Here is a 72,089-nt window from a genome sequence, read left to right on the forward strand (position 1 = left end):
TGTAGCGCATCGCTAGAGCGTGTCATTTTCGGCTCGGGCTAGCAAGGTGCCGTTCTTTTGTGGCGCACCTCGGACGCTGCTTGCAGCGTCCGCGGCGCGCCCGAGGTCCGATCCCCGATCCCCGATCTTCCAGAGCGGGGACGTTAACGCAACCACTAAACACGACACCTAAAAAGACATTGCGTTAGCGCAATCCGCTAGCGCTAAACGGATTTCCCTAACGCAATGTGAACCTAGCCTTAGGGAAAAATAATAAAATTAAAAAAAATGTATTTATTTCCATTTTCCCATTAGGGTTAGGGCTAGGGTTAGGGTTAGGGCTAGGGTTAGGGCTAGGGTTAGGGCTAGGGTTAGGGTTTGGATTACATTTACGGTTGGGATTAGGGTTGGGATTAGAATTAGGAGTGTGTCAGGGTTAGGTGTGTGGTTAGGGTTACAGTTGGGATTAGGGTTAGGAGTGCGTTTGGATTAGGGTTTCATTTATAATTGGGGGGTTTCCACTGTTTAGGCACATCAGGGGCTCTCCAAACGCGACATGGCGTCCGATCTCAATTCCAGCCAATTCTGCATTGAAAAAGTAAAACAGTGCTCCTTCACTTCCGAGATCTCCCGTGCGCCCAAACAGGGGTTTACCCCAACATATGGGGTATCATCGTACTCGAGACAAATTGGACAACAACTTTTTGGGTCCAAGTTCTCTTGTTATCCTTGGGAAAATAAAAATTTGGGGGGCTAAAAATCATTTTTGTGGGAAAAAAAAAGGATTTTTTATTTTCACGGCTCTGCGTTGTAAACTGTAGTGAAACACTTGGGGGTTCAAAGTTTTCACAACACATCTAGATAAGTTCCGTGGGAGGTCTAGTTTCCAATATGATGTCACTTGTGGGGGGTTTGTACTGTTTGGGTACATCAGGGGCTCTGCAAATGCAACGTGACGCCTGCAGACCAATCCATCTAAGTCTGCATTCCAAATGGCGCTCCTTCCCTTCTGAGCTCTGCCATGCGCCCAAACAGTGGTTCCCCCCCCCACATATGGGGTATCAGCGTACTCAGGACAAATTGGACAACAACTTTTGGGGTCCAATTTATTCTGTTACCCTTGTAAAAATACAAAGCTGGGGGCTAAAAAATCATTTTTGTGAAAAAAAAAAGAATTTTTATTTTCACGGCTCTGCGTTATAAACTGTAGTCAAACACTTAGGGGTTCAAAGTTCTCACAACACATCTAGATAAGTTCCTTGGGAGGTCTAGTTTCTAATATGGGGTCACTTGTGGGGGGTTTGTACTGTTTGGGTACATCAGGGGCTCTGCAAATGCAACGTGACTCCTGCAGACCAATCCATCTAAGTCTGCATTCCAAATGGCGCTCCTTCCCTTCCGAGCTCTGCCATGCGCCCAAACAGTGGTTCCCCCCACATATTGGGTATCAGCGTACTCAGGATAAATTGGACAACAACTGTTACCCTTGTGAAAATACAAAACTGGGGGCTAAAAAATAATTTTTGCGAAAAAAAAAAAATTATTTTAACGACTCTGCGTTATAAAGTGTAGTGAAACACTTGGGGGTTCAAAGCTCTCAAAACACATCTAGATAAGTTCCTTAGGGGGTCTAGTTTCCAAAATGGTGTCACTTGTGGGGGGGTTTTAATGTTTAGGCACATCAGGGGCTCTCCAAACCAACATGGCGTCCCATCTTAATTCCAGTCAATTTTGCATTGAAAAGTCAAATGGCGCTTCTTCCCTTCCGAGCTCTGCTATGCGCCCAAAAAGTGGTTTACCCCCACATATGGTCTATCGTCGCACTCAGGACAAATTGCACAACAACTTTTGTGGTCTAATTTCTTCTCTTACCCTTGGGAAAATAAAAAATTGGTGGCGAAAAGATCATTTTTTTGAAAAAATATGATTTTTTATTTTTACGGCTCTGCATTATAAACTTCTGTGAAGCACTTGTTGGGTCAAAGTGCTCACCACACCTCTAGATAAGTTCCTTAAGGGGTCTAGTTTCCAAAATGGTGTCACTTGTGGGGGGTTTTAATGTTTAGGCACATCAGGGGCTCTAAAAACCAACATGGCGTCCCATCTTAATTCCAGTCAATTTTGCATTGAAAAGTCAAATGGCGCTCCTTTCCTTCCGAGCTCTGCCATGCGCCCAAACAGTGGTTTACCCCCACATATGGGGTATCGTCGCACTCAGGACAAATTGCACAACAACTTTTGTGGTCTACTTTCTTCTCTTACCCTTGGGAAATTAAAAAATTGGTGGCGAAAAGATCATTTTTGTGAAAAAATATTATTTTTTATTTTTACGGCTCTGCATTATAAACTTCTGTGAAGCACTTGTTGGGTCAAAGTGCTCACCACACCTCTAGATAAGTTCCGTAAGGGGTCTACTTTCCAAAATGGTGTCACTTGTGGGGATTTCAATGTTTAGGCACATCAGGGGCTCTCCAAACGCAACATGGCATCCCATCTCAATTCCAGTCAATTTTGCATTGAAAAGTAAAATGGCGCTCCTTCCATTCCTTGCTCTGCCATACGCCCAAACAATGGTTTACACCCATATATTGGGTATCAGCGTACTCAGGACAAATTGCACAACAATTTTTGAGGTCCAATTTCTTCTCTTACTCTTGGGAAAATAAAAAATTGGGGGCGAAAAGATCATTTTTGTGAAAAAATATGATTTTTTATTTTTACGGCTCTGCATTATAAACTTCTGTGAAGCAATTGGTGGGTCAAAGTGGTCACCACACATCTAGATAAGTTCCTTAGGGTGTCTACTTTCCAAAATGGTGTCACTTGTGGGGGGTTTCAATGTTTAGGCACATCAGGGGCTCTCCAAACGCAACATGGCGTCCCATCTCAATTCCTGTCAATTTTGCATTGAAAAGTCAAATGGCGCTCCTTTCCTTCCGAGCTCTGCCATGCGCCCAAACAGTGGTTTACCCCCACATATGGGGTATCAGCGTACTCAGTACAGATTGTACAACAACGTTTGGCATCCATTTTATCCTGTTACCCTTGGTAAAATAAAACAAATTGGAGCTGAAATAAATTTTGTGTGAAAAAAAGTTAAATATTCATTTTTATTTAAACATTCCAAAAATTCCTGTGAAACCCCTGAAGGGTTAATAAACTTCTTGAATGTGGTTTTGAGCACCTTGAGGGGTGCAGTTTTTAGAATGGTGTCACACTTGGGTATTTTCTATCATATAGACCCCTCAAAATGACTTCAAATGAGATGTGGTCCCTAAAAAAAAAATGGTGTTGTAAAAATGAGAAATTGCTGGTCAACTTTTAACCCTTATAACTCCCTAAGAAAAAAAAATTTTGGTTCCAAAATTGTGCTGATGTAAAGTACACATGTGGGAAATGTTACTTATTAAGTATTTTGCATGACATATCTCTGTGATTTAAGGGCATAAAAATTTAAAGTTGGAAAATTGCGAAATTTTCTAAATTTTCGCCAAATTTCCGTTTTTTTCACAAATAAACGCAAGTTATATCGAATAACTGTTACCACTAAAATGAAGTACAATATGTCACGAGAAAACAATGTCAGAATTGCCAAGATCCGTTGAAGCGTTCCAGAGTTATATCCTCATAAAGGGACAGTGGTCAGAATTGTAAAAATTGGCACGGTCAATAACGTGCAAACCACCCTCAGGGCTTAAGGGGTTAAAAATGACATAAAAAATTACAGAGATGCCAAATTTGTGAACCCTAAATGTGGTTTAGACAAACTTAGGAGCACAGAATTTCTGCATTTCTATTAGGGGGTGAGGAGCCATTTAGCTTTCTAGAGCCTTTCTACTACCAGTAACAAGGAAGCCCCTATATTTCCTTTGACAGATGATGGACCTGAGTGGGGACTTGCTTTTATTGTGGATTGATTTGAAGCTTTTGTTGGGAACATTTTACATAACATTTTGAATCACGTTTATCCTGTGCTTTAGGCTAAGCATCTAAATCTCTTAGTGAAGTGATTCAGACAAAACCAACGAGGCATCCATTCACTATAATGAGTCAGCAGAGTTACTATGGACTCCATCTGGCCTCTGTTCAGTGTTGTCCTTTTTCAGAAGTGCCCAAAACTGTGACCGACCTCACTTTTAGCCACGCCTAAAAAGACGGACACCGCCGGAACATAGGTTGGACGCGTGTACAGTGTCTTATTATAGACAATCTTCTGCTGGAGGCTGAATCACATATTTTAGAGATTTACAAGGAAAACGTGATGCAAGTGCTCAGCGTAGAGTGAAGGATAAATGTGAGCCGAATCTTACTTCAATGTTTTAGAGGCAGAATGAACAAATCATCAAGTCAGTGTGACTACTGCAATACCAGATTTGTTTGGCTGATTTTTACATCACCATTTTTGAGAGCTATAACTATTCCACATTTCTGCCGGCAGAGTCAGGTGAGGGTTTGTTTTTTGCAGCACGATTTGATGTTTTTATTGGTATCATTTTCCATCACATAACGTTTTTGATTGCTTTCTATTCTGATTTTTGTGAGGCAGTATGAACAAAAGCCAACAATTCAGGAATTGTATTTTTGAGGTTTTTTTATGCTATTCCGGGTGTAGTAAAATTGATAAGGCAGCTTTATTCTCCAATTACAGTGATGCCCCATTTATGTATTTTTTATGTTTTGATGCTTTTACACAATAAAAACTTTTTTATAGAAAAATATTATTTTTGCATTGTTTTGTTCAGAGAGCTATAGCTTTTTTGTTTTTCCATTGATGGAGCCGTATGATGGCTTGTTTTTATGGGACAAGATGATGTTTTTAGAGATACCATTTTTATTTATATTCGTCTTTTTGATCAAATTTATTCCCTTTTTGTTCAGCAGTATGATGGCAGCATTCATGGCTCTGATCGCTGGTATAATGAATTGCAAAATTGCAATGCACAAGCATTGCAATGCTTTATACCTGTCAGTGTTGCACTAACAGAAACCTCTTGGATCATGCTCTGAGCATGGTCTAACAGGCTTCCCGTAGCCTAGTGAATCAGATGCCATCATGTTGACCTATGGCAACAATCAGGCACTTACAAAAACGCCGCAGGGGCGCCATTCAGACTGGAGAGGGAGCCCCTTCCCTCTCCCAGACTCAAAATCGATTGCAGAAATTAGGTGGTTAAACAGCTGGGGGCAGTACAGGCACCGCTCCTGGATGTGAGATCCAGGTGGCAGATTTCATCTTAGCTGAACACCCGCTGGCGATTGCGTGAGCAAAGCTCCTGTGCTTGCGCAATCTCCAGGCCGTATCTATATGTCCAAGGTCAGAAATCCTCTCCCAAAAAAGATGTATGGATATATTTTCAGGTTAGTTAACCCCTTCATGACCCAGCCTATTTTGACCTTAAAGACCTGGCCGTTTTTTGTAATTCTGACCAGTGTCCCTTTATGAGGTAATAACTCAGGAACGCTTCAACGAATCCTAGCGGTTCTGAGATTGTTTTTTCGTGACATATTGGGCTTCATGCTAGTGGTAAATTTAGGTCGATAATTTTTGCATTAATTTGTGAAAAAAATGGAAATTTGGCTAAAATTTTGAAAATTTTGCAATTTTCAAATTTTGAATTTTTATTCTGTTAAACGAGAGAGTTATGTGACACAAAATAGTTAATAAATAACATTACCCACATATCTATTTTACATCAGCACAATTTTGGAACCAATTTTTTTTTGCTAGGAAGTTATAAGGCTTAAAATTTGACCAGCGATTTCTCATTTTTACAGCAAAATTTACAAAACCATTTTTTTTAGGGACCACCTCACATTTGAAGTCAGTTTGAGGGGTCTATATGGCTGAAAATACCCAAAAGTGACACCATTCTAAAAACTGCACCCCTCAAGGTACTCAAAACCACATTCAAGAAGTTTATTAACCCTTCAGGTGCTTCACAGCAGCAGAAGCAACAAGGAAGGAAAAAATGAACATTTAACTTTTTAGTCACAAAAATGATGTTTTACCAACAATTTTTTTATTTTCCCAAGGGTAAAACGAGAAACCGGACACCAAAAGTTATTGTACAATTTGTCCTGAGTACACCGATACCCCATATGTGGGGGGGAACCACTGTTTGGGCTCGGAAGGGAAGGAGCGCCATTTGACTTTTTCAATGAAAAATTGGCTCCAATCTTTAGCGGACACCATGTCGCGTTTGGAGAGCCCCTGTGTGCCTAAACATTGGAGCTTCCCCACAAGTGACCCCATTTTGGAAACTAGACCCCCCAAGGAGCTTATCTAGATGCATAGTGAGCACGTTGAAGCCCCAGGTGCTTCACAAACTGATCCGTATAAATGAAAAAGTACTTTTCTTTCACAAAAAATTTATTTTAGCCTCGATTTTTTCATTTTCACATGGGTAATAGGATAAAACTGATCCTAAAATGTGTTGGGCAATTTCTCCTGAGTACATAGATACCTCATATGTGGTCACAAACCACTGTTTGTGCACATAGCAAGGCTCGGAAGGGACGGAGCGCCATTTGACTTTTTGAATGAAAAATTAGCTCCAATCGTTAGCGGACACCATGTCGCGTTTGGAGAGCCCCTGTGTGCCTAAACATTGGAGCTCCCTCACATGTGACCCCATTTTAGAAACTAGATGCCCCAAGGAACTTATCTAGATGCATAGTGAGCACTTTGAACCCCCAGGTGGTTCACAAATTGATCCGTAAAAATGAAAAAGTATTTTTTTTTCACAATTTGTTCATTTTCACATTTGCAACAGGATAAAATGGATCCTAAAATGTATTGGGCAATTTCTCTTGAGTACACCGATACCTCACAAGTGGAGGTAAACCACTGTTTGGGCACACGGCAGGGCTCGGAATGGAAGGAGCGCCATTTGACTTTTTGAAAAATTAGCTCCAATCGTTAGCTGACACCATGTCGCGTTTGGAGAGCCCCTGTGTGCCTAAACATTGGAGCTCCCCCACATGTGACCCCATTTTGGAAACTAGACCTCCCAAGGAACTAATCTAGATGTGTGGTTACCACTTTAAACCCTCAAGTGCTTCACAGAAGTTTATAACGCAGAGCCGTGAAAATAAAAAATCATGTTTCTTTCCTCAAAAATGATGTTTTAGCAAGCAATTTTTTATTTTCACAAGGGTAACAGGAGAAATTGGACCCCAATGGTTGTTGCCGAGTTTGTCCTGAGTACACCGATACCCCATATGTGGGGTAAACCACTGTTTGGGCACACGTCGGGGCTCGGAAGGGAAGTAGTGACTTTTGAAATGCAGACTTTGATGGAATGGTCTGCGGGCGTCACGTTGCGTTTGCAGAGCCCCTGATGTGCCTAAACAGTAGAAACCCCCCACAAGTGACCCCTCTTTGGAAACTAGACCCCCCAAGGAACTTATCTAGATATGTGGTGAGCACTTTGAACCCCCAAGTGCTTCACAGAAGTTTACAACGCAGAGCCGTGAAAATAAAAAATCATTTTTCTTTCCTCAAAAATTGTTTTAGTAAGCAATTTTTTATTTTCACAAGGGTATCAGGAGAAGTTGGACCCCAATAATTGTTGCCCAGTTTGTCCTGAGTATGCTGGTACCCCATATGTGGGGGTAAACCACTGTTTGGGCGCACGTCGGGGCTCGGAAGGGAGGGAGCACCATCTGACTTTTTGAATGCAAGATTGATTGGAATCAATGGTGGCGCCATGTTGCGTTTGGAGACCCCTGATGTGCTGTAACAGTGGAAACCCCTCAATTCTAACTCCAACACTAACCCCAACACACCCCTAACCCTAATCCCAACTGTAGCCATAACCCTAATTAGAACCCTAACCCCAACACACTCCTAACCACAACCCTATCCCTAACACACCCCTAACCATAACCCTAACCACAGCCTAATCTTAACCCTATTTCCAACCCTAGCCCTAATTCCAACCCTAAGGCTATGTGCCCACGTTGTGGATTCGTGTGAGATTTTTCTGCACCATTTTTGAAAAATCCGCAGGTAAAAGGCACTGCATTTTACCTGCGGAATAACCGCAGTTTTCCAGTGTTTTTTGTGCGGATTTTACCTGTGGATTCCTATTGAGTAACAGGTGTAAAACGCTGCAGAATCCGCACAAAGAATTGAAATGCTGCGGAAAATACAACACAGCGTTTCCGCGCGGTAGTTTCCGCACCATGGGCACAGCGGATTTGGTTTTCCATAGGTTTATATGGTACTGTAAACCTGATGGAAAAGTGCTGCCAATCCGCTGCGGATCCGCAGCCAAATCCGCTGCAGATCCGCAGCCAAATCCGTGTGCACATAGCCTAATTCTAACCCTAACCCTAGTTCTAACCCTAATTCTAGCCATAACCCTAACCCTAAGGCCAGGTTCACACTGCGCTAGCAGCAGCCCATTCAGCACATACGCTAACGGGCTGCTGCTAGCGAAAGTGCCGACATTTGCATCGCGCTTGCGCAGATAGAGCATCTGCTAGCTCTATCTGCGCTATCAGTGACGGACCCGGAAACGCTGCAGCCCGCGTCTCCGGTCCGTCACTCAATGATGGCACATCCCTAGCGCACACCCATTGTGGGCGTGCTCTAGTGATGCGTCCGACATTGCTGTCAATGGTGGCCGTAACGGACTACGGTACACCGCGTTTATGCTGCGATGTAACATAGTCCATCTAATGGACTGCTTAGACGCAGTGTGAACCAACCTTAACCCTAGTGGAGCAAAGAGAAAAAAAATTTTTGTCTTTATTTTATTTTTGTCCCTATCTATGGGGGTGATAAACGGGGGGGTTATTTATTTTTCTTTTTCATTTTGATCGCTGTGATAGAACCTATCACAGCGATCAAAATGTAGCTGTAACGAATCTGCCGGCCGGCAGATTCGGCGGGCGCACTGCGCATGCGCCCGCCATTTTGGAAGATGGCGGCGCCCATCGAACACGCGAATGGAGACCGGGAGGGACACAGGTCGGTAAGTATGAGAAGGGGGGTGATCGGACAGCGGGGGGAGCGGACAGCGAGGGGAGCGGACAGGAAGACGGAGGGGAGCGGGGGACACTAGATAGCATAGGGGAGAGGCTAGGGAATAGAGGGGAGACAAGTATATCAGTCAGGCAGCAGAGTGTAGGATGGATTGGAGTGATTCCAGAGTGCTAGAGGGGAGGCCAGAGAGTAGGAGGTTGCAATAGTCAAGGTGGGAGATAAGGGCGTGGACTAGTGTTTTTGTGGTTTCATGGTCAAGGAATGCACGGATATGAGAAATATTTTTGAGTTTGAGATGGCAGGAGGAGGCAAGGGCTTGGATATGTGGCTTGAAAGAGAGGGCAGAGTCAATGATCACCCCGAGGCACCGGGCGTGTTGGACTTGGAAAAGTGAGCAGCCATTGACATTGATGCATAGGTCTCATGGAGGGGTAGAGTGAGATGGGGGAAAGATGATGAATTCTGTTTTGTCCATGTTCAATTTTCGAAAGCGAGCAGAAAAGAAGGCTGAGATATCAGACAGACATTGTGGGATTTTGGTGTGTAAGGAGGTGAGGTCAAGTCTGGATTGGTAGATCTGTGCGTCATCGGCATAGAGATGATACTGCAAACCTTGGGTAATGCAGCGCTGCTCGTGGCTGTAAACCCCAGCGAATGAAGGTAATGTAGGTCAATGACCTGTAGTTACCTTCATTCGCGGTGATGCGCCCCCTGCTGGATGTCTCTGGAGCGTGGGAAAAGTTCCCAGGCTCGAGGTCATATGAGGACACCCAGCAGGGGGCGCATCACTGCGAATGAAGGTAACTATAGGTCATTGACCTACATTACCTTCATTCGCTGGGGTGTACAGCCACAAGCACAGCTGCATTAGCAGACCTTGTGGCTGTAAAATATTTTAACCCCTTCAGATGGATTTACAATGTGGGACGTTACAGATCTACGGAAGGTATGGATATTGTTGTTTTATTATTTTTTATTTGTTACAGAGCGAGGGTCTTCAGTGAGTGGATTGAGCGTACAATAAAATATTAAAACAACCTGTGTTTTTATTTCATTAAAATACTGTTTAATAATGTGTGTGTGTTTTTTTTAACCATTTAATGCAAATGGATTAATAATGGATAGGTGTCAGAATTGATGCCTCTCCATTATTAATCTGGCTTAATGCCCACGCCAATTTTTTCAGCGATTTAACCCTTAAATTGCTGAAAGCTATTAAATTTAAGGGTTAAAGGCAATTTAAGGGTTAAATCGCTGAAAAAAGTGGCGTGGGCTCCCGCGCAATTTTCTCCGCCAGAGTAGTAAAGCCAGTGACTGAGGGCAGATATTAATAGCCTAGAGAGGGTCCACGGTTTTTGGCCCCCCTGGCTAAAAACATCTGCCCCCAGCCACCCCAGAAAAGGCACATCTCAAGATGCGCCTATTCTGGCACTTGGCCACTCTCTTCCCATTCCCGTGTAGCGGTGGGATATGGGGTAATGAAGGGTTAATGCCACCTTGCTATTGTAAGGTGACATTAAGCCAGATTAATAGAGGAGAGTGTTGTGAATTCAGCTTTTGGGCTCCCTCCGGTGGTTGTAGAGGGTAATGCAGTTGTGCCTGGATTGCAGGAGTGGACATGTGTATCTACTAATTGCAGGACTGACTGGGGTATATAGCTTTGCAGGATCCTTTAGTCAGTGCCAGTTGTCCATTGTTCTTGAAGGATTCACTTCCCTGATGGTCTCTCCAGTTTGCTGTGTTTTTCTACAAAGATAAGTCCTGGCTTGTTTTTTGTTGTCCACCTGCAGTGGACCTTATAGTTCTGTGCATTTTCATGTTTTTGTCTTGTCCAGCTTGGTCTGTGAAGGATTTTTTGCAGCCTAGCTATTTCTCTGGAGATGCAGATATACCCCCCATGTCTTTAGTCAGATATGGTGATCCGTATTTTCTGCGGTGGATATTCTCTAGTGTTTTTATACTGACCGTATAGTACTCTGTTCTATTCTTTCTTTTTAGCTAGTATGGCCTCCTATGCTAAAATCTGATTTCATATCTGCGTATGTTTTTTCCCTCTCCTCTCACAGTCAATATTTGTGGGGGGCTATCTATCCTTTGGGGATTTTCTCTGAGGCAAGATAGGTTTCCTGTTTCTGTCTTTAGGGGTAGTTAGATCTTAGGCTGTGCCGAGGGGTCTAGAGAGTGTTAGGTACCCCCCACGGCTACTTTAGTTGCGCTGCTAGGTTCAGGGTTTGCGGTCAGTACAGGGACCACCTTCTCCAGAGTACGTCTCATGCTGCTCCAAGGCCACCAGATCATAACAGTACAACTGGCCAACAATGAGTTAATTGCATCTCAGAAGAAGGGTGGAAAGATTTTGAACCATTTTTTTTTCCTTAGCCTGTTTGGTCTATTCCTCCCTCTTTGCCTCTGGGTGGCTGCGGAGCCTGGTATTAACATGAATGTTCAGGAGTTAGTTTCTCGGGTGGATCAGCTTGCTGCTAGGGTACAGGGTATTTCAGATTTCATTGTTCAAACGCCTGCCTTAGAGCCTAAGATTCCCACTCCTGATTTGTTCTTTGGTGACGGATCCAGATTTTTGAGTTTCAAAAATAACTGTAAACTGTTTTTTGCATTAAGACCCCGGTCTTCTGGTGATCCTATTCAGCAGGTTAAAATCATCATATCTCTGCTGCGTGGTGACCCACAGGATTGGGCATTTTCCCTGGAATCTGGCAATCCTGCTTTGCTTAATGTTGATTCGTTCTTTCAGGCATTGGGGTTGTTGTATGATGAGCCTAATTCTGTGGATCAGGCTGAGAAAATCTTGTTAGCCCTGTGTCAATGTCAAGAAGCGGCAGAATTGTATTGCCAGAAATTTAGAAAATGGTCTGTACTGACTAAATGGAATGAGGATGCCTTGGCGGCAATTTTCAGAAAGGGTCTTTCTGAATCCGTTAAAGATGTTATGGTGGGGTTCCCCACGCCTCCTGGTCTGAGTGATTCTATGTCTCTGGCCATTCAGATTGATCGGCGCTTGCGCGAGCGCAGAGTTGTGCACACTGTGGCGTTGTCCTCTGAGCGGAGTCCTGAGCCTATGCAGTGTGATAGGATTTTGTCTAGAGCTGAACGTCAAACATTCAGGTGTCAAAATAGGTTGTGTTTTTACTCGGCGATTCTGCTCATGTTATTTCTGATTGCCCTAAGCGTACTAAGAGAATCGCTAGTTCTGTTGCCATCAGTACTATACAACCTAAATTTCTGTTATCTGTGACCTTGATCTGCTCATTATCATCATTTTCTGTCATGGCATTTGTGGATTCAGGCGCCGCTCTGAACTTAATGGACTTAGAATTTGCCAGACGTTGTGGTTTCCCCTTGCAGCCTTTGCAGAACCCTATTCCTTTGAGGGGCATTGATGCTACACCCTTGGCCAAGGATAAACCTCAGTTTTGGACACAGCTGACCATGCGCATGGTGCTAGCCCATCAGGAAGATTGTCATTTTCTGGTGTTGCATAATTTGCATTATGATATTGTGCTGGGTTTTCCATGGTTGCAGCTACATAATCCGGTGTTAGATTGGAAATCCATGTCTGTGACTAGTTGGGGTTGTCAGGGGGTTCATGATCAGGTTCCTTTGATGTCAATCTCCTCTTCCCCCTCTTCTGAAGTTCCTGAGTTTTTGTCAGATTTCCAGGATGTATTCGATGAGCCCAAATCCAGTTCCCTTCCACCGCATAGGGACTGTGATTGTGCTATTGATTTGATTCCAGGTTGTAAGTTCCCTAAGGGCCGACTTTTCAACCTGTCTGTGCCTGAACATACCGCCATGCGGAGCTATATTAAGGAGTCTTTGGAGAAAGGGCATATTCGTCCATCTTCTTCACCGTTGGGAGCGGGGTTCTTTTTTGTTGCCAAGAAGGATGGCTCCTTGAGACCCTGTATTGATTATCGCCTCTTGAATAAGATCACGGTCAAATTTCAATACCCCTTGCCTTTGCTTACTGATTTGTTTGCTAGGATTAAGGGGGCTAGCTGGTTTACTAAGATTGACCTTCGAGGGGCATATAATCTTATTCGTATTAAGCAGGGTGACGAATGGAAAACTGCATTTAGTACGCCCGAAGGCCATTTTGAGTACCTTGTGATGCGATTCGGACTCTCTAATGCTCCATCTGTGTTCCAATCCTTCATGCATGATATCTTTCAGAGTTATCTTGATAAATTCATGGTTGTATATTTGGATGATATTTTGATTTTTTCCAATGAGTGGGAGTCTCATGTGAAACAGGTCAGGCTGGTATTTCAGATCCTCCGTAATAATGCTTTATTTGTGAAGGGGTCAAAGTGCCTCTTTGGAGTGCAGAAGGTTTCTTTTTTGGGTTTCATTTTTTCTCCCTCATCTATAGAAATGGATCTGGTTAAGGTTCAGGCCATTCATGATTGAATTCAGCCCACATCTGTGAAGAGCCTTCAGAAATTCTTGGGCTTTGCTAATTTTTATCGTCGGTTCATTGCCAACTTCTCCAGTGTGGTTAAACCTCTGACCGATTTGACCAAGAAAGGCGCTGATGTGACGAATTGGTCCTCCGCGGCTGTTTCTGCCTTTCAGGAGCTTAAACGCCGATTTACTTCTGCCCCTGTGTTGCGTCAGCCAGATGTTTCTCTTCCTTTTCAGGTTGAGGTTGACGCGTCTGAGATTGGGGCAGGGGCTGTTTTGTCTCAGAGGAATTCTGATGGTTCCTTTATGAAACCGTGTGCCTTCTTTACTTGGAAGTTTTCGCCTGCGGAACGCAATTATGATGTCGGCAATCGGGAGTTGTTGGCTATGAAGTGGGCATTTGAGGAGTGGCGACATTGGCTTGAGGGGGCCGAGCAACGTATTGTGTTTCTCTTCCTTTTCAGGTTGAGGTTGACGCGTCTGAGATTGGGGCAGGGGCTGTTTTGTCTCAGAGGAATTCTGATGGTTCCTTTATGAAACCGTGTGCCTTCTTTACTTGGAAGTTTTCGCCTGCGGAACGCAATTATGATGTCGGCAATCGGGAGTTGTTGGCTATGAAGTGGGCATTTGAGGAGTGGCGACATTGGCTTGAGGGGGCCGAGCACCGTATTGTGGTTCTGACCGATCATAAGAATCTGATTTACCTCGAGTCTGCCAAACGGCTGAATCCTAGACAGGCTCGATGGTCCCTGTTTTTCTCCCATTTTGATTTTGTGGTCTCGTACATTCCTGGTACTAAGAATGTTAAGGCGGATGCCCTCTCTAGGAGTTTTTTTCCTGATTCCCCTGGGGTTCTTGAGCCGGTCGGCATTTTGAAGGAAGGGGTGATTCTTTCTGCCATCTCCCCTGATTTGCAACGGGTTCTTCAGGAATTTCAGGCTGATAAGCCTGACCGCTGTCCTGTGGGGAAACTGTTTGTTCCTGATAGATGGACTAGTAAAGTGATTTCTGAGGTTCATTGTTCTGTGTTGGCTGGCCATCCTGGGATTTTTGGTACCAGAGATTTGGTTGGTAGGTCCTTTTGGTGGCCTTCTTTGTCACGAGATGTGCGTTCTTTTGTGCAGTCCTGTGGGATTTGTGCGCCGGCTAAGCCTTGCTGTTCCCGCGCTAGTGGGTTGCTTTTGCCATTGCCGGTCCCTGAGAGACCTTGGACGCATATTTCTATGGATTTTATTTCCGATCTTCCTGTTTCCCAAAGAATGTCGGTTATCTGGGTTGTCTGTGACCGATTTTCTAAGATGGTTCATTTGGTGCCTTTGCCTAAATTGCCTTCTTCTTCTGATTTGGTTCCATTGTTTTTTCAGCATGTGGTACGTTTGCATGGTATTCCGGAGAATATTGTGTCCGACAGAGGTTCCCAGTTTGTTTCTAGGTTTTGGCGGGCCTTTTGTGCCAAGCTGGGCATTGATTTGTCTTTTTCCTCTGCATTTCATCCTCAGACAAATGGCCAGACTGAGCGAACTAATCAGACCTTGGAGACCTATTTGAGATGCTTTGTGTCTGCTGATCAGGATGATTGGGTAGCTTTTTTGCCATTGGCCGAGTTTGCCCTTAATAATCGGGCTAGTTCGGCTACTTTGGTTTCGCCTTTTTTTTGTAATTTTGGTTTTCATCCTCGTTTTTCTTCCGGGCAGGTTGAGCCTTCTGACCTTCCTGGTGTGAATTCTGTGGTCGACAGGTTGCAGCAGATTTGGGCTTATGTGGTGGACAATTTGGTGCTGTCTCAGGAGGAGGCTCAGCGTTTTGCTAACCATCGTCGGTGTGTTGGTTCCCGGCTTCGGGTTGGTGATCTGGTTTGGTTATCTTCCCGTCATGTTCCTATGAAGGTTTCTTCCCCTAAGTTTAAGCCTCGATTTATTGGTCCTTATAGGATTTCTGAGATTATTAATCCGGTGTCCTTTCGCCTGGCACTTCCGGCCTCGTTTGCTATTCATAATGTCTTCCATAAATCTTTGTTGCGGAAATATGTGGAGCCCGTTGTTCCCTCTGTTGATCCTTCGGCCCCTGTATTGGTCGATAGGGAGTTGGAATATGTTGTTGAGAAGATTTTGGATTTCCGTTTTTCGAGGCGGAAGCTTCAGTACCTTGTCAAGTGGAAGGGTTATGGCCAGGAGGATTGTCATGATTCCAATGGCAGGGAATCACAAAAGGACAAGCACCAACGAGCTCTAGGGTGATGGAACCTGAGCTGACCGCGACCCTAAACCTTAACACACAAATAACAATAGCCGGGGAACGTGCCTACGTTGATCCTAGACGTCTCGCACCAGCCGAAGATCTAACTTCCCCTATTAGAAGAAACACAGACCTCTCTTGCCTCCAGAGAAATACCCCACAGAAATAGCAGCCCCCCACATATAATGACGGTGAAATGAGAGGAAGGCACATACACAGTATGATAACAGACTCAGCAAAATGAGGCCCGCTAAAACTAGATAGCAGAGGATACAAAAGTAAACTGCGCGGTCAGCAAAAAACCCTTCAAAAAACCATCCTGTAATTACTTGAACTCATGTTCCAACTCATGGAACATGAGGAGCAATTACAGCCCACTAGAGCAACCAGCAGCAAAGAAAATATTATATGCAAGCTGGACTAGACAAAAATAAAGCAAAACGTGGAACAAGAAAATCAAAAACTTAGCTTGTCCTGAAGATAACTGAAGCCAGAAGCTGAGGTAACAAAACACTCTGATAACTTTGATAGCCGGCGGGGAAATGACAAGAAAGCCCGGTTAAATAGGAAACTCCCAAATCCTAATAGAACAGGTGGACACCAGAGACAGCAGAACACAAATCACCCAGTACCATCAGTAACCACCAGAGGGAGCCCAAAAACAGAACTCACAACAGAGGATAATTCTTGGGTTTCTGCCTCTGATGTCCATGCCGTTGATTTGGTTCGTGCCTTTCATCGGGCTCATCCTGATCGGCCTGGGGGCTCTGGTGAGGGTTCGGTGACCCCTCCTCAAGGGGGGGTACTGTTGTGAATTCATCTTTTGGGCTCCCTCCGGTGGTTGTAGAGGGTAATGCAGGTGTGCCTGGATTGCAGGAGTGGACATGTGTATCTACTAATTGCAGGACTGACTGGAGTATATAGCTTTGCAGGATCCTTTAGTCAGTGCCAGTTGTCCATTGTTCTTGAAGGATTCACTTCCCTGCTGGTCTCTCCAGTTTGCTGTGTTTTTCTACAAAGATAAGTCCTGGCTTGTTTTTTGCTGTCCACCTGCAGTGGACCTTATAGTTCTGTGCATTTTCATGTTTTTGTCTTGTCCAGCTTGGTCTGTGAAGGATTTTTGTGAAAACCTGATGGGACAGATCCGGTTTTCCGGTTGGCATCCGTTTCCTCCATTTTTCCATCCGGTTTTTGACGGATCCGGTTTTTAAGAACGCCCCTGGGAGGTTCCGAGTGAAATCGGCCGATCCTATTGAAAAGTCGGGGTCGGGGATCGGCCAAAACTCGAAACCCAATGTAAGTCTATGGGGGTTTTTGTTTTTTTTTTACATTTCCTTCAGGGCGATATAGCAGAAAAACCGGTAATTCAATTACCGGCTTTTCATTTCTCCTGCCAAAACCCGACATGATATGAGACATGGTTTACATACAGTAAACCATGTCATATCCCCCTTTTTTTGCATATTCCACACTACTAATGTTAGTAGTGTGTATATGCAAAATTTCGGCGCTCTAGCTCTTAAATTTAAGGGTTAAATCGCGGAAAAAATTGGCGTGGGCTCCCGCGCAATTTTCTCCGCCAGAGTAGTAAAGCCAGTGACTGAGGGCAGATATTAATAGCCTGGAGAGGGTCCACGGTTTTTGCCCCCCCCCTGGCTAAAAACATCTGCCCCCAGCCACCCCAGAAAAGGCACATCTGTAAGATGCGCCTATTCTGGCACTTGGCCACTCTCTTCCCATTCCCGTGTAGCGGTGGGATATGGGGTAATGAAGGGTTAATGCCACCTTGCTATTGTAAGGTGACATTAAGCCAGATTCATAATGGAGAGGCGTCAATTATGACACCTATCCATTATTATTATCCATCACAAATTACACCGGATCCAGCACTGTGGCGCGACGCCGGAATCGGCATGGTGCGAGAAAACTGATGCGTAAAACTAGCCTTACACACCTGTCCCGGTTCCGGCCTTTGCTTCCCTCAGCCTTTTCCGCTGAACTCTGTTATGGTCCTGTGTCTTGGTATTAAGCCTTTTAGTGTTCCTGAGTCCTGTTTGCCTGCATCCGCCAATACCTCTATCTGCTTCCCAGTCTCCTGTCTGCCTGCTGCCTCCAGTGCTTCCACTACCTGTTTCCCAGAATCCTGTCTCCCTATGGCCTCCAGTGCTTTTACTGCTCCTTTCCCAGATGCCTCATCCACCTGCTGCACCAAGGCCTGTGGCCCGTGTTCAGTGTCGGACTGGGGAGCCAAGGGCCCACCTGTAACCAGCTTCTGTCCCCCACTTTTTTAGCTACATGCAAATGTGACATTATCCTCAATATATATTGTACATTGTACCAAGTACTGTTCATGTAAGATGGTGGTGACCCACACTGTTACAGGGGCCCACCAGAGGATTCGCCTGTTCTCCTGTGGACCGGTCTAAGCCTGCCTGTGTCCACCTGGACCTTCAGCTTAGAGGATCCACCCCATCATGTGATCCAAGATAATATATAAGTTCCACTTGCCCAATGGAATTTCTAGATAGAAACTGACTCTGCTGTACAGACTGCCAGTCTCTTCCTGACTGTGCTCTACTGGGAATGCTGATCTCTGACTTCCCATCTGTCACAGTTTACTGTTTGTGGAAGCCTGGTAGCTGTTAATAGATCTTCCTCATACAGGCTTAGCATAAGCCACATCATTTACCAGATAGTTGGTGGTTACCATGTCCTTCACCATTTAACCTCTGCACAGAGATCTGGACTGGACCACAGAGTCAACTGCTGACCAGTGGAGCAATCTGAAGGTACGAATGGTCACCACACACTGTAATTGCCAAGAGTTTATATCAAAATTGGGAAGTGACTGAATGGTCAGAATACAAGCGGAGGTTAGAAAATTGGAGAAATCCGGAAGACAAAACAAAAGCAAGGGCTAGAACTGCAGACCATGTAAGCAGAATTTATTGACTGGAATTGGAAGTCAGCGTCCCAGGGGATAAAATGTCATAAAGCCCTGCCCAGTACTCTCATAAAGGAGAATAATCAAAACCAAACTAATCTAGTGGCATTAAAAGTCGAGAAAAATGAGAACTATAAGGCTGCTGTCACACTAGCAGTATTTGGTCAGTATTTTACATCAGTATTTGTAAGCCAAAACCAGGAGTGGAACAATTAGAGGAAAAGAAGATGTTGTTGGGAACTGGTATGGGGAGGGATGTTCATACTGGTCTGGATGGTGGGAAGGGGCATGGGCAAGACGCTGGTAGTTGTCTGGATGGTGGGACGGGGCACGGGCACAATGTGGGTAATGGTGAGGTTGGTGGGACAGGGCACAGGCAGGTTGCTGGTACGGGTCATGATGGTTGTGGCTGTAGTGATAGACAGTGGCTGAAGGGGCAGGTGCAGGAGGGGTGGCAAGTGTGGTGGCTTTGGAGGTAATGAGCACTAGAGTAGACTGGCAGGCTTCCATTACTTGCATCTGCTGATCAGTAGATAGCTTCTCCATTTGCTCGAGTACCGACCGGAAAAAAGTGTGGTTCGGTAACTGACTTGCCTCTGAACGCATCATTAGCAGAAGTGTATGCAACTCGAGTATGCTTTTATTTATTAAATTGAAACCTGTAGCCATTTGCTTGGATAAAACTTTGAGACAGTTCTGGAAGGATGCGTACAGGTGCAAGAACTCGGGCGCATAGCTCTGTACCTGACCCCTCTGCCGCTGGCGCCCCAAAGCCACAGGTGTACTAGAGGTGGCAGCAGCAGAGGGGTGGGGTACAGGAAAAGCTATATCCTCACCAGCAGATTCATGCAATGGAACCGGCCAGGATGCTCCAGCGCTGGTGGATGGGACCGAGGGATCAGATGGGTGGGAAGGCTGGGACGGTGCAGAGTGGGAAGGTGCAGAGGGGCTGGGACTGTTGAAGTGTCCCTTGGTGGCGGACTCCAGAAGGATTGCCCCAGAAGGGTTCAACTTAGCTGCAGGCTCCCGAGTGCTCCAGACAGTGCTGTGGAACAAAGAGAAAAAAATATAATTAATATACTGATATTGCATGGCCCTTGCTGAAACAGCAAAAGAGGGTTAGACATGTAAAACATTGGTTATTACATGTGGTGGGTAATATTTACCTTCGGGTCACCATCGTTGACCTGAGGAACAACAGGGCTTGGGCATATTTGTATTTGCTCCTGTGTCCTCCAGAACCACTCGGGGACCGCATCTCTTTGTTGAACTCCTTCTTAAAGCGATCCCTGATAGACGCCACCGCTTCACAATCCTCTCAGCTGTAAAAAAAAGGAGAAACACAAATTGGTTAAGATACAATACTTAGAATGCATCAACATAACTGAACTGTGTATACTTACGTTCTTGATTCTGGGCCCGAACATTGAGGTCCTCCCAGTTCTCTACTAGCTGTTGGCATACTTGCTCCCAGAGTCAACGGTTCACTATAACATCAGCATGGCGGCGGTCACCCATGTTCCACAGTGGCTCCTTGTCTCGGATCAGATTGATCAGGAGGTCAATATTGAGGCTGACCTCCTCACCGTCCGAAGCACGATGTGAAGCCTGTTATAAAAAAGAACAAAAACATATAAAATTAGATTCAAAACAACATAAAGAAAATACCAAAAACAAACAAAAAAAAAGCTGCTTATACGATGACGGCCGCCACAACTCTCATGCCGACGACCCCGGGAGCCACTCGGAGGACCTCTGGATCGAGCACCAGAATCCGAACTCTAAAAGAAAAATAACATAAAAATTATGTGCTTGTAGTTAGCCTTTTATGTGTTGTGTACATTTTGGTATCTATAATGATCATTCTGTTTATGTTGTGTGATGTGTCCAATGATCTGTTTCTATGTGTTGTGTGCATTGTTCTTTCTGTAAGGATCTTTTGTTTTTATGTGTTGGGTGTAGTGTGTGGTTTGTGGTTCTGCGATGCATGAAAGAAACATACCAATTGTGATCCCGCTCCAGGTCTTTCTCCACCCCTTCGGTCTTCTTCTGGAAGCACCTCTTCTGCTGCAGCAGCAGATTCCTACAAAAGTGAAAGATGGTGGAATACATTAATATATATAGACAGAGAGAGAGAGCTAGACAGAGAGAGAGAGCTTGACAAGGAGAGAGATCTAGAAAGAGAGAGAGAGAGCTAGAGTGCGAGAGAGAGCGAGAGAGAGAAAAATTATATAAAAAACATATATATTTACCTCAGTGTGCTGCTGACGAGAGGGAGAGCTCCCAGAAGAAGACATGGCTGATGGCAGGCAGGCTCTAGCTGGCAGGCAGGCTCTTGCTGGAAGGCAGGCTAGGCTCTTGCTCTCTTGCAGGCAGGGTCTAGCTGGCAGGTAGGCAGGCTCTTGCTGGAAGGCAGGCTAGGCTCTAGCTGGCAGGCAGGCTCTTGCTGGAAGGCAGGCAGGTTCTTGCTGGCAGGCAGGAAGCAGGCTCTAGCTGGCAGGCAGGCAAGCTCTTGCTGGAAGGCAGGCTAGGCTCTAGATGGCAGGCAGGCTCTTGCTGAAAGGCAGGCAGACTCTTGCTTGCAGGCAGGCAGGCTCTAGCTGGCAGGCAGGCTCTTGCTGGAAGGCAGGCAGGCTCCTGCTGGAAGGCAGGCAGGCTCTTGCTGGAAGGCAGGCTAGACTCTTGCTGGCAGGCAGGCTCTAGTTGGCAGGCAGGCTCTTGCTGGAAGACAGGGTGTTGGCTCTCTTGCAGTATGGTTGGAAATTAGTGAGGGCCTCAATGGCATTGTTTTATATATGTGTCCTGGGGGCAGGTCAATAGGTTCTGAGCATGCTCAGGTTAAAAAACTGGAGCAGGCCGACGGATCAGCTTTTTTACGGATCCGGCACATTCCAGCGGCCATAGACATGCATTGTAGCGAAAAGCCGGAAGAGCCGTATCTGGCCCTTCCAGCTTTTTCGTCGCAGACAAAAAACGTTACTGTAGACGTTTTTTCCAGACGCCGGAATCGAAATTTTTGATTTGCGCTAATACAAGTCAATGGGGAAAAAAACGGTTCCGGTTTTTATGTTCGTCGGTTCCAGTTTTTCACAAAAGAGCCGTAATCAGCCGGAATGAAAAAACCTGATGTGTGAAAGTAGCCTAATACATATCATATTGATCCCTCTCTCTTTGAGATTCACCACAAATATAATCTTTAAAAAAAACAAAAAAAAAACATCTTTTGATAACCATAGTCTTATAAACACCACAACCATCTTTTAAGGTATACCTTTAGAACAATAAAAGCTGTTAAGTAAAATAATTTCATCTTAAAACAAGGGTCAAAAGTAAATATAATGATCAAGTTTAACAAAACGTAGAAGACAATTGTGAGAAGTGCATGACATAATTTCTTTTCTATAAGGTGATGTCAGTTGTTAAAGCTCATTGACTAGTTTCCAGCAATTCTGAAAATGAAATGCCAGACGAACATCTGCCAAAATCCCAGTGCCCCAGAACTTTTCCCATTAACGCTGTGAATTAAGCAGTGTACTGCAACATCTAGAATCATCTAAGGGATTCTTAAAGATTGGAGTATCGGGAAGAGTTCAGAGAATAATGAAATCATTTTCCAGTACTAACAGATAAAAAAACATTAGCATGGTTTGTTCTAAAGTGAAAATAATTCTGTAAAATTGGTGTATGCATTTCTCAGAGGTCAGGGCGCATAATAGAGATACACTTTCTGGAAAGTAGGGCCTTCAGGCAATAGTAAAAGGTACAGACGTTTCTAAATTACAAGTCATGCAAAAATGTCTGCACTAAAACTGCTTTACAACGGCAGGATGGAAGCTGTAATCATACAGCTCTGGCAAAAATTAAGAGACCACTGCACAATTTTATTAAAAAAAGCTTCTCTACATGTCTGACAGTCATTCCATTCCAGTGTCAGTTGAATTCCAACCAGAGTACACCTCATTCTACTTCGTGGGCTACAGGGTAATCTATAACCCCTGGCAAAAATTATGGAATCACCGGCCTTGAAGGATCTTCATTCAGTTTAATTTTTTGGGGGGAAAAAAGCAGATCACAGACATGGCACAAAACTAAAGTCATTTCAAATGGCAACTTTCTGGCTTTAAGAAATACTAAAGGAAATCAAGAACAAAAAAAGTCAGTAATGGTTACTTTTTTAACCAAGCATAGGGGAAAAATTATGGAATCACTCAATTCTGAGGAAAAAAATGGCTTTTATAACAGCTTGCAGTCTCTGAGGCATGGACTTAATGAGTGTCAAACAGTACTCTTCATCAATCTGACTCCAGCTTTCTCTGATTGCTGTTGCCAGATCAGCTTTGCAGGTTGGAGCCTTGTCATGGACCATTTTCTTCAACTTCCACCAAAGACTTTCAATTTGATTGAGATCCGGACTATTTGCAGACCATAACATTGACCTTATGTGTCTTTTTTCAAGGAAAGTTTTCACAATTTTTCCTCTATGGCAGGGTGCATTATCATCATGAAAAAGGATTTCATCATCCCCAAACATCCTTTCAATTGATGGGATAAGGAAAGTGTCCAAAATATCAACATAAACTTGTGCATATATTGAAGATGTAATGACAGCCATCTCCCCAGTGCCTTTACCTGACATGCAGTCCCATATCATCAATGACTGTGGAAATTTGCATGTTCTCTTCAGGCAGTCATCTTTATAAATCTTTATAAATCTCATTGGAACAGCACCAAACAAAAGTTCCAGCATCATCACCTTGATCAATGCAGATTCTGGATTCATCACTTAATATGACTTTCATCCAGTCATCCATGATTGCTTTTCCTTAGCCCATTGTAACTTTGTTTTTTTCTGTTTAGGTGTTAATGATGGCTTTCGTTTAGCTTTTCTGCATGTAAATCCCATTTCCTTTGGGCGGTTTCTTACAGTTCGGTCACAGATGTTGACTCCAGTTTCCACCAATTCGGTCCTCATTTGTTTTGCTGTGCATTTCCTATTTTGGAGACATATTGCTTGAAGTTCCTGGTCTTGACACTTTGATGTCTTCCTTGGTTTACCAGTACATTTGACTTTAACAACCTTCCCATGTTGTTTGTATTTGGTCCAGATTTTAGACACAGCTGACTGAACAACCAACATCTTTTGCAACATTGCGTGATGATTTACCCTCTTTTAAGAGTTTGATAATCCTCTCCTTTGTTTCAATTGACATCACTTGTGTTGGAGCCATGATTCTTGTCAGTCTACTTGGTGCAACAGCTCTCCAAGGTGTGATCACTCCTTTTTAGATGCAGACAAACGAGTAGTGTTGAGCAACCTCCCTAGTGTTCGGGTTCAGTTCGGTTTGTCGAACAGGGAGGTGTTCGCCGAACTGTTCGTCGAACACCGTCGAACCCCATTGATACCAATGGCAGGCAAACTCAAACACATACAAACACATGGAAAACACATAGAAAACACCTTAAAAGGTGTCCAAAAGTTGACAAACTGCTCAGAAGACACAATAAGCATGGAAAAGTCACAACTACATATAGTCATGCGAAAAGAAAAGAGGTGGAGGAGTAAAAGGAGGAGGAGACACAGATATAGGCATGTCATGCCCTTCTAAAATCAAGAAAGGCTGGAGTAAAAATGTAAACTCACTATACCAACACGCAGATGTCTTGACAAAAAAAATAAAATAAATATCTTTAGGTAGAATGGCGGCGGGTCCATTCAGAACACTTTCCTTAGAGGACGTAGTGGTACCCCCGTTGGGAGTTGTGCCAAAAAATGAACCCAATACATTCAGACTAATCCACCATTTGTCATATCCAAGGGGCAGTTCAGTAAACGACAACATCGACGTGGAACCAAATACAGTACTATGTACTGTACCTCCTTTGATGAGGCAATCAGGTGGGTCAAGAAGTTGGTACGTGACACCCTAATGGCCAAAACAGACATTGAGGGGGTGTTCCGGTTATTACTTGTGCCTCCGAATAGTGTCCTCCCATTGGGCTGCTTCTGTGAAGGAGCATACTACATAGATCGCTGTTTGCGCATGGGGTGCTCCATATCCTGCTATTTGAGGCGTTTAGTTCCTTCCTCGAATGTGTCATCATAGACGTTTGTAAGGTGGCGCATATTATCCACTACCTCGACGACTTCTTATGCCTGGGCCAAAAAGATTCGCCACAGTGTGAAAACACACGGTAGTCCACCTGTGAGAAGGAGAGAGCTGGAGGGAGAGTGGACACCCCAGAGCCGAGGGGTTAGATTGAGAAAGAAAGAAGGTGGTGTAGCTTGCTTCATGGGTGGGGTACTCTGCTGAGTAGCAGAAATTGCTACTAGGCCCAAAAGGATTTCCTTGGCCAGATGCCGTTAAAAAATAGTACTTAGGTAAACAGGCAGTGTAGCTTGCTTCATGGGTGGGGTACGCTGCTGAGTAGCACTAAATTCTACTAGGCCCAAACAGATTTCCTGGGCTAGATGCCGTTACAAAATAGTAGTTAGGTAAACAGATGGTGTAGCTTGCTTCATGTGTGGGGTACGCTGCTGAGTTGCACCAAATTCTATTAGGCCCCAAAATGATTTCCTGGGCTAGATGCCGTTAAAAAATAGTACTTAGGTAAACAGGCGGTGTAGCTTGCTTCATGGGTGGGGTACTCTGCTGAGTAGCACAAAATTCTACTAGGCCCAAACGGATTTCCTGGGCTAGATGCCATTACAAAATAGTAGTTAGGTAAACAGGCGGTGTAACATAGTAACATAGTAACATAGTTAGTAAGGCCGAAAAAAGACATTTGTCCATCCAGTTCAGCCTATATTCCATCATAATAAATACCCAGATCTACGTCCTTCTACAGAACCTAATAATTGTATGATACAATATTGTTCTGCTCCAGGAAGACATCCAGGCCTCTCTTGAACCCCTCGACTGAGTTCGCCATCACCACCTCCTCAGGCAAGCAATTCCAGATTCTCACTGCCCTAACAGTAAAGAATCCTCTTCTATGTTGGTGGAAAAACCTTCTCTCCTCCAGACGCAAAGAATGCCCCCTTGTGCCCGTCACCTTCCTTGGTATAAACAGATCCTCAGCGAGATATTTGTATTGTCCCCTTATATACTTATACATGGTTATTAGATCGCCCCTCAGTCGTCTTTTTTCTAGACTAAATAATCCTAATTTCGCTAATCTATCTGGGTATTGTAGTTCTCCCATCCCCTTTATTAATTTTGTTGCCCTCCTTTGTACTCTCTCTAGTTCCATTATATCCTTCCTGAGCACCGGTGCCCAAAACTGGACACAGTACTCCATGTGCGGTCTAACTAGGGATTTGTACAGAGGCAGTATAATGCTCTCATCATGTGTATCCAGACCTCTTTTAATGCACCCCATGATCCTGTTTGCCTTGGCAGCTGCTGCCTGGCACTGGCTGCTCCAGGTAAGTTTATCATTAACTAGGATCCCCAAGTCCTTCTCCCTGTCAGATTTACCCAGTGGTTTCCCGTTCAGTGTGTAATGGTGATATTGATTCCCTCTTCCCATGTGTATAACCTTACATTTATCATTGTTAAACCTCATCTGCCACCTTTCAGCCCAAGTTTCCAACTTATCCAGATCCATCTGTAGCAGAATACTATCTTCTCTTGTATTAACTGCTTTACATAGTTTTGTATCATCTGCAAATATCGATATTTTACTGTGTAAACCTTTTACCAGATCATTAATGAATATGTTGAAGAGAACAGGTCCCAATACTGACCCCTGCGGTACCCCACTGGTCACAGCGACCCAGTTAGAGACTATACCATTTATAACCACCCTCTGCTTTCTATCACTAAGCCAGTTACTAACCCATTTACACACATGTTCCCCCAGACCAAGCATTCTCATTTTGTGTACCAACCTCTTGTGCGGCACGGTATCAAACGCTTTGGAAAAATCGAGATATACCACGTCCAATGACTCACCGTGGTCCAGCCTATAGCTTACCTCTTCATAAAAACTGATTAGATTGGTTTGACAGGAGCGATTTCTCATAAACCCATGCTGATATGGAGTTAAACAGTTATTCTCATTGAGATAATCCAGAATAACATCCCTCAGAAACCCTTCAAATATTTTACCAACAATAGAGGTTAGACTTACTGGCCTATAATTTCCAGGTTCACTTTTAGAGCCCTTTTTGAATATTGGCACCACATTTGCTATGCGCCAGTCCTGCGGAACAAGCAAGTGTAGCTTGCTTCATGGGTGCAGTACGCTGCTGTGTAGCACCAAATTCTATTAGACCCAAAAGGATTTCCTGGGCTACATGCCGTTAAAAATAGTACTTAGGTAAACAGGCGGTGGGTGGCTGGGCTACTCTGCTGACTAACAGACACTGAAGCTTTGGGGCAGACCTCTGAATCCCAGGCCATAGTATGAGGAAACAACTCTGCAGACGACCCCACCCACCTGGAATTGACGATGGCAATGTCATGTAAAACTCAGCAAGGGGACTAAATAAAAGAGACTCCATTTTTTCCAAAAATTCAGCCACAGACACCACTTACGTGGCATCAATTTCGCCAGAGTTTTTTAAAACGGTTGGTGAGGTGATTTTCAAAAATCATCAAGCTTTTAGTCTCCCCAAGATGACACAGGAGTAGAAAAGTCCTTGCGGATCCAGGATTTGTTCATCTTGATGAACGTTAGTCTGTCTACATTGTCACTGGACAGCCGCGTGTGCTTATCTGTCAGCACACCACTAACAGCGCTGAACACATGTTCAGAGAGAATGCTGGCTGCGAGGCACGACAAGATGTCCAAGGCGTGAGTGGTGAGCTCAGGCCATTTTTCAAGATTGGAAGCCCAAAATGAGCAAGGGTCCAGTTCCACAGTCATGGCATCGATGTTAACTTGGAGATACTCTTGTACCATCCTCTCTAGGCATTGGCTGTGCGTCAGACTTCTTGCTCCTGTGGCCTTGCAAAGGATGGTCTAAAAAAAAATCTTGAAACGATTGGAAAAAATTGCTGTTACTACCAGATACGATGTTACTGTTACGGTTTGAGTGATGACTCGATAGTCCCACGGTTGGCAAGTTAGAACTCAGAGATTGACTACGTGCCCCACTGGTGTTTTGTGGAAAAGCAGATGTTAGATTCTGTAACAGTCTCTGCTGATACCCCATGCATGCGTGAATCCCATTCTATGGCAGGAATTATTTCGTTAAATTTGCTTTTGTACCGGGGATTTATGAGTGTGGCAACCCAGCAGTCGGCATTACTTCGGATTCTGACAATCTGTGGGTCATGTTGCAGGTAGTGCAGCAAGAAGGCACTCGTGTCTTGCGCATCCAGGAGGACCAAGTCCTTGTTGTCTTGGTGGTGGCGAGGTGAGAATCATGCTTCCTTCATCTGCCCTCTCACCCCCAACCTCGCACAACAGAAATTTGATCAAGGTCTCCCTCATCTGATGAGTCTTCCATGCCCAGCGTCAGTTCGTCCTCCAATTCCTCCTCACCTCCTGCACCTTCCTCAACAATTTGGCTGCTACCTTGCGCCCTTGGTAACCCGTCTCCCCCAGCCTCCAATGCCAGCTGCCTTGGTGCTGCCAAACTCCTTGACCTTGGAGATATGATCCCTTCCGCATACGACTCCTCCTGTTCCTCCTCCTCCTCTTGTTCCACCACCTTACTCCAAACACTGTGTAAGGTGTGCTCCAGCATGTAAATCACCGGAATGGTCATGCTGATAATGGCATCGTCAGCACTAAACATCTTCGTTGTTATTTCAAAACGGTGCAGAAGGGTGCATAGGTCCCTGATCTGAGACCACTCCTGCAGCGTGATTTGTCCCACCTCTTGATCTCATTGGCCCAGGCTATACGTCATAACGTATTGCACCAGGGCTTGTCGGTGCTGTCACAGTCGCTGCAACATGTGCAGAGTTGAATTCAACCATGTGGGAACATCGCATTTCAGCCGGTGAACTGGCAGGCCCAACGACTTCTGTAGAGATGCAAGTCATCGAGCTGCGGTATGCGAATGGCGGAAGTGAGCACACAGCGACCATGCCCTCTGCAGAAGCCCATCTAGTCCAGGATAGTGGGATAAAAATTGCTGGACAACAGGTTCAAAACGTGAGCCATACAAGGCACGTGTGTGACATTGCCCCGGCGAATGGCCGCACCCAGGTTTGCAGCATTGTCGCACACAGCCTTCCCTGGCTGCAGGTTGAGTGGAGACAACCATTGATGGAACTCGGTCTCCAGAGCTGACCTCAACTCCTGTGCTGTGTGACTCACATTTCCCAGACATTTCAATGTAAACACTGCCTGATGCCATTGAGCCCTGGTGACAGCATAGTGAGGAGGTGTGCAGGATTCCTTCTGCGCAGTTACAACGCGGTTGTCATTAACGGACAGGCTTTGGGTGCAGTTGGAGGACTGAGAGGAGGTTGAGGAGGCAGAAGCAGTGGAGGAACTTCTAGAAACAGAGGATCGACGAGCAACTCGTGGCGACGGCAAGACTTGGCCAGCAGCTCCTTCTCCTGATGTCGCCGTAGTTACCCAGTGCCCAGTCACCGACATGTAACGCCCCTGTCCATGTCTACTCATCCAAGTGTCTGTGGTGAAATGCACCCTGTCACACACAGAGTTTCTCAATGAAGCGTGATATTGTGTGCGACATGCTGGTGTAGCGCAGGCACAGCACTCTTTGAGAAATAGTAGCAACTGGGCATCTGGTACTGGGGCACTGCGACGGACATAAGGTCTCGAAAATCCTCTGTGTCCACCAGGCGGAAAGGCAGCATTTCTGTAGCCAACAGCTTGCAGATGGAGAAATTCAACCTCTTAGCTTTGTCATGACTAGGAGGAAATGGTCTTTTACTTGTCCACATCTGAAGGCCTGAGGACTGGCTGCCGTGCTTAGACGAAGTTGAGTAGGGTGTCTCTGGCAAACTGCTGATTTGTGAGGAAGGTGCAGGCGGAGATGTTATGTTGCCTTGATCAAAATGTGGTGTCGATGTCGGAGAACGCTCAACACCAGCAGGTGTTTCCACTAGCAAATGTCCTGACGACCTGCCAATCACACTGCTGTTGCGGGTAAAAAAGTGGAAGGTCTGCATCCAAAACCATGTGCAACTGCTGTCCCCACAGTCACAGAGGATGAAGAGGATGTAGATGCACTTGATGGGGCAGAAGGTGTTTGATCCAGCCCACGAGGCCGCTTTGTAGCACAGGGAACTTCCCACTGCAACTTATGCCTCATATCCATGTGACGGTTCATGCATGAAGTACTCAAGCTAGTGATTTTTTGGCCTCTACTGAGATTTTGTTGACAAATCTTACAGACAACATGAGTTGGGTCATCCTTTGCGATGTCAAAAAATGCCCAGGCTATGCAGGGCCTAGAGCCCGTGTGACCTGAAGAGCCACCACGACTTCTGGTCTGAGGCACAGTTGGGGTTGAGGATGCAGTTGTTGGCGTGCTTCAAGTACTCTGTCTCTGTCCAGGAAGGTGCACCGTTACCTCGTCGTCAAACTCGTCACTAGCATCCTCCTCCACCTCCTCTGCTGACCTCATGGACTGGCGGACTGGGGGTTGACAGTAAGTGGGGTCTACAACCTCGTCATCATCATCCTGTGTGTTCTCACACCCGTCGTCCTCAGAGCCAACCTCTTCCTGCCCCGACCGAAAAGTCAAGTTTTCGTTCCAATCAGGTATCTCAGTCTCATCATCATCTTCCTCATTGTCTCCACCAACAGGAGTTACAGTTTGGGAACGACGGTCTACATTATGTTCAGAACGTTCTTCATCTGGGCCTGGCTCTGACTCACAAAGATTATGGGCATCAGTGCAGATCATTTCCTCGTCTGGATTCACAGAAGCTCTGGAGCAGACCTCTGATTCCCAGGCTACAGTATGTGTAAACAGCCCTACAGACTCAACCATGTATGTTTCCCCATGCTCAGACAGGCAGCTGGAGACTTGGGAGCTGTGAGGAAGCAAGTGCGATTGGGGTGACAACTCTGAGGACTGGAGTAGTTGTGATGTTGAAGTTGACATGGAGGAGAGCCCACTTGAACAAGCACTTGATATCCATTCAAGCACCTGCTGTTTTTGTGCCTCATCTGGAATTTTTGGCGATGCTTGTAGCGATGGTCGTAAGAAAGGGATCATATCAGATTGTCCACGAAAAGAAGTAGACATCTTACTTTGGCTGGAAGATGGTCTTTCTTCTGCAGATGTTACTGTTGCTTTACCACCTACCCCACGGACACAACCTTTTTTCCCTTACCAACACGCCTATTCCCCTTTCCACCAGCAGCAGGCTTTTTGCCACTCATTTTAGTGCTTAACTAATTGGCAACTCTGTATCTGTAGTTGTTGGCACAACAACCGATGGATGAAAACCAAGCAGAACTAAGTGGCCAAACTGTGGTACTAGGCCCAAAACTAATAACTGGATTAGATGCAGTGAAAATAGAGATACACAGGCGGTATAGTTTGTTTCACAGGCGGGCTACTCTGCTGACGTGCAGACACTGCTCCTAGGCCCTAAACTATTAACTGGATTAGATGCAGTGAAAATAGAGATACACAGGCGGTATAGTTTGTTTCACAGGCGGGCTACTCTGCTGATGTGCAGACACTGCTCCTAGGCCCTAAACTATTAACTGGATTAGATGCAGTGAAAATAGAGATACACAGGCGGTATAGTTTGTTTCACAGGCAGGCTACTCTGCTGACATGCAGACACTGCTCCTAGGCCCTAAACTATTAACTGGATTAGATGCAGTGAAAATAGAGATACACAGGCGGTATAGTTTGTTTCACAGGAGGGCTACCCTGCTGACGTGCAGACACTGCTCCTAGGCCCTAAACTAATAACTGGATTAGATGCAGTGAAAATAGAGATACACAGGCGGTATAGTTTGTTTCACAGGCGGGCTACTCTGCTGACGTGCAGATACTGCTCCTAGGCCCTAAACTATTAACTGGATTAGATGCAGTGAAAATAGAGATACACAGGCGGTATAGTTTGTTTCACAGGCGGGCTACTCTGCTGACATGCAGACACTGCTCCTAGGCCCCAAACTAATAACTGGATTAGATGCAGTGAAAATAGAGATACACAGGCGGTATAGTTTGCTTCACAGGCGGGCTACTCTGCTGACGTGCAGACACTGCTCCTAGGCCCAAAACTATTAACTGGATTAGATGCAGTGAAAATAGAGATACACAGGCGGTATAGTTTGTTTCACAGGCGGGCTACTCTGCTGACGTGCAGACACTGCTCCTAGGCCCTAAACTATTAACTGGATTAGATGCAGTGAAAATAGAGATACACAGGCCGTGTAGTTAGTTTCACAGGCGGGCTACTCAGATGACTACCAGACAATGCTACTAGCCCAAAAGGATTGGCTGTGCTAGATTACACCAAATGCTTTGACAAACACTTGCATAGCACTGGCACAGACCTGCCTGGCAAACAGTGCTATGAACTGCTGTAAGCTACCCTGAAAAGGGCTGATATTACAACTAGTCCCGACTCCCTAAACCTATCTCTCTGACAATTCGCTCCAAAAAAACACTCTTTGTCTGTATAGCGGCCACAGCAGCAGCGGTGCCGTCTAACACTAAGCTGCAGCAGTGAGGAAATGGTGGCGATGGGGCAAATGGCTGGTTCTTATAGGGCAAGGACATGTGACATACACAGCCAACGACACATGCCCTTGCTTGTGTGCATCACATGCACATTGCTGGTGTTTGCACACTGCCGATAGGCTGAGAGACTGCACCTCCCCACTGTAAATGCGGGAAAGATACACTGAAACACTGATACACTGAAACAGTCTATTAACAATGATAAACAGTTTTAATGTGCAAATCAAGCGAGGCTTTTGCTGAACGAACAGTTATCGAACAGAAAATCGAACAGCCATCGAACAACTCGAACACCGCCCAAAACAGCTCGAATTTGAGATTGGCGAACAGTTCGACTCGAACACCGCTCATCTCTACTAACGAAAAGAAAAGAACAAGTCCCAAAATGTATTTAAGCAGCATTCTAAAATTAGTAATTAGTTAATGAAGAAGTATAATATTTCATTATGATAGCTGCAGAAAAAGCTGGACAAATAATAGGCCAGATCGCTGAAATATATAGAAAACAACAGAGAACACAAAACGATCAAAAAGGCCAAGTTCATAAAAAATAGAAAAACTTTATTTAAATATATATCAGACAAAACAGTGGGTACTCCCATAGGGAATCTGTGCAATCTATAGAGAAACGCAGGACATGGAAAGGCCAGCGGCATATGGTACTATATTTGTATTAGAATATCTAGTATCCTGTTAATACCCCACCACATAATAATAAATATGAGGTACACCTGCATAATATATAGAGATAAACATAATGATAAAATCATAAACAGACCAAGGTATAGATGGAAACAAGTTATATCTGTCACAAGTAAATCAGCTCATACAGTTAGGTCCATATATATTTGGACAGAGACAACATTTTTCAAATTTTGGTTATAGACATTACCACAATGAATTTTAAACAAAACAATTCAGATGCAGTTGAAGTTCAGACTTTCAGCTTCCATTTGAGGGTATCCACATTAAAATTGGATGAAGGGTTTAGGAGTTTCAGCTCCTTAACATGTGCCACCCTGTTTTTAAAGGGACCAAAAGTAATTGGACAATTGACTCCAAGGCTATTTCATGGACAGGTGTGGGCAATCCCTTCATTATGTCATTCTCAATTAAGCAGATAAAAGGCCTGGAGTTGATTTGAGGTGTGGTGCTTGCATTTGGAAGGTTTTGCTGAGAAGTAAACATGCGGTCAAAGGAGCTCTCCATGCAGGTGAAACAAGGCATCCTTAAGCTGCGAAAACAGAAAAAAAACATCTGAGAAATTGCTACAATATTAGGAGTGGCAAAATCTACAGTTTGGTACATCCTGAGAAAGAAAGAAAGCACTGGTGAACTCATCAATGCAAAAAGACCTGGGTGCCCACGGAAGACAACAGTGGTGGATGATCGCAGAATAATCTTCATGGGGAAGAGAAACCCTTTCACAACAGGCAACCAAGTGAACAACACTCTCCAGGAGGTAGGCGTATCAATATCCAAATCTACCATAAAGAGAAGACTGCATGAAAGTAAATACAGAGGGTTCACTGCACAGTGCAAGCCACTCATAAGCATCAAGAATAAAAAGGCTAGACTGGACTTTGCTAAAAAAGTCTAAAAAAGCCAGCACAGTTCTGGAAGAACATTCTTTGGACAGATGAAACCAAGATCAACCTCTACCAGAATGATGGAAATAGAAAGTATGGCGAAGGCGTGGTACAGCTCTTGATCCAAAGCATACCACTTTATCTGTAAAACACAGCGTTGGCAGTGTGATGGCTTGGGCATGCATGGCTGCCAGTGGCACTGGGTCACTAGTGTTTATTGATGATGTGACACAGGACAGAAGCAGCCAAATGAATTCTGAGGTATTCAGAGCCATACTGCGTGATCAGATACAGCCAAATGCAGCCAAACTGATTGGTCGTCGTTTCATACTACAGATGGACAATGACCCAAAACATAAAGCCAAAGCAACCCAGGAGTTTATTAAAGCAAAGAAGTGGAATATTATTGAATGGCCAAGTCAGTCACCTGATCTTAATTCAATTGAGCATGCATTTCACTTGTTAAAGACTAAACTTCAGACAGAAAAACCCACAAAAAACAGCAACTGAAAACCACCGCAGTGAAGGCCTGGCAGAGCATCAAAAAGGAGGAAACACGGCGTCTGGTGATGTCCACGAGTTCATGACTTCAGGCAGTCATTGCCAACAAAGGGTTTTCAACCAAGTACTAGAAATGAACATTTTATTTAAAATTATTTAATCTGTCCAATTACTTTTGGTCCCTTTAAAAACAGGGTGGCACATGTTAAGGAGCTGAAACTCCTAAACCCTTCATCCAATTTTAATGTGGATACCCTCAAATGAAAGCTGAAAGTCTGAACTTCAACTGCATCTGAATTGTTTTGTTTAAAATTCATTGTGGTAATGTCTATAACCAAAATTAGAAAAATGTTGTCTCTGTCCAAATATATATGGACCTAACTGTAGATGTACTTAGAGCAAATCCTGATAGTTTTCTCATACCTGAATCAAGAAGCAGGGAGACCTCTAGAGTAATAGATGGGGGAGCCGGTAGCACAATCCACGTCACCCGACGCGCGTGACAAATCTGTTTCCGCGCTAGTTATATATTTACCATTTCATCTTGGCTCTTAGTTGTCCCGCTCGTTGTACCTGCTTGCATTCTGTTCCTCTCCTCCTCTTCTGGCTTTCGGCGTTGGTGGGGTTTGTGGGTCTGGTTACACAATTGTGTGCTGGCTCCGCCTCCCACTTGCGCCGAGGCCGTATGACGGGGTCTGGTCTGCGGTAACGCCGTATGGTACGTCACCCGCTGCGTACGCATGCGCGCTGTGCTTCTCCGTGTCTCCCGGCTCTCGGCGTCCGAGTGGTCACGTGGGTCAGGACACATGCTTGTGTCCTGGCTCCGCCTCCCTAGGACGCTGATGCCGTGTGACAGGGCCTAGACTACAGCTGCGCATGCGTCGCTCTTGTAGTGGTGTACAACTTACCACATCCACGCTGTATTATGTATCTCTGATGTTTGAGCTATTAAGATGTAGTTTTTTTACGGTTTAAAATATCTATGAGGCGTTATGATTAGCTTATGTGCCACGGCCCTGGGTTAATATTCGGTCACCATAGCAATAGCGGGACACTTCCGGTTCAATGGGTATTGGTTCCGGCGTCCTATATAAACCTGCACCATTAGTCACTAGCTATGCCCCCTGACGAAGGCTTTTGCCGAAACGCGCGTCGGGTGACGTGGATTGTGCTATCGGCTCCCCCATCTATTACTCTAGAGGTCTCCCTGCTTCTTGATTCAGGTATGAGAAAACTATCAGGATTTGCTCTAAGTACATCTATGAGCTGATTTACTTGCGACAGATATAACTTGTTTCCATCTATACCTTGGTCTGTTTATGATTTTATCATTATGTTTATCTCTATATATTATGCAGGTGTACCTCATATTTATTATTATGTGGTGGGGTATTAACAGGATACTAGATATTCTAATACAAATATAGTACCATATGCCGCTGGCCTTTCCATGTCCCGCGTTTCTCTATAGATTGCACAGATTCCCTATGGGAGTACCCACTGTTTTGTCTGCTATATATTTAAATAAAGTTTTTCTATTTTTTATGAACTTGGCCTTTTTGATCGTTTTGTGTTCTCTGTTGATCTCTACTAACGAGCAGATCTAATTTGATGCAAGTGTTATTTTTGGGTATGAAAATTAATAGGGTGATTCCATAATTTTTTCCATAGAATTGAGTGATTCCATAATATTTCCCCAATGCTTGATTAAAAAAAAGTAACCATTACTGACTACCACATTTTTTGTTCTTGATTTCTTTTAGTGTTTCTTAAAGCCAGAAAGTTGCCATTTGCAATGACTTAAGCTTTGTGCCATGTCTATGATCTGATTTTTTTCTACAAAATTAAACTGAATGAACATCCTCCAAGGCCCGTGATTCCACAATTTTTGCCAGGGGTTGTATATAATTTATTTTGGGGTTGCCCCAAAGTCAAAACACTGTGGTCCCATATTTCACAACATATTAGCTCCTTTACCAATAATAGTTTTTTGATTACTCCTCAGAGGGCACTCCTCTCAATGTAGACCCCTCAATTAAATATATCATTATACACATTTTCCTAGTAGTAAAGAATTCCTTAGCGTATTGGTGGAAAAAACCTGAAGCATTAAAGTTTACAGACATTTTAGACAAAATTCACCAACAGAGCTCCTTGGTATGGAGATTCGCCATCAACAGTAGTATTAAAAATACTCTAGAAAATGGAATGTATGGAATTCAAAATTTAGGAACTCTTCAGCTATTGTTGATACACGTGTAAAAAAACCGAGATCACTCAGTCTATATTTCTTTGCTCTGATTCCTTCCTGTATTCAGCGTTAAATATGTTCTAAGTGTATGTATTAGTGATGGGCGAGCACTAAAATGCTCGGGTGCTTGTTGCTTGGGTCAAGCAAATTGGAATACTCAGGTACTCGACCCGAGCAACGAGCCCAATGTAAGTCTATGGGAAACCCGAGTATTTTTACTGCGAATCCCCCCAGGGTCTAAAAAGAACTGAAAATGATGGAAAAACTGCTCAATTGGCACGGGAACATAATGGGGATTGCCCCTGGAAGCATTTCTGACTCCTAGGTCACAGTTGTAAGCAATGTTGTCAGAGTTTCACGCCATTTTTACAGGTGCACCAAAAAACATACATAAACGAAATCAAAATTGACTTTGTTGGTTAATATGTTAAGGTACATCCTTTCCAGGGTAATGACTTGTATATAAGGCAAAATAATTAACCCCAGATCTAAATGTTCCTCCACCACTTGGGCTATGTTCACACACAGTGTTTTGATGCATTTTTCAACTTTAGCATTGCTTTCAACCAATACAAATGCATTCACTGGGAAATGTCATTGTAACATTTAACAACCCTAGCTGGCCATGTGTTTGTGACACATAAGGAGACACACCTTGTTTCATTTATGAAGGAGGGGCTCAAAGTCACAAAGCCTATTTTCAGAGAGGTATCAGGCGGCATTATTATTCTTAAAGGGCCATTATTAACCCCTTCATGACCCAGCCTATTTTGACCTTAAAGACCTTTCCGTTTTTTGCAATTCTGACCAGTGTCCCTTTACGAGGTAATAACTCAGGAACGCTTCAACGGATCCTAGCGGTTCTGAGATTGTTTTTTCATGACATATTGGGCTTCATGATAGTGGTAAATTTAGGTCAATAAATTCCATGTTTATTTGTGATAAAAACGGAAATTTGGCGAAAATTTTGAAAATTTCGCAATTTTCACATTTTGAATTTTTATTCTGTTAAACCAGAGAGTTATGTGACACAAAATAGTTAATAAATAACATTTCCCATATATATACTTTACATCAGCACAATTTTGGAAACAAAATTTTTTTTTGCTAGGAAGTTATAAGGGTTAAAATTTGACCAGCGATTTCTCATTTTTACAACGAAATTTACAAAACCATTTTTTTTAGGGACCACCTCACATTTGAAGTCAGTTTGAGGGGTCTATATGGCTGAAAATACCCAAAAGTGACACCATTCTAAAAACTGCACCCCTCAAGGTACTCAAAACCACATTCAAGAAGTTTATTAACCCTTCAGGTGCTTCACAGCAGCAGAAGCAACATGGAAGGAAAAAATGAACATTTAACTTTTTAGTCACAAAAATTATCTTTTAGCAACAATTTTTTTATTTTCCCAATAGTAAAAGGAGAAACTGAACCACGAAAGTTGTTGTCCAATTTGTCCTGAGTACGCTGATACCTCATATGTGGGGGTAAACCACTGCTTGGGCGCACGGCAGGGCTTGGAAGGGAAGGAGCGCCATTTGACTTTTTGAATGAAAAATTGGCTCCATTCTTTAGCGGACACCATGTCACGTTTGGAGAGCCCCCGTATGCCTAAAAATTGGAGCTCCCCCACAAGTGACCCCATTTTGGAAACTAGACCCCCCAAGGAACTTATCTAGATGCATAGTGAGCACTTTGATCCCCCAGGTGCTTCACAAATTGATCCGTAAAAATGAAAAAGTACTTTTTTTTCACAAAAAAATTCTTTTAGCCTCAATTTTTTCATTTTCACATGGGCAACAGGATAAAATGGATCCTAAAATTTGTTGGGCAAATTCTCCTGAGTACACCAATACCTCACATGTGGGGGTAAACCACTGTTTGGGCACATGGTAAGGCTCGGAAGGGAAGGAGCGCCATTTGACTTTTTTGAATGAAATATTATCTCCATCGTTAGCGGACACCATGTCGCCTTTGGAGAGCCCCTGTGTGCCTAAACATTGGCACAACCCCACAAGTGACCCCATTTTGGAAACTAGACCCCCCAAGGAACTTATCTAGATGCCTAGTGAGCACTTTAAACCCTCAGGTGCTTCACAAATTGATCTGTAAAAATGAAAAAGTACTTTTTTTTCACAAAAAAATTCTTTTTGCCTCAATTTTTTCATTTTCACATGGGCAATAGGATAAAATGGATCATAAAATTTGTTGGGCAATTTCTCCCGAGTACGCCGATACCTCATATGTGGGGGTAAACCACTGTTTGGGCACTCGGCAGGGCTCGGAAGGGAAGGCGCGCCATTTGACTTTTTGAATGGAAAATTAGCTCCAATTGTTAGCGGACACCATGTCGCGTTTGGAGAGCCCCTGTGTGCCTAAACATTGGAGCTCCCCCACATGTAACCCCATTTTGGAAACTAGACCCCACAAGGAACTTATCTAGATGCATATTGAGCACTTTAAATCCCCAGGTGCTTCACAAAAGTTTATAACGCAGAGTCATGAAAATAAAAAATAATTTTTCTTTCCTCAAAAATGATTTTTTAGCCGGGAATTTCCTATTTTGCCAAGGGTAATAGGAGAAATTGGACCCCAATTGTTGTTGTCCAGTTTGTCCTGAGTACGCTGATACCCCACATGTGGGGGTAAACCACTGTTTGGGTGCATGGCAGGGCTCGGAAGGGAAGGCACGCCATTTGGCTTTTTGGAAAATTAGCTCCAATCATTAGCGGACACCATGTCACGTTTGGAGAGCCCCTGTGTGCCTAAACATTGGAGATCCCCCAGAAATTACCCCATTTTGGAAACTAGACCCCAAAGGAACTAATCTAGATGTGTGGTGAGGACTTTGAACCCCCAAGTGCTTCACAGAAGTTTATAACGCAGAGCCATGAAAATAAAAATAAAAAATTATTTTCTCAAAAATGATCTTTTAGCCTGCAATTTTTTATTTTCCCAAGGGTAACAGGAGAAATTTGACCCCAATATTTGTTGTCCAGTTTCTCCTGAGTACGGTGATACCCCATATGTGGGGGTAAACTACAGTTTGGGCACATGCCGGGGCTCGGAATTGAAGTAGTGACGTTTTGAAATGCAGACTTTGATGGAATGCTCTGCGGGCGTCACGTTGCGTTTGCAGAGCCCCTGATGTGGCTAAACAGTAGAAACCCCCCACAAGTGACCCCATTTTGCAAACTAGACCCCGAAAGGAACTTATCTAGATGTGTGGTGAGCACTTTGAACCCCCAAGTGCTTCATAGAAGTTTATAATGCAGAGCCGTGAAAATAATAAATACGTTTTCTTTCCTCAAAAATAATTATTTAGCCCAGAATTTTTTATTTTCCCAAGGGTTACAGGATAAATTGGACCCCAAAAGTTGTTGTCCAGTTTCTCCTGAGTACGCTGATACCCCATGTGTGGAGGTAAACCACTGTTTGGGCACACGTCGGGGCTCAGAAGGGAAGTAGTGACTTTTGAAATGCAGACTTTGATGGAATGGTCTGCGAGCGTCACGTTGCGTTTGCAGAGCCCCTGGTGTGCCTAAACAGTAGAAACCCCCCACAAGTGACCCCATTTTAGAAACTAGACCCCCCAAGGAACTTATCTAGATATGTGGTGAGCACTTTGATCCCCCAAGTGCTTCACAGACGTTTACAATGCAGAGTCGTGAAAATAAAAAATCATTTTTCTTTCCTCAAAAATGATGTTTTAGCAAGCATTTTTTTATTTTCACAAGGGTAACAGGAGAAATTGGACCCCAGTAATTGTTGCGCAGTTTGTCCTGAGTACACTGGTACCCCATATGTGGGGGTAAACCACTGTTTGGGCACACGTCGGGGCTCGGAATTGAGGGAGCACCATTTGACTTTTTGAAGACGAGATTGGCTGGAATCAATGGTGGCGCCATGTTGCGTTTGGAGACCCCTGATGTGCCTAAACAGTGGTAACCCCTCAATTCTACCTCCAACACTAACCCCAACACACCCCTAACCCTAATCCCAACTGTAGCCATAACCCTAATCACAACCCTAACCCCAACACACCCCTATCCACAGCCCTAACCCCAACACACCCCTAACCCTAACCACACCCCTAATTCCAACCCTAACCCTAAGGCTATGTGCCCACGTTGCGGATTCGTGTGAGATTTTTCAGCATCATTTTTGAAAAATCCGCGGGTAAAAGGCACTGCGTTTTACCTGCGGATTTTCCGCGGATTTCCAGTGTTTTTTGTGCGGATTTCACCTGCGGATTCCTATTGAGGAACAGGTGTAAAACGCTGCGGAATCCGCACAAAGAATTGACATGCTGCGGAAAATACAACGCAGCGTTTCCGCGCGGTATTTTCCGCACCATGGGCACAGCGGATTTGGTTTTCCATAGGTTTACATGGTACTGTAAACCTGATGGAACTCTGCTGCGGATCCGCAGCGGCCAATCCGCTGCGGATCCGCAGCCAAATCCGCACCGTGTGCACATAGCCTAATTCTAAAGGTATGTGCACACGCTGCGGAAAACGCTGCGGAAAACGCTGCGGATCCGCAGCAGTTTCCCATGAGTTTACAGTTCAATGTAAACCTATGGGAAACAAAAATCGCTGTAAACATGCTGCGGAAAAACTGCACGGAAACGCAGCGGTTTACATTCCGCAGCATGTCACTGCTTTGTGCGGATTCCGCAGCGGTTTTACAACTACTACAATAGAAAATCGCAGTTGTAAAACCGCAGTGAAATGCGCAGAAAAAACACGGTAAATCCGCCATAAATCCGCAGCGGTTTAGCACTGCGGATTTATCAAATCCGCAGTGGAAAAATCCGCAGAGGACCAGAATACGTGTGCACATACCGAAACCCTAACCCTAGCCCTAACCCTAGCCCTAACCCTAGCCGTAACCCTAGCCCTAACCCTACCCCTAGCCCTAACCCTACCCCTACCCCTAACCCTAGCCCTAACCCTAGCCCTAACCCTACCCCTAACCCTAGCCGTAACCCTACCCCTAACCCTACCCCTAACCCTACCTCTAACCCTACCCCTAACCCTAACCCTATCCCTACCCCTAATCCTACCCCTAGCCCTACCCCTAACCCTACCCCTAGCCCTACCCCTAATTCTACCCCTAACCCTAACCCTAGCCCTAACCCTACCCCTAACCCTACCCCTAACCCTATTCTAACATTAGTGGGAAAAAAAATTCTTTATTTTTTTATTGTCCCTACCTATGGGGGTGACAAAGGGGGGGGGGTCATTTATTATTTTTTTTATTTTGATCACTGAGATAGATTATATCTATCTATAACGAAGCACGGGGGGTGGAACGGAGCACGGGGGTGGATCGGAGTGCAGGGGGGGTAATTGGAGCACGGGAGGGTGATTGGAGCACGGGGGGAGCAGACAAGAGCACGGGGGGAGCGGCGCACAGGATGGAGGGGAGCCGGAGCAGTGTCCCGGACAGATCGGGGGGCTGGAGGGGCGATCGGTGGGGTGGGGTGGGGGCACATTAGTGTTTCCAGCCATGGCCGATGATATTGCAGCATCGGCCATGGCTGGATTGTAATATTTCACCAGTTATAATAGGTGAAATATTACAAATCGCTCTGATTGGCAGTTTCACTTTCAACAGCCAATCAGAGCGATCGTAGCCACGGGGGGGTGAAGCCACCCCCCCTGGGCTAAACTACCACTCCGGCTGTCCCTGCAGATCGGGTGAAATGGGAGTTAACCCTTTCACCCGATCTGCAGGGACGCGATCTTTCCATGACGCCACATAGGCGTCATGGGTCGGATTGGCACCGACTTTCATGATGCCTACGTGGCGTCATGGGTCGGGAAGGGGTTAAACAGTGGGTCTCCTATGCTGTTATTGCCTATGCAGTGAGTGGCTGGGCTGCCAAGAATTACGATGCACCCCAATACCCCTCTTGACGAGAGGTACAGGAGGGCTTCCTGAAAAAATGTTGCATTGAATGCAAGGCCTGCCCTGCTATCAAGTCATATGCACCCCAATAGGCTTTTGAACCCAGGTACTGGAGGGCCACAGGAAAACCCACTTCACATTATTCAGTCGGTCCTGCCATACTGTTTTCTTATGTATTAACAGCAAGGCCTGCCATGCTACCAAGTCATATGCACCCCGATAAGCCTTTGAACCCAGGTACTGGATGGCCATAGGACAATTCACTTCACATTAGTTATTTTGTAATCCAATACTGTCTTCTTATGTATTGACTGCATGGCCTGCCCTGCTACCAAGTCATATGCACCCCAAAAAGGCATTGAACCCAGGTGGCTGTAGCAGAAAGGAACACATTAACCCTAGTGATCTAGTGGCGGAGAATGATGAGACGTTGAGGAAGGCCTCATTAAAAACTAAGAAGCGGGTCTCCTAGACTTGTAATGCCCATACACAAAGTGCATGGGCTGAGAAAAATTTCCCCATAGGGGGAACATTTAAAAAAAATATTTTATGGGCATGATAGACACCCTTGCCAAAAATTGGACTGGCTGTGGCAGCACAGAACACGTTAACCCTGGTGATCTAGTGGCGGAGAATGATGAGCCTAGTTTTTAATGAGGCCTCCCTCAACGTCTCAATTTAAAGGAGTGGGTCTCCTATACATGTAATGCTCATACACTAATTGCATGGGCTGACAAACATTACCCCATGGGGGTACATTTTTAAAAAATATTTTATGGGCATCATAGACACCCTTGCCAAAAATTGATTGGCTGTAGCAGAAAGGAACATGTTAATCCTGGTGATCTAGTGGCGGAGAATGATGAGACGTTGAGGAAGGCCTCATTAAAAACTAGGCCCAATTTAAAGGAGCCGGTCTCCTAGACTTGTAAAGTCCATACACAAAGTGCATGGGGGGCTGACAAACATTTCCCCATAGGGGCTACATTTAAAAAAAATATTTTATGGGTATGATAGACACCCTTGCCAAAAATTCGACTAGCTGTAGCAGCACAGAACACGTTAGCCCTGGTGATCTAGTGGCGGAGAATGATGAGACGTTGAGGAAGGCCTCATTAAAAACTAGGTCCAATTTAAAGGAGCAGGTCTCCTAGACTTGTAATGTCCATACACAAAGTGCATGGGCTGAGAAACATTTCCCCATGGGGGGTACATTTTTAAAAAATGTTTAATGGGCATGATAGACACCCTTGCCAAAAATGGACTGGCTGCAGCAGCACGGAACACGTTAACCTTAGTGATCTAGTGGCAGAGAATGATGAGACGTTGAGGAATGCCTCATTAAAAACTAGGCCCAATTTAAAGGAGTGGGTCTCCTAGACATTTAATGCCCATATAGAAAGTGCATGGGCTGACAAACATTTCCCCCTGGAGGAGTAAAATAATTTTTAAAATTATTAACGGGCATCATAAAAACACCCTTGCATAAAAAATGAGTGACTTTTGCATCACGGAATATAATAATAATAATAATTTTATTAATATAGCTCCAACATATTCTGCAGTGCTTTACAAATTATAGAGGGGACTTGTACAGACAATAGACATTACAGCATAAGAGAAATCACAGTTCAAAATAGATACCAAGAGGAATGAGGGCCCTGCTCGCAAGCTTACAAACTATGAGGAAAAGGGGGAGAAACGAGAGGTGGAGGGTAACAATTGCTTTAGTTATTCCGACCAGCCATAGTGTAAGGCTCGGGTGTTCATGTAAAGCTGCATGAACCAGTTAACTGCCTAAGTATATAGCAGTACAGACACAGAGAGCTATTAACTGCATAAAGTCTATGAGAACATGATGCGAGGAACCTGATTATGGTTTAAGTTTTTTTTCTTTTTGAATGGGCCACACAGGGATAGTTAGGTTAATGCCTTGAGGCGGTAGGCCAGTCTGAACAAATGAGTTCACCCTGGTGTTCATATGGTTGTGGATGATGAAGATAAGGATAAGGAGGAGGATAACACCAAACAGACCAAATTAGGAAGCGTATACCCACGTGTGGTTGTGAAGAGGTGCATGAGAATACACCTCCACAAAAAGGACAATGTATTTGAGTTTATGTTTCGCTGTTTTCATTCGGTGTTGTATAGAAGTCATGCCCATTCCGGCCCTTGTCCATTTTTATAAGAGTCAGCCTGTCAGCATTTTCAGTTGACAAGCGGATGCGCTTATCTGTTATAATTCCACCAGCGGCACTAAAAACCCTCTGTGACAGAACACTAGCAGCAGGGCAGGCCAGGATCTCCAAGGCACAGAGAGCCAGTTCGTGCCACATGTCCAGCTTGGATAATCAATTAAAAGGCACAGAGGAATCCCGGATGACGTTTGTACGATCTGCAAGGTACTCCCTCAGCATCTTCCCAAACATTGCACTTCTTGTGACAGCACCCCTTGCCTCTGTGCCAACACGATGGGAGGGTCTGAGAAAACTGTCCCAGAACTTTTCCATTGTTCCCCTGCCTGGGCTGGATTGTACTGCCGTCTCTCTCGCTTGAACTCCTTGGTTGTGCCACAAACTCTGACGTATGCTGCCAGCGTTCTCAGATGGAAATTTTAGTAATTCCGCTACAAGGGCCCTCTGGTACTGCAACATTTAAGTACACCTGTATGCCTCTGGAAGAAGACCTTGAAAGTTCCCCTTGTAGCATGTGTCTAGAAGTGTTACCAACCAGTAATGAGTGTAACTGAAAATGTTAATAATACGAGGGTCACATGAAATGCAGTGCAACATAAAGGCAGCCATGCCTGCCAGACTGCTGACTGGCAAGACTTCCGTGTCCTCACCAACAGGATATCGTAGTAAAGGACAAGACGTGCACTCTCGCTACTAGTGGTGCAGACTGAACATGGAGGGATCCTCCAGAATATAGTCCTGTACAACAACAGTTGCACTCAAGAAAGAGGTCTTTAGATTTTTTTCAGCCAAAAAAACGTGTTTTTTTATTGTGAACAAACACCAAAATTTTGTGGTATCACCGCAGTGTTTCAAGGTTTCAAGGTAACGTTTCGACCCACTGGGTCTTTCTCAAACCTTACTTCCAATAGTAGATACCGAGAAGGGCACACACCCGCAACTGCTAAACTACAGCCCCTAACGGGACTCCTGCATCTCTCTAGGGATTTGTGTCCTTCTCGGTATCTACTATTGGAAGTGAGGTTTGAGAAAGACCCTGTGGGTCGAAACGTTACCTTGAAACCTTGAAACACTGCGGTGATACCACAAAATTTTGATGTTTGTTCACAATAAAAAAACACATTTTTTTTGGCTGAAAAAAATCTAAAGACCTCACCAACAGGATGACTGACCATGCTGTCCTCCTCCTCCTCATCCTCCTCCTCCCTGTCCTCAGGCCATCCACGCTGAACAGACTATTTGACATCTGTGCTTGTAGTACCGTCTATAGCACATGAAAGTAGCTCCTGTTTTTCCTCCTCCTCCTCTTCCTCATTGTCTACCAATCCTCGTTGGGACGACATGAGGCTGGGCTGAGTGTAATCACCCTGTATGGTTCCTTGTCCATGTCCTCGTGCTCCACCTGCAATGCATCCTCTTTAATTCTGAGCATAGGAGTTTTCAGAATGCAGAGAAGTGGGATGGTGACTCTAATTATGGAATCATCGCCGCCACCATATTGGTGCAGTCCTCAAAGTTTTTGAGGATGGTACATATGTCTGACATCCATGTCCACTCCTGCGGTCTTATGTGTGGTGTCTGAACTCAATACCAATGGCCTTGTTGATGCTGGAAGTCAATAACTGCCCTCTTCTGCTCTCAAATTCTTTCCAACATATGCAGTGTAGAGTTCCAACGTCTGGGGACATCACACACCAGTCAGTGAGCCAGAGGCTGCAAATGCTGCTGAAGCATGGCAAGGGCGGCTGAAGCTGTAGCTGACTTTCTTTAATGGAAAGGGGGAAAGGTCTTTAAAGGGGTATGTTCGTGACGCCACCTGTGGTATGCAGTCAGGATGACCGACACTGCTTAGGGGTCCGCTGGGGTGATGTTATGGCAGCTAGATGGTATACCTTCCCACAGGTGAAGTGTGTCCCCAGGGCTTCCCAGAGTGTAGATGGTGGATGGTGAAAGGCACAGTGAATAATGAAGACACAAGGTTGCAGTCTCTTTACCTTTTTACTGAAGGCTTCAGCATCCACAACCCAGAGCACCAGATCACAGGGCAGGCAGAGTCCGGCCGGTTTGGAGGCAAATCCAGAGTCCCCTTATCCAGGTGGAAATCAGTAGCCTTCCTCTAGCACCTGGGTGTTGTAGTACCTTATTACTGAGCCTCTCATAAGGTCCTCACAACTGTTGTAGATGTTCTAGATGTTGTGTCTCTCTCTGTCCCCCAGATGGATAGGACAAACCCGTATGACCAGTGGCGTGAGGCTTTTTACAGGGACTCTATTATGCCCTAGCCTCTCGTGGGTACCACCTTGCCTCCTGCGTATAGGGCGGGCAGGTAACGTGGAATTAGCTGTCCTGCTGGTCTCTGGAGCAAGGTATGCAGGATGCATGCAGACGTAGGCGGAGCTGAATGGAAGAGGTGCAGTGGGCGGGGCTTAACGGAGGAAGTACAAGGAAGTACGCAGCCCTCCGCAGCTCTGTTCAACGCAAATGTGAACTTAACCTAAGACATGCGATAAGTCCATATTCTCCTTATGAAATCTTAGCTGTCTGAGCAAAGCAGTTGCACTGCATGGATTCCATATTACAAGCAAGCCTTTTGTCCTGAACTTAGCTGACTAACGGTGTGAGATCTATCACTTACAATTAGGGTTGAGCGACTTTTACTTTTTTAGGGTCGAGTCGGGTTTCGCGAAACCCGACTATCTCAAAAGTCGAGTTGAGTGCAATCGGCCGATTATCTCGAAAAGTCGGGGATCGACCGAAACATGAAACCCAATGCAAGTCAATGGGGATGCATAGTCGGCAGTGAGTGGAGGCCAGGAAAACACCTACAGTGCCCATTTTAATGGCAAAAACATCCATTCTTGTTACTGAAGCTTGTCAATCTTAATTTACCTTATAATAATAGTTAGGTATTGGAAATTGGGGGTCATTTGGCTAAAGTTGTGGGGGGTAGGGCTGGTTCAAGTATTTAGTGGGCCCAGGAAATGTGGACCATGTCACGGCAGTGGAGTAGGGAGAGGTAAGTATTTCAACTTTGCAAGTGCTGTGATCCTGAGCAAGCAGGGGGGGCCCACTCATTGGCATTGGCACTGGCACAGGGCTCCTCAAATTACGGCGGTATGTTTGCACGGCGGGGGCGCCTCCCACCGGCAGCAACACTTTTGCGTACTATGAGGGGCCCTGTACCAGTGACGTCGCCAACGATTATTCCCCCCACCTGATGAAGGAACCTGCACTTTCATCTGCACCTTCCTCTTTGTCCCCATGTAAGGTGGTATGGTATGCGGTGTGAGGCAGTGACCGGTGTCATATGCGAGGGTCGCTATGTGTCCCCCAGGATGTGCTTAGAAGCATATTAGATCCGCTGGAGTGCCCTGTGCTCACAGCAGTGAGTGTGAACTGGGTCAAGTTATTTGTCCCAGAAATTATTCAGGAAAACCCGGTATGGGCTTTTATTTTGAAACGGACTGCAGGATGGTAGTGGGGCCGGTCCGTTTCCTCCAGCCCAAATCTTATAGTGGCCCATGGCCATAGAATCTGGAGGATAGAAAAAAAACCCTGCAAGAGAGTTTGGGTGTGTCAGTCTGGTCTGGGAGTCAGACCTAGCAGGAGGCTCATGAGGAGCTCTTTCCGTGTGGAGCAACACGGGCCAGGCAGAGACTAAAAAGCCTGACACCCCAGCGTACACAGTGGTGTAATACGTCCACGGCAACGGATTGTGGACTGTCTTTACTTTTCCCGGCTGCATACTGAAGGACTTGTTGCTTATGTGTTTGGTTTGTGAGTATGCTACAAAATAAACAAGACTTTATTTGAACTTTATATGGGTTACTGCCTATTCACTGCACAGCAAGGACATCGCTGCATCACATATGGTGGAGAATGCAGGCAGTGTGAATTAAGGCATACCCCAACGCCATTTGCATGTCTGTTATTAAGCCTGCTACATTGCAACTCAGGCCTACAGACAAAATGGAGGAGATCCTGAGGCAGCTGGTCCTCACACAGCAACAACAGAAACAAACTAATAATCTGTTGCTACAGCAAATTACTGCCCTGCGTGAGGCACCTCCAGCACCGACCCCGGAACGTCGCGGTGCCCGAGACAAGATCCGCTCCGCTTTGAGGAAATTGAGTCCGGAAGATGACGTGGAAGCTTTCCTCACCGTCTATGAGTGCACGGCAGAACGGGAGAATCTGCCAGCAGCACAGTGGGCTGAAGTTGTGGCTCCGTTCCTGAGGGGTGATGCGCTTAAGGCCTACTTTGACCTCAGTCGGGAGGATGCCCAGGACTATTCCAAGCTAAAAGGTGAGATCCTATCCCGACTGGGGGTTAATACTTATGTGAGAGCTCAATGGGTGTTTTCTTGGACTTTTGTGGAAGCCCAGCCTGCCCGGTCTCAGATTTTTGACTTATTGCAGCTTGTGAAACGGTGGCTCCAACCTGAGACTTTAACCACAAGTCAGATAGTGGAGAGGGTGGTGGTCGACCGACTGGTGAGGGCTCTGCCAGCAGCCATACAGCGTTGGGTGGGTCAAGGGGACCCGGGTACCCTAGACCAGGTTGTAGGTCTGATAGAGCGATATAAGGCCACCCAGGACTTTATACGGGACACTGCTCCACTTCGGCTGTCACGTAAGGCTCCGCCAGCTCAGGAGTCTGAGAAAAGTCCACGACCCTCCACTGAGACAAAACCAGACCGAGTCCGTGCTGAGGGGTTGTCTCGGAAAGAGAGTGACCACAGACCTGTGTCCTCTAAACTGGCTCCAAGGTTACCTCGTGCCACAGTCATTACGTGTTGGCGGTGCCAAGAACCTGGACATGTGGTTGCCAATTGCCCCCTAACAACGGAACCCATGGACTGCGGGTATACCCGCCGCGTGTCTATGTATGCCCAGCCAGTCTGCATTGCCACTACAGACCCTGCCGGTACCGAACCTCAGCTGTGCAGAGTGCTCGTTAACGGGTACCAGACAGATGCTCTCTTGGACTCGGGGAGCTTGGTGACCCTGGTACACGGGTCCCTGGTTGCTGGGGACAGTCCTAATGGACGAAAGGTGGGGGTAGTGTGCATACATGGGGACCTCCGAGAGTACCCGACTGCGGAGGTCACATTCTCCACCCCATGTGGAGATATAAAACATGTGGTGGGAGTGGTAAAGACTCTTCCGTATGGGACTGTGATAGGTAGAGACTTGCCGTTGTTCTGGTCCCTCTGGGAGACCAGAGTTAACCCTCTCAGGGTAAAAAGCATTCCGGGTGCAGAACCCGAAGATCCCGAGTCAGGGACACCTGCCGTAGGGGTCGCCACGATAGGGACAGTGTGTAATCCCGATAGGTTTCCCCTAGAGGTGTTGGCAGGAGAAGTGGAAGAGAATCCACCAATTCCTGAGCTGGAGGTGTCACCTGGTAAGTTTGGGACTGCCCAGCTCCAGGATCCCACTCTGGCTCGGGCAAGGGAAAGAGTAATCGAGGTGAATGGGGTGGTACAACAACCTGGTGCAGAAAAGGAGTTTCCCCGGATGATGATCAACCAGGAGTTACTGTACAGGGTTGATAAAATCCGGGATGAGGTGGTGGAACAACTGGTAGTGCCCCAACCCTATCGTCGGGCGGTGCTCGACATGGCTCACACTCACATGTTGGGGGGGGGCACTTGGGGGCCAAAAAGACGTTAGAGCACATATTACAGAGGTTTTTTTGGCCTGGTGTCTATGCTGAGGTTACAAAGTACTGTGACACATGTCCTGAGTGTCAACTAACCTCACCCACCACGAACTACCGGAGTCCATTAGTGCCTCTGCCCATCATAGAAGTACCCTTTGAGCGGATAGCGATGGATCTGGTAGGACCAATAGTAAAATCCGACCGGGGCCATCAGCACATATTAGTAGTCGTAGACTACGCCACCCGGTATCCAGAGGCGATACCGCTCCGGCACACTTCAGCTAAACTAATAGCCCGTGAACTGTTTGCCATGTTTTGTCGCCTTGGGCTTCCCAAGGAGATCCTTACAGATCAGGGAACCCCTTTTATGTCTAAAGTGACTAGGGAGCTATGTAAATTGCTCCAAATTAAACAGTTGCGTACGTCAGTGTACCATCCTCAAACCGATGGGTTAGTTGAGATGTTTAATAAGACCCTCAAGGCCATGCTCAAAAAGGTGGTCGCCAAGGATGGGAAGGATTGGAATATGTTATTGCCATATTTAATGTTCGCCATACGCGAGGTACCGCAGGCGTCCACAGGGTTCTCCCCATTTGAGCTATTGTATGGCAGGCACCCGAGGGGACTGCTGGATGTAGCCAAAGAGACGTGGGAACAGGAGCCCACTCCACATAAGAGTGTTATCGAGTATGTGGCAAGTATGCAGGATCGGATTGCAGTTGTGCAACCCATAGTAAAGGAGCATCTGTTGGATGCCCAGGCCGCTCAGAGCCATACATATAATAAAAGGGCCACGGTCAGGACCTTTAAAGAAGGAGACCGGGTGTTGGTACTAGTACCCACCCCAGAGAGTAAACTCATGGCCAAGTGGCAAGGGCCTTATGAGATACGGGGGAAGGTGAGGGAAGTGAATTACAAAGTGTACCAACCCGGGAAAAGAAAACCCGAACAGTTGTACCATGTAAACCTGCTAAAGGCCTGGAAGGACCGAGAATGTTTGGTCACAGATGCAACTACGGTCATACAATCGGAGGTCCCTCTGGTCCTGGCAAAGGACACAGCCGGCTGTGAGGTAAAAGTCAATGATGCCCTCACAAAACAGCAGCGGCGGGAGGCTCGAGCTTTGTTACAGCAGAATATGGATGTGTTCTCAGTCCTACTGAAGGACTTGTTGCTTATGTGTTTGGTTTGTGAGTATGCTACAAAATAAACAAGACTATTTGAACTTTATATGGGTCACTGCCTATTCACTGCACAGCAAGGACATCGCTGCATCACAGCGGGAAGGGGAACCTCACTTTCAGCAGGGTCACATTCTGGCTGTGTAGCGTGCACGGGGAATGTAGCGTTCTGGGTCAATGTACCAGCAGACTCATCTATCACTGGCTGGGCAATGGGCAGGATGAGGAGGAAACACAGATATAGGCCCAAATAATAAAGTGGGCTAAATGCAGTTCAAAATTGGTAACAGGACTAACCAGGCGGCATTGCTTTGTTCAGTGGAGGACAACTGTAATGAGAGGCTGACACAGTGAGTAGGACCAAATCAGTAAGTAGGCTAAATACAGTTCAAAATTTGAAACAGAAGTAAACAGGCGCCATTGGTTTGTTCAGTGGAGGAGAACAGCAAGGAGCGGCAGACACCGTTAGTAGGGCCAACAAAACAAGTAGGCCAAATGCAGTGTTATATTACCAACTACTTAACGAGAGCCTCAAAATTGAAGCTAAGGAAAGGCAACCTGGAGAACACCTTGGAGCGGCAGACACCGTTTCTAGAACCCAAACCCAACTTGTAGGCCTAATGCAGTGTTATATGAACAACTACTTAACGAGAGTCTCAAAATTGAAGCTAAGGAAAGGCAACCTGGAGAACACCTTGGAGCTGCAGACACAGTTTGTAGACCCCAACCAAACTTGTGGCCCCAATGCACTTTTAAAACTCCGACAGGCTGAAAACCTGACAATTGCAGCTCACTTTTTTTAAGAGGACAGCTGTATTGATTGGCGCAGACAGACACTGCTAGTAGACCTTACACCACAAAGTTTGCTCGCTGCAGGTTTAAAAAAGGTTACATGGGTACACGGGCAGGATTGTTGTGGTCAGCGGAGGACAATTTGAAGGATGGACCGCAGACAGACTTAGTAGGCCTAAAATAAAAAAATAGGCTCAATGCAGGTTTGATTATGTTGCAGGGGTACACAGGCAGCATTGGTGTGGTCAGCGGAGGACAATTTGAAGGATGGACCGCAGACAGACTTAGTAAGCCTAAAATAAAAAAATAGGCTCAATGCAGGTTCAATTATGTTGCAGGGGTGCACAGGCAGCATTGGTGTGGTCAGCGGAGGAAAATTTGAAGGATGGACCGGAGACAGACTTAGTAGGCCTAAAATAAAAAAATAGGCTCAATGCAGGTTCAATTATGTTGCAGGGGTGCACAGGCAGCATTGGTGGTGCACAGGCAGCATTGGTGTGGTCAGTGGAGGACAATTTGAAGGATGGACCGCAGACAGACTTAGTAGGCCTAAAATAAAAAATAGGCTCAATGCAGGTTCAATTATGTTGCAAGGGTGCACAGGCAGCATTGGTGTGGTCAGCGGAGGACAATTTGAAGGATGGACCACAGACAGACTTAGTAGGCCTAAAATAAAAAAATAGGCTCAATGCAGATTCGTTTATGTTGCACTGGTACACAGGCAGGATTGGTGTGGTCAGCGGAGGACAATTTGAAGGATGGACCGCAGACAGACTTAGTAGGCCTAAAATAAAAAATAGGCTCAATGCAGGTTCAATTATGTTGCAGGGGTGCACAGGCAGCATTGGTGTGGTCAGCGGAGGACAATTTGAAGGATGGACCGCAGACAGACTTAGTAGGCCTAAAATAAAAAATAGGCTCAATGTAGGTTCAATTATGTTGCAGGGGTGCACAGGCAGCATTGGTGTGGTCAGCGGAGGACAATTTGAAGGATGGACCGCAGACAGACTTAGTAGGCCTAAAATAAAAAATAGGCTCAATGTAGGTTCAATTATGTTGCAGGGGTGCACAGGCAGCATTGGTGTGGTCAGTGGAGGACAATTTGAAGGATGGACCGCAGACAGACTTAGTAGGCCTAAAATAAAAAAATAGGCTCAATGCAGGTTCAATTATGTTGCAGGGGTGCACAGGCAGCATTGGTCTGGTCAGCGGAGGACAATTTGAAGGATGGACCGCAGACAGACTTAGTAGGCCTAAAATAAAAAAATAGGCTCAATGCAGGTTCAATTATGTTGCAGGGGTGCACAGGCAGCATTGGTGTGGTCAGCGGAGAACAATTTGAAGGATGGACTGCAGACAGACATAGTAGGCCTAAAATAAAAAAATAGGCTCAATGCAGGTTCGATTATGTTGCACGGGTACACAGGCACCATTGGTGTGGTCAGCGGAGGACAATTTGAAGGATGGACCCCAGACAGACTTATTAGGCCTAAAATAAAAAAATAGGCTCAATGCAGGTTTGATTATGTTGCAGGGGTACACAGGCAGCATTGGTGTGGTCAGCAGAGGACAATTAGAAGTAGTGTCTGACACAGTTAGTACTCGAAAATAATAAATAGATGTTAATGTCTCTCAAACAAAAAAAAACGGTGGCATACTTAGGTTTGGTACAGGGGTGGGCTCCTCTGCTGACTTTCAGACATTGTTATTTGGCGCAAAGTATTTACTGGTGTAAATGTAGGACAGGGCCCCTGAATATTTCAACTAGCATCATACATGTCAACAATTTGGTATTGTCAGTGCAAGGCATTGAAGGATTTCACCGCATAGACTAAACAGTGGTGGAGCAGTGAGAGATAATTTTGCAAGTGGTAGAGCACTGTTTGAGCTGGGGGGACCTCTCTCGTGGCCGTCGGTACTGGCCCAGGGCCCCTCATGTTACAACGGTGTGTCTGACATTGTGTGCACGCCACCACCGCCAGAGACACTTCATTGTACTATGAGGGACCCAGTGCCAGTGCCGTCGCCCAAAAGAGGGCACACCCACCTCTTCAGACAAATGGCACTCTCACGGGTGCTTGCGCCAAGTGGCAACCACGGCCCCATGGGGGGAGTCAGCCCATTTAGGGAGGTGTAAACATGTTGTATGCTGGACATAGAGCAGCTGCAAAATATGAGATTGGAACAGTGAGTAAGACCTGTCCAAAAGCAAGACCTTTTTACAGGAAAGCTAGGTGTCAGCCGGGAAAGGTGGGACAAAATAATTAGAAATCCATGAGTGGTTCATTTTAATGAAGGTTAGATCATTTACATTTTGGGTAGCCAGACGAGTCCTTTTTTCGGTCAGTATTGAACCAGCAGCACTGAATACTCTTTCTGATAGGACACTAGCTGCTGGGCAAGCAAGCTCCTGCAATGCATATTCGGACAATTCAGGCCAGGTGTCTATTTTGGATGCTCAGTAATCAAATGGGAATGACGGTTGAGGGAGAACATCGATAAGAGAGGAAAAATAGTTTGTAACCATACTGGACAAATGTTGTCTCCTGTCACTTTGAATTGATGTTGCAGTACCTGTCCTGTCTGCGGTCATTGCGAAATCACTCCACAACCTGGTCAGAAAACCCCTCTGTCCAACGCCACTTCTGACTTGTGCACTTCTAACACCTCTGCCCTGTTGCCCCCTGCAGCTCGTGTGAGAACCATCACCGGCACTGTGTGCTGGGAATGCCTGAATCAAACGGTCTACAAGAGTTGCTTGTTTGGTTGCCAAGATTTGTTCAAGGTTCTCATGTGGCATGATATTTTGCAATTTCCCTTTATAGCGTGGATTCAGGAGGCAGGCCAACCGGTAATCGTCATCGGTCATCATTTTTATAATGCGTGGGTCCCTTTTGAGGATACGCAAGGCATAATCCGCCATGTGGGCCAATGTTCCAGTTGTCAAATCACTGCTTGTGCTGGGTTGAGGAGCACTTTCGGGCAAATCAACGTCACTTGTCTCCCTCAAAAACCCTGAACCTGGCCTTGCAACGCCAGCAGTTTCTATTGCCCCCTGAGAAGCTTCCTCATCCAAAAAATACTCATCCCCATCATCCTGCTCGTCCTCCTCCTCCTCGCCCGCCACCTCGTCCAGTAGACTTCCCTGACCAGACAATGGCTGACTGTCATCAAGGCTTCCCTCGTCCTCGGCTGCAGACGCCTGCTCCTTTATGTGCGTCAAACTTTGCATCAGTAGACGCATTAGGGGGATGCTCATGCTTATTATGGCATTGTCTGCACTAACCAGCTGTGTGCATTCCTCAAAACACTGAAGGACTTGACACAGGTCTTGTAGCTTCGACCACTGCACACCTGACAACTCCATGTCTGCCATCCAACTGCCTGCCCGTGTATGTGTATCCTCCCATAAATACATAACAGCACGCCTCTGTTCGCACAGTCTCTGAAGCATGTGCAGTGTGGAGTTCCACTTTGTTGCAACATCGATGATTAGGTGATGCTGGGGAAGGTTCAAAAATCGCTGATGGTTCTGCATACGGCTGGAGTGTACGGGCGAACGGCGGATGTGCGAGCAAAGTCTGCGCACCTTGAGGAGCAGGTCGGGTAACCCCAGATAACTTTTCAGGAAGCACTGCACCACCAGGTTTAAGGTGTGAGCCAGGCAAGGAATGTGTTTCAGTTGTGAAAGGGCTTTGGCAGCCATAAAATTCCTTCTGTTATCACTCACTAGCTTGCCTGCCTCAAGATGTACAGTGCCCAGCCATGACTGAGTTTCTTGCTGCAAGAACTCAGACAGAACTTCCGTGGTGTGTCTGTTGTGGCCCAAACACTTCATTGCCAATACAGCCTGCTGACGCTTGCCACTAGCTATTCCATAATGGGACACCTCGTGTGCAACAGTGGCAGCTGCGGATAGAGTGGTCGTGTGACTGCGGTCTGTGGACGAGCTCTCGCTTCTGCTGGAGGATGAGGAGGAGGAGGGGGGGCGAACGCCTACAGCCAACTGTTTCATAGACCGTGGGCTAGGCAGAACTGTCCCAATATTGCTGTCCCCTGTGGACCCTGCATCCACCACATTAACCCAGTGTGCCATGATGGAGACGTAACGCCCCTGGCCATGCCTACTGGTCCATGCATCTGTTGTCAGGTGCACCTTTCTACTCACAGATTGCCTGAGTGCATGGACAATGCGGTCTTTTACATGCTGGTGGAGGGCTGGGATGGCTTTTCTCGAAAAGAAGTGTCGACTGGGTAGCTCGTAGTGTGGTACAGCGTAGTCCATCAGGGCTTTGAAAGCTTCGCTTTCAACTAACCGGTAGGGCATCATCTCTAACGAGAGTAGTCTAGCAATGTGGGCGTTCAAACCCTGTGTACGCGGATGCGAGGATGAGTACTTCCTTTTCCTAACGAGAGTCTCATGTAGGGTGAGCTGGACTGGAGAGCTGCATATGGTGGAACTAGCGGGGGTGCCGGTGGACATGGCAGACTGAGAGAGGGTTGGTGATGGTATTCTTGCAGTTGGCCTACATACAGTGTTTCCTACCACAAACCTGGTGATTCCCTGACTGCTTTGGCCTTGCGACGAAACCTCCACATTTGCTGCAGGTGGTGTGGTAAACGGTGTGCTTACAGTGAGGGAAGGAATGTAGCATTGCTGACTAGCTTCATTGTGAGAGGGTGCAACAACGTTAAGGGACGTTTGGTAGTTAGTCCAGACTTGCAAGTGCATGGTGTCTATGCATGCAACTTGTATTTAGATTTTTAACATTCTGACCTCTGCTGAAGGTCCTTGAGCATTTCTTACAGATGACTTTGCACTGATCATTTGGATCTTGGTTAAAAAAAATGCCAAACTTCACTCTTCCTATTGTCGGATACCTTTTCAGGCATTGCACACTGAGCTACCGGATGGCCACGCTGTCCTAGAACTGTTTTTGGTTTTGCCACACGTTTTTGGCTAGATACGGTCCTGCCAGATGGAACCTGTTGCGATGTTGATGCCTGCTGCAGCTCCTCCTCCTCCGCTTCAGAGCTACTGCCAGCAGCACCCTGTTCCCCCAATAGCTGCCAATCGGGGTCAACAACTGGGTCATCTATGACATCCTCTTCTATGTCCTGTGCACCTTCCTCTGTGTCACCGTGTAAGCTGGTGCTATAGCATTCATGACGGGGTTCCATAGTCTCATCAGGGTCAGATTCTGGCTCAGTACACTGCGAGGGCAATGTTGTGATCTGAGTCAAAGGAACAGCATAATAATCTGGCTGTGGCTGTGCATCTGTGCCCTCCATGTCTGATTCATCTTGTAATGGGCATGGCCTGTTAACAATTTCCCTTTCTTACCCAGGCACGGTATGTGTAAAGAGCTCCATGGAGTAACCCGTTGTGTCGCCTGACGCATCCTTCTCTGTTGTTCTGGGTGAAGAACACAAGGAAGCGACTTGTCCCTGACCGGGAACATCCACTGACGACGCGCTGCTTTTACATTTTGCACTTTCCGAAGATGAGGCGAAAGAGCTAGAGGCAGAGTCAGCAAGGAAAGCCAAAACTTGTTCCTGCTGCTTCGGCTTTAAAAGCGGTTTTCCTACTCCCAGAAAAGGGAGCGTTCAAGGCCTTGTGTAGCCAGACGATGATGCTGGCTCACCAACTATAGACTTAGGTGCTATATTGCTTTTCCCATGACCACCTCATGCTCCACCACCACTACCATCATTATCAGCTGGCAATGACCATCCACGGCCACGACCTCTTCCACCAGACTTCCTCATTCTTTGAAAAATGTCTCCAAACAAACGGTATTTGGTACTGTAAAACCAGTTAGAAGGTGTACGCAAACTTGTTGTGAATTTAAATCTCCCTTTATAGGTGTGTGAGACTGCAGGGAAAATCAGGCCCACTGTATAACAGTACACAGCTTCAGTAGCAGACAGTGGCTGACAGATATGCCACTAACAGGACTGACGCAGATGCACACACTGGCAATAACAATCTCCCCCTTTTTTGGGAGACTAGTGAATAAATTTGGCCCACTGTTGAACAGTATATTTTCTGTGGCAGAAAATGACAGACAGATGCCACAGACAGGACTGGCACAGATGCAGATGTGCCAATATTAAGCTCCCCCTTTTTTTATTTATTCTGGGAGACTAGTGAATAAATCTGGCCCACTGTTGAACAGTATATTTTCTGTTGCAGAAAATGACAGACAGATGCCACAGACAGGACTGGCACAGATGCAGATTTGCCAATATTAATCTCACCCTTTTTTTATTTATTCTGGGAGACTAGTGAATAAATCTGGCCCATTGTTGAATAGTATATTTTCTGTGGCAGAAAATGACAGACAGATGCCGCAGACAGGACTGGCAAAGATGCACTGATTGGCAATATAAATCTCCCTTCTTAGTCGTGGGACAGTGCAGAAAAATACAGGCCCACTGTTTTACACTACACAGTTTCAGGGGCAGAAAGTGGCTTGAGGATATATATATAAAAAAAGGGACTGTACTACAATTACTATCTCCCCACAATAATCTCAGAAAATTATAGCTATAAAAAGGACTGCTGCACACAAAAGTGTGGACAAACAAACAAGATAGCTGTGCAGAAAGGAGCAACAGGATTTGTGCTTTGAAAAAAGCAGTTGGTTTGCACAGCGGCGTACACACAGCAATGCAGCTATCAGGGAGCCTTCTAGGGCAGCCCAATGAGCTACAGAGCTGATGAAGAAAAATGTAGCCTCCACTGTCCCTGCAAACAAAAGGTGGTGTTGGACAGTGGAAATCGCTACAGCACAAGCGGTTTGGGGGTGAATGTACCCTGCCTAACGCTATCCCTGCTTCTGACGAAGCTGCAGCAACCTCTCCCTATGCTGAGATCAGCAGCAGTAAGATGGCGGTCGGCAGGAACGCCCCTTTATAGCCCCTGTGATGCCGCAGAAAGCAAGCCAATCACTGTCATGCCCTTCTCTAAGATGGTGGGGACCAGGACCTATGTCATCACGCTGCCCACACACTGCATCCACCTTCATTGGCTGAAAAATGGCGCTGAACGCGTCATATGAAACGCGACTTTAGCGCGAAGGTCGTCGACCGCATGGCCGACCCCACACAGGGATCGGGTCGGGTTTCATGAAACCCGACTTTGCCAAAAGTCGGCGACTTATGAAAATGACCGATCCGTTTCGCTCAACCCTACTCACAATCTTTTGAGGCTTGACCACTAGCGGAGCTAGATTTCCTATTACAGCTGCACAAACCAAGGGGACTTTTTAATCCCATGCCAAATACGATACAAATAATTGACATGAAATTTTATCTCCAATATTGTTCACACCAAGTATATGACATTTCGTGTTGGTGATCCATTTGTACCCCAAAAAATCCAGAGAAATGTGCTCTGCAAAATCCTATCTACATGGAGCAGAGTTAAAGCATGCTCACTAGTGATGAGCGAATATATTCGTTGCTTGGGTTTTCCCGAGCACGCTCTGGTGATCTCCGAGTATTTTTTAGTGTTCGGAGGTTAAGTTTTCATCGCCTCAGCTGAATGATTTACAGCTATTAGCCAGCATAAGTACATGTGGAGGTTGCCTGGTTGCTAAGGAATCCCCACATGTAATCAATCTGGCTAATAGCTGTAAATCATTCAGGTGCTGCGATGAAAACTTAATCTCCGAACACTCAGGGTATGTGCACACGCTGCGGATTTTGCTGCGGGTCCGCAGCGGTTTCCCATGCGTTTACAGTATAATATAAACCTATGGGAAACAAAATCCGCAGTGCACATGCTGCGGAAAAAACGCGTGGAAATGCAGCGGTTTACATTCCGCAGCATGTCAATTCTTTGTGCAGATTCCGCTGCGGGTTTACACCTGCTCCAATAGAAAACTTCAGGTGTAAACCCGCAGCGGAATCCGCAATAGAAACCGCGATAAATCCGCAGGAAAAACCGCAGCGGTTTTGCACTGCGGATTTATCAAATCCGCTGTGGAAAAATCCGCAGCCCTCACAGATACGTGTGCACATACCCTAAACCGTAGCAACGAGTATATTGGCTCATCCATCAATAATGCTCACCTCCACTCAAGCTTGACTCCCATTACATTCAAATGCAGCTGTGCAAATCCACATTTTCGGGATTCGTAGGTTTCCAACAATCAGACACCTCAGATCACCAGCTATCAATAAGTTATCCCCTTTTTCTTAACTTATATAGCTGGTATAACCTCTGACATACGACACTTAAACAAAGTTATCTATACAGTTGTGCTCAAAGGTTTACATACCCTGGCAGAATTTTTGCATTCTTAGCCTTTTTTCAGAGAATATGAATGATAATACCAAAACGTTTTCACCACTCATGGTTAGTGGTTGGATAAAGCCACTTATTGTCAAACTGCTGTGTTTTCTCTTTTTAAATCATAATGACAACCCAAAACATCCAAATTACCCTGATCAAAAGTTCACATACACTGGTGATTTTGGCCTGATAACATGCACAGAAGTTGACACAAATGAGTTTGAATGGTTACTTAACCCCTTCGTGCCATGCGCCGTACTAGTACTGCGCTGCTGGCACTGCATTTGTGCCAGCCGCAGTACTAGTACGGCACCGCCATTTTCCAGTCACCGCGTGGCATCGCGCGGTGATCGGGTTCCGTTGGCTGCTGTTCCTGACAGCAGACCATCTCTGCACGTAGCCCCGGAGGGCTGCACGTAGCCCCGGAGGGCTGCACGTAGCCCCGGGGGGCTGCACTGCCCCCCAGCTTCGGCGATCGCTGTGATTGGCTGGTCAATTCTGACCAGCCAATCACAGCGACATGACAATAAAGTTAAAAAAAACCATGTGACAGGCTGTGATTGGTGCTCTGTGACGTCGCACCAATCACAGCCGTCACAGTAAGATGGGGTGATCACCACGTCACCACACCTGATTAACCCCTATGGCGCTGATTGGCTGAACAATAGCTTAACGCCATCTTTCTCTCAGATTTGGCATTTAGAAACACAGATACACCAAGAACAATAGAGGATTCTTATATATATATATATATATATATATATATATATATATATATATATATATATATATCTATAATATAACGCTGGGAGCGTCACTCTGTCCGAAGCCTTTATAGACTGCGCAGGCGCAAGCGCCGGCGCGGTCTGGGCCTCACAGAGTGACGCTCCCGGGAGATCGCGGTATGCGTTCACATTGAACGCACACCGCGATCTCCAACAGAGAAGCAGGGACCGCCAGGAGGGTGAGTATCGGCCATATTCACCTGTCCTCCGTTCCACCGCTGAGCGCCGCCATCTTCCCGGTCTTCGGTCTGTGACCTTCAGTTCAGAGGGCGCGATGACGCGCTTTAATGCGCGCCGGCGCCGCCCTCTGACTGAACAGTCACAGCCAGGAGACCGGGAAGATGGCGGCGCACAGCGCTGGAACGGGACAGAGAGGTGAGTATAGGAAGAGCTGGCGGCGATACCGGCACCTGACCCCCACAGCGCGCCGGTGTCCCCGCCTGCTCAGGCCCCCGGATGGTTGCAGCACATACCAGGATGGGGACGCAGGATGGTTACAGCACATACCAGGATGGGGACGCAGGATGATTGCAGCACATATCAGGATGGGGACGCAGGATGGTTGCAGCACATACCAGGATGGGGACGCAGGATGATTGCAGCACATACCAGGATGGGGACACAGGATGATTGCAGCACATACCAGGATAGGGACGCAGGATGATTGCAGCACATACCAGGATGGGGGACGCAGGATGGGGACGCAGGATGATTGCAGCACATACCAGGATGGGGACACAGGATGATTGCAGCACATACCAGGATGGGGACGCAGGATGATTGCAGCACATACTAGGATGGGGACGCAGGATGATTGCAGCACATACCAGGATGGGGACGCAAGATGATTGCAGCACATACCAGGATGGGGGACGCAGGATGGGGACGCAGGATGATTGCAGCACATACCAGGATGGGGACGCAGGATGGGTGCAGCACATACCAGGATGGGGACGCAGGATGGGTGCAGCACATACCAGGATGGGGACGCAGGATGGGTGCAGCACATACCAGGATGGGGACGCAGGATGGTTGCAGCACATACCTGGATGGGGACGCAGGATGGGGACGCAGGATGGTTGCAGCACATACCAGGATGGGGACGCAGGATGATTGCAGCACATACCAGGATGGGGACGCAGGATGGGGACGCAGGATGATTGCAGCACATACCAGGATGGGGACGCAGGATGATTGCAGCACATACCAGGATGGGGATGCAGGATGATTGCAGCACATACCAGGATGGGGACGCAGGATGATTGCAGCACATACCAGGATGGGGACGCAGGATGATTGCAGCACATACCAGGATGGGGACGCAGGATGGGTGCAGCACATACCAGGATGGGGACGCAGGATGGGTGCAGCACATGACAGGATGGGGATGCAGGATGGGTGCAGCACATACCAGGATGGGGACGCAGGATGGGTGCAGCACATGACAGGATGGGGACACAGGATGAGTGCAGCACATACCAGGATGGGGACGCAGGATAGGTGCAGCACATGACAGGATGGGGACGCAGGATGGGTGCAGCACATGACAGAATGGGGATGCAGGATGGGTGCAGCACATGACAGGATGGGGGCACAGGAAGGGTGCAGCACATGACAGGATGGGGGCGCAGGATGGGTGCAGCACATGACAGGATGGGGACGCAGGATGGGTGCAGCACATGACAGGATGGGGACGCAGGATGGAGCAGCACATACCAGGATGCAGACCATATACCAATATAAATGCTCGCCACCCGGGCGTAGAACGGGTTCAATAGCTAGTATATATATATATATATATCTATAATATAACGCTGGGAGCGTCACTCTGTCCGAAGCCTTTATAGACTGCGCTGGCGCAAGCGCCGGCGCGGTCTGGGCCTCACAGAGTGACGCTCCCGGGAGATCGCGGTATGCGTTCACATTGAACGCACACCGCGATCTCCAACAGAGAAGCAGGGACCGCCAGGAGGGTGAGTATTGTTATGTTTGCTAATGACAGGTGTTATGAAGGCAATCCAGAAACACAGTGTGCTTAGCGATCAGAGCGCACACAGTGATCTGACAAATACCCAAAAATACAAGAACGAGCTCTGAGACGTGGAAACTCTGTAGACTGCACACCTGATCCTATCCTAAACACAACTAAAAGCGGCTGTGGATTGCGCCTAACAACTACCTAGGCAACTCGGCACAGCCTAAGAAACTAGCTAGCCTGAAGATAGAAAAATAGGCCTGACTTGCCCCAGAGAAATTCCCCAAAGGAAAAGGCAGCCCCCCACATATAATGACTGTGAGTAAGATGAAAAGACAAAACGTAGGGATGAAATAGATTCAGCAAAGTGGGGCCCGATATTCTAGGACAGAGCGAGGACAGTAAAGCGAACTTTGCAGTCTACAAAAAACCCTAAAGCAAAACCACGCAAAGGGGGCAAAAAAAAACCACCGTGCCGAACTAACGGCACGGCGGTACACCCTTTGCGTCTCAGAGCTTCCAGCAAAACAAAAGACAAGCTGGACAGAAAAAAAGCAACAAAAAAGCAAAAAGCACTTAGCTATACAGAGCAGCAGGTCACAGGAACAATCAGGAGAAGCTCAGATCCAACATTGACAAGGAGCAAGGATAGCAGCATCAGGCGGAGTTAAGTAATGAAGCAGTTAACGAGCTCACCAGAACACCTGAGGGAGGAAGCTCAGAAGCTGCAGTACCACTTGTGACCACAGGAGTGAATTCAGCCACAGAATTCACAACAGAGTATCGGCCATATTCACCTGTCCTCCGTTCCACCGCTGAGCGCTGCCATCTTCCCGGTCTTCGGTCTGTGACCTTCAGTTCAGAGGTCGCGATGACGCGCTTTAATGCGCGCCGGCGCCGCCCTCTGACTGAACAGTCACAGCCAGGAGACCGGGAAGATGGCGGCGCGCAGCGCTGGAACGGGACAGACAGGTGAGTATAGGAAGAGCTGGCGGCGATACCGGCACCTGACCCCCACAGCGCGCCGGTGTCCCCGCCTGCTCAGGCCCCCGGATGGTTGCAGCACATACCAGGATGGGGACGCAGGATGGTTACAGCACATACCAGGATGGGGACGCAGGATGATTGCAGCACATATCAGGATGGGGACGCAGGATGGTTGCAGCACATACCAGGATGGGGACGCAGGATGATTGCAGCACATACCAGGATGGGGACACAGGATGATTGCAGCACATACCAGGATGGGGACGCAGGATGATTGCAGCACATACCAGGATGGGGGACGCAGGATGATTGCAGCACATACCAGGATGGGGACGCAGGATGATTGCAGCACATACCAGGATGGGGACGCAGGATGATTGCAGCACATACCAGGATGGGGAAGCAGGATGATTGCAGCACATACCAGGATGGGGACGCAAGATGATTGCAGCACATACCAGGATGGGGGACGCAGGATGGGGACGCAGGATGATTGCAGCACATACCAGGATGGGGACGCAGGATGGGTGCAGCACATACCAGGATGGGGACGCAGGATGGGTGCAGCACATACCAGGATGGGGACGCAGGATGGGTGCAGCACATACCAGGATGGGGACGCAGGATGGTTGCAGCACATACCTGGATGGGGACGCAGGATGGGGACGCAGGATGGTTGCAGCACATACCAGGATGGGGACGCAGGATGATTGCAGCACATACCAGGATGGGGACGCAGGATGGGGACGCAGGATGATTGCAGCACATACCAGGATGGGGACGCAGGATGATTGCAGCACATACCAGGATGGGGACGCAGGATGATTGCAGCACATACCAGGATGGGGACGCAGGATGATTGCAGCACATACCAGGATGGGGACGCAGGATGATTGCAGCACATACCAGGATGGGGACGCAGGATGGGTGCAGCACATACCAGGATGGGGACGCAGGATGGGTGCAGCACATGACAGGATGGGGATGCAGGATGGGTGCAGCACATACCAGGATGGGGACGCAGGATGGGTGCAGCACATGACAGGATGGGGACACAGGATGAGTGCAGCACATACCAGGATGGGGACGCAGGATGGGTGCAGCACATGACAGGATGGGGACGCAGGATGGGTGCAGCACATGACAGAATGGGGACGCAGGATGGGTGCAGCACATGACAGGATGGGGGCACAGGATGGGTGCAGCACATGACAGGATGGGGGCGCAGGATGGGTGCAGCACATGACAGGATGGGGACGCAGGATGGGTGCAGCACATACCAGGATGGAGACCATATACCAATATAAATGCTCGCCACCCGGGCGTAGAACGGGTTCAATAGCTAGTATATATATATATATATATATATATATATATATATATGTATATCATTTTCAAAATTATAATAATAATGGTGTTCTGTGAAAGGCAGTGAATAAACACTAGGATAGGAGACCAACCACATCAACTGAAAACATGAACAGCCAAAAGAGTGTAACCCACACAGGAAATCAGTATAAATTGCCTTTATTAAGGTAGAAGCGGCACAATAAGAATAATAATAAATAATTAAGTACGCGAATTTATGACAGGAAAATGAAGATAAAAAATCCCATATAATTAAGATATCAAAATTTAGATATAACTTGGTGACCCCAATATATCCATTGCAGGTTATATGCCCATTTAGTGTGTCACACAGAATAAAAATAGAAAAAACAATTTTTTTAAGTGAATGGGTCATAAAAAATATTTAAATAAAGTGCAATAGTTGAATCACTCACTACAAAATTAAACATCATTAATTGGAGACAGTGCCTCTAAAAAATACTGTGCAGGATTTATGGTAGCAATACATGCGTGAGACCACGGGGTTAAACCAGTCCTGCGGACACAGTAATAATACTCATAAAGTGCAAAGTGCGAAAAATTGTAAACACCCTTAGGGGAAACATAAGTATCTGCAATATACCTTTTAGGGTCACCACGTCCCGTCACCGCGCACCCGACAAGCGTTTCGGAATATCTTCCTTCGTCAGAGGGTGGCGATTGTATAATGAAGGGGCTTTTTATATCACATCCTAGTCCTATTGAGATGACCCCGGTGTATATGGCGCATGCGTCTTCAGGAGGTCCCGGAAGTCCAAGCGTCCTAGTCATGTGACTGCACGCACGGGACAGAGTACCCGGCATTGCTAAGACACAGAGACGCAGACGCGAGGACTCCAGGACACAGACAGCGCAGGTGCACTGCCAGGGACATGCCGTATATAGAGTTTGTATACACATAATTCAAGAGACATAGACTATAAAAATATGAGGGGGATAATTAACAAAAAAGTGGAGGAAATTAACCCCTTCATGACCCAGCCTATTTTGACCTTAAAGACCTTGCCGTTTTTTGCAATTCTGACCAGTGTCCCTTTATGAGGTAATAACTCAGGAACGCTTCAACGGATCCTAGCGGTTCTGAGATTGTTTTTTCGTGACATATTGGGCTTCATGTTAGTGGTAAATTTAGGCCAATAAATTCTGCATTTATTTGTGATAAAAACGGAAATTTGGCGAAAATTTTGAAAATTTCGCAATTTTCACATTTTGAATTTTTATTCTGTTAAACCAGAGAGATATGTGACACAAAATAGTTAATAAATAACATTTCCCACATGTTTACTTTACATCAGCACAATTTTGGAAACAAAATTTTTTTTTGTTAGGAAGTTATAAGGGTTAAAATTTGACCAGCGATTTGTCATTTTTACAACGAAATTTACAAAACCATTTTTTTAGGGACCACCTCACATTTGAAGTCAGTTTGAGGGGTCTATATGGCTGAAAATACCCAAAAGTGACACCATTCTAAAAACTGCAACCCTCAAGGTACTCAAAACCACATTCAAGAAGTTTATTAACCCTTCAGGTGCTTCACAGCAGCAGAAGCAACATGGAAGGAAAAAATGAACATTTAACTTTTTAGTCACAAAAATTATCTTTTAGCAACAATTTTTTTATTTTCCCAATGGTAAAAGGAGAAACTGAACCACGAAAGTTGTTGTCCAATTTGTCCTGAGTACGCTGATACCTCATATGTGGGGGTAAACCACTGTTTGGGCGCACGGCAGGGCTTGGAAGGGAAGGAGCGCCATTTGACTTTTTGAATCAAAAATTGGCTGCACTCTTTAGCGGACACCATGTCACGTTTGGAGAGCCCCCGTGTGCCTAAAAATTGGAACTCCCCCACAAGTGACCCCATTTTGGAAACTAGACGCCCCAAGGAACTTATCTAGATGCATAGTGAGCACTTTGAACCCCCAGGTGCTTCACAAATTAATCCGTAAAAATGATAAAGTACTTTTTTTTCACAAAAAAATTCTTTTAGCCTCAATTTTTTCATTTTCACATGGGCAGTAGGGTAAAATGGATCATAAAATTTGTTGGGCAATTTCTCCCGAGTACACCAATACCTCACATGTGGGGGTAAACCACTGTTTGGGCACATGGTAAGGCTCGGAAGGGAAGGAGCGCCATTTGACTTTTTGAATGAAAAATTATTTCCATCGTTAGCGGACACCATGTCGCGTTTGGAGAGCTCCTGTGTGCCTAAACATTGGCGCTCCCCCACAAGTGACCCCATTTTGGAAACTAGACCCCCCAAGGAACTTATTTAAATGCCTAGTGAGCACTTTCAACCCTCAGGTGCTTCACAAATTGATCTGTAAAAATGAAAAAGTACTTTTTTTTCACAAAAAAATTCCTTTCGCCTCAATTTTTTCATTTTCACATGGGCAGTAGGGTAAAATAGATCATAAAATTTGTTGGGCAATTTCTCCCGAGTACGTCGATACCTCATATGTGGGGGTAAACCACTGTTTGGGCACTCGGCAGGGCTCGGAAGGGAAGGCGCGCCATTTGACTTTTTGAATGGAAAATTAGCTCCAATTGTTAGCGGACACCATGTCGCGTTTGGAGAGCCCCTGTGTGCCTAAACATTGGAGCTCCCCCACAAGTGACCCCATTTTGGAAACTAGACCCCCCAAGGAACTTATCTAGATGCATATTGAGCACTTTAAACCCCCAGGTGCTTCACAGAAGTTTATAACGCAGAGCCATGAAAATAAAAGATAATTTTTCTTTCCTCAAAAATGATTTTTTAGCCTGGAATTTCCTATTTTGCCAAGGATAATAGGAGAAATTGGACCCCAAATATTGTTGTCCTGTTTGTCCTGAGTACGCAGATACCCCATATGTGGGGGTAAACCACTGTGTGGGCGCACGGCAGGGCTCGGAAGGGATGGCACGCCATTTGGCTTTTTAAATGGAAAATTAGCTCCAATCATTAGCGGACACCATGTCACGTTTGGAGAGCCCCTGTGTGCCTAAACATTGGAGATCCCCCAGAAATGACACCATTTTGGAAACTAGACCCCCAAAGGAACTAATCTAGATGTGTGGTGAGGACTTTGAACCCCCAAGTGCTTCACAGAAGTTTATAACGCAGAGCCATGAAAAAAAAAAAAATTATTTTCTCAAAAATGATCTTTTAGCCTGCAATTTTTTATTTTCCCAAGGGTAACAGGAGAAATTTGACCCCAAAAGTTGTTGTCCAGTTTCTCCTGAGTACGATGATACCCCATATGTGGGGGTAAATCACTGTTTGGGCACATGCCGGGGCTCGGAAGTGAAGTAGTGACGTTTTGAAATGCAGACTTTGATGGAATGCTCTGTGGGCGTCACGTTGCGTTTGCAGAGCCCCTGATGTGGCTTAACAGTAGAAACCCCCCACAAGTGACCCCATTTTGGAAACTAGACCCCCAAAGGAACTTATCTAGATGTGTGGTGAGCACTTTGAACCCCCAAGTGCTTCATAGAAGTTTATAATGCAGAGCCGTGAAAATAATAAATACGTTTTCTTTCCTCAAAAATAATTATTTAGCCCAGAATTTTTTAATTTTCCCAAGGGTAACAGGAGAAATTTGACCCCAATATTTGTTGTCCAGTTTCTCCTGAGTACGCTGATACCCCATATGTGGGGGTAAACTACTGTTTGGGCACATGCCGGGGCTTGGAATTGAAGTAGTGACGTTTTGAAATGCAGACTTTGATGGAATGCTCTGCGGGCGTCACGTTGCGTTTGCAGAGCCCCTGATGTGCCTAAACAGTAGAAACCCCCCACAAGTGACCCCATTTTGGAAACTAGACCCCGAAAGGAACTTATCTAGATGTGTGGTGAGCACTTTGAACCCCCAAGTGCTTCATAGAAGTTTATAATGCAGAGCCGTGAAAATAATAAATACGTTTTCTTTCCTCAAAAATAATTATTTAGCCCAGAATTTTTTATTTTCCCAAGGGTTACAGGAGAAATTGGACCCCAAAAGTTGTTGTCCAGTTTCTCCTGAGTACGCTGATACCCCATGAGTGGGGGTAAACCACTGTTTGGGCACACGTCGGGGCTCAGAAGGGAAGTAGTGACTTTTGAAATGCAGACTTTGATGGAATGGTCTGCGGGTGTCACGTTGCGTTTGCAGAGCCCCTGGTGTGCCTAAACAGTAGAAACCCCCACAAGTGACCCCATTTTAGAAATTAGACCCCCAAAGGAACTTATCTAGATATGTGGTGAGCACTTTGAACCCCCAAGTGCTTCACAGACGTTTACAACGCAGAGCCGTGAAAATAAAAAATCATTTTTCTTTCCTCAAAAATTATGTTTTAGCAAGCATTTTTTTTTATTCACAAGGGTAACAGGAGAAATTGGACCCCAGTAATTGTTGCGCAGTTTGTCCTGAGTATGCTGGTACTCCATATGTGGGGGTAAACCACTGTTTGGGCACACGTCAGGGCTCGGAAGTGAGGGAGCACCATTTGACTTTTTGAATACGAGATTGGCTGGAATCAATGGTGGCGCCATGTTGCGTTTGGAGACCCCTGATGTGCCTAAACAGTGGTAACCCCTCAATTCTACCTCCAACACTAACCCCAACACACCCCTAACCCTAATCCCAACTGTAGCCATAACCCTAAACACAACCCTAACCGCAACACACCCCTAACCACAACCCTAACCCCAACACACCCCTAACCATAACCACAACCCTAATTCCAACCCTAACCCTAAGGCTATGTGCCCACGTTGCGGATTCGTGTGAGATATTTTCGCACCATTTTTGAAAAATCCGCGGGTAAAAGGCACTGCGTTTTACCTGCGGATTTTCCGCGGATTTCCAGTGTTTTTTGTGCGGATTTCACCTGCGGATTCCTATTGAGGAACAGGTGTAAAACGCTGCGGAATCCGCACAAAGAATTGACATGCTGCGGAAAATACAATGCAGCGTTTCCGCGCGGTATTTTCCGCACCATGGGCACAGCGGATTTGGTTTTTCATATGTTTACATGGTACTGTAAACCTGATTGAACACTGCTGCGGATCCGCAGCCAAATCCGCACCGTGTGCACATAGCCTAATTCTAAAGGTATGTGCACACGCTGCGGAAAACGCTGCGGATCCGCAGCAGTTTCCCATGAGTTTACAGTTCAATGTAAACCTACGGGAAACAAAAATCGCTGTGCCCATGCTGCGGAAAAACTGCACGGAAACGCAGCGGTTTACATTCCGCAGCATGTCACTTCTTTGTGCGGATTCCGCAGCGGTTTTACAACTGCTCAAATAGAAAATCGCAGTTGTAAAACCGCAGTGAAATGCGCAGAAAAACCGCGGTAAATCCGCCATAAATCCGCAGCGGTTTAGCACTGCGGATTTATCAAATCCGCAGCGGAAAAATCCGCAGAGGACCAGAATACGTGTGCACATACCGAAACCCTAACCCTAGCCCTAACCCTACCCCTAACCCTAGCCCTAACCCTACCCCTACCCCTACCCCTAACCCTAACCCTACCCCTAACCCTAACCTTAACCCTAACCCTACCCCTAACCCTAACTCTATTCTAACATTAGTGGAAAAAAAAAATTTCTTTATTTTTTTATTGTCCCTACCTATGGGGGTGACAAAGGGGGGGGGTCATTTATTATTTTTTTTATTTTGATCACTGAGATAGATTATATCTCAGTGATCAAAATGCACTTTGGAACGAATCTGCCGGCCGGCAGATTCGGCGGGCGCACTGCGCATGCGCCCGCCATTTTGGAAGATGGCGGCGCCCAGGGAGAAGACGGACGGGACCCCGGCTGGATCGGTAAGTATGATGGGGTGGGGGGGGACCACGGGGGGGGGATCGGAGCACGGGGGGGGGAATCGGAGTGCGGGAGGGGTGGAACGGAGCATGGGGGGCGTGGAACGGAGCACGGGGGGGCTGGAACGGAGCACGGGGGGGTGGAACGGAGCACCGGGGGGGTGGATCGGAGTGCAGGGGGGGTGATTGGAGCACGGGGGGGTGATTGGAGTACGGGGGGAGCGGACAAGAGCACGGGGGGGAGCGGAGCACTGGACGGAGGGGAGCCGGAGCAGTGTACCGGCCAGATCGGAGGGCTGGGGGGGCGATCGGTGGGGTGGGGTGGGGGCACACTAGTATTTCCAGCCATGGCCGATGATATTTCAGCATCGGCCATGGCTGGATTGTAATATTTCACCCGTTATAATAGGTGAAATATTACAAATCGCTCTGATTGGCAGTTTCACTTTCAACAGCCAATCAGAGCGATCGTAGCCACGAGGGGGTGAAGCCACCCCCCCTGGGCTAAACTACCACTCCCCCTGTCCCTGCAGATCGGGTGAAATGGG

Source organism: Ranitomeya imitator, chromosome 1 (assembly GCF_032444005.1).
Source record: "Ranitomeya imitator isolate aRanImi1 chromosome 1, aRanImi1.pri, whole genome shotgun sequence".
Lineage (NCBI taxonomy): Eukaryota > Metazoa > Chordata > Amphibia > Anura > Dendrobatidae > Ranitomeya > Ranitomeya imitator.